This window comes from Cryptomeria japonica, chromosome 1 (genome assembly GCF_030272615.1).
Source record: "Cryptomeria japonica chromosome 1, Sugi_1.0, whole genome shotgun sequence".
Classification (NCBI taxonomy): domain Eukaryota; kingdom Viridiplantae; phylum Streptophyta; class Pinopsida; order Cupressales; family Cupressaceae; genus Cryptomeria; species Cryptomeria japonica.
The window spans coordinates 175866089-175938177 of NC_081405.1; the positions used below are offsets into that span (position 1 = coordinate 175866089).

At 36.2% G+C, this 72089-nt stretch overlaps 1 protein-coding gene across 1 annotated transcript; it reads right to left on the bottom strand.

Moving 5' to 3' along the window:
* Positions 1-19599: 19599 nt before the first annotated feature.
* On the bottom strand, positions 19600-31054 carry LOC131060920 (beta-galactosidase 1). The gene is made up of 19 exons (XM_057994358.2): positions 30449-31054; positions 30118-30213; positions 29296-29408; positions 29124-29190; positions 28913-29005; positions 28605-28748; positions 27990-28078; positions 27631-27736; positions 27450-27537; positions 27010-27128; positions 26710-26874; positions 25903-26072; positions 25066-25175; positions 24768-24877; positions 24417-24527; positions 23364-23474; positions 23019-23227; positions 22503-22842; positions 19600-20104 (listed from the first exon to the last, which is right to left on the bottom strand). Exons 1-19 carry the CDS (start codon positions 30596-30598, stop codon positions 19994-19996), a joined length of 2502 nt encoding a protein of 833 aa, XP_057850341.1. The 5' UTR covers positions 30599-31054; the 3' UTR covers positions 19600-19993.
* Between the last annotated feature and the right edge of the window lie 41035 nt (positions 31055-72089).

Consider the following 72089-nt stretch of genomic DNA (forward strand, 5'->3'; position numbering starts at 1 on the left):
ATACTCCTCGGTCTTGGAATAGCCCTCAAAACCCTTGGTCTAATTATCAAAATTCCTCATCTCAATGGTAGCACCCACAAGGGCATTGGTATCCTCCTCAAGGCAACTAGAAACAGTCACCCAAATGGAGGGGAGGGAAGCAATGGTTAAACCAGTCATTAGGTTTCCTGCAACCACAACAACAGTCCCAACAGCCAGCTTTAATGCCACAATCTCCTAATGCTTCTCCATCCAAGCCAACCCAATTGCCAACTCAGTTTGTGCCAAATCCAAATAACAAACCACAATAGAAACAACAAGTCTTTTCAACTGATCCTAATAACTATCCTTCATATTCTCTCGATATAAGTGATATCCATTTCAGATCAGGGACAACACTACCTACTCCATCTCCTCCAGTCATAACAGAATTACCAACAGAGGAGATTGTTCAAGAAGCCATACCTAATAAATTTGGAAACCCTGAGCAGGTTCAGCAGTCAAAAACCCCAAATATATCTATAAGAACTCCCCCATTTCCTCAAAGATTGCAATTAGAAGTATCTAGGCAGCATGATGATATAGCTTTTGATCTTATTGATCAGCTAAAACATATATGTATTAAAATTCCACTGTTTCGATCTATTAAAGATATTCCCATATATGGAAAAGCTATTAAAGAAGCATGTTTGAAGAAACCTGGGAGGAAGAAAAAGGATCCAAAAATAGTGCATGTAGTAGGACAGTCGGCTGATATTATGTTGGGAAAAATAGCAGTCCTAAATATTTTGATCCAGGTATCCCTATTGTCAAGATAGTTATTAATGGAACTGAAATCAAAAATGCCTTGATAGACTTAGGAGAAGAAATCAATGTGATGACTAAGGATGTCATGCAGTAACTTAGCATTACTAGTCTCATATCAACTCCAACGGTCCTGCAGCTTGTTGATAGCTCTACTGCTCGTCTTGAAGGAATGATAAAAGATATTGTTGTCACATTAGATTCTTGGGAATATCCTGTTGATTTCATAATCCTCTTTCCTAAGGCAACATTAGGTGGATATCCAATTATTTTGGGAAGACCTTGACTGGCAACAACTGATGCATATATAGGTTGCATATCGGGAGATATGACAATTTCATATGGCATTACTACCAATACACTTGCACTCTATTCTCCAGCACAACCACAACTTGATCAAGAGCGAGTAGTATGGCCAAACATAGGAGAAGAAGCAAAGGAAATTATTTTTGTTCAACAACTAATGATGTTATCACAAGAACCATTCATAGCACTTCAAGAGGATGATACGGTACTCTCTAACATCATAGGAAATACTTATGGAGCATCTCATCCTCCATTGGGTTTACCAGTGAGCCCTCTGCATACTCTTCTTCCACCTGCAGGTTCTTTAAACTGTCTTGTAGCCACAGACGTGTTACATACATTGCTACCTCAGGAAATTCAAACCTCTTGTATGTTTGAACTATCTAATGCTGAGTCAGTAATTCAAATAGAAGTTGTTGTAGGGAGAAATCTGAATATCAATGGTCAATTGCCAGCAGATCAAAGATTGTCATTGATAGAACTACTCAAAACCCAAAAATAAGCTTTCGCATGGGATTATCAAGACATGAAAGGATTAAATCCTACATTGTGTATCAATAGAATTTATATCAGAGAAGATTGTAAGCCAATTAGATAGCCTCAGCGAAGGATTAATCATTCTTTAAGGGAAATAGTTAAAGAGGAACTACAAAAGTTACTTCATGCAGGATTCATCTACCACATTTCGGATAGTCAATGGGTTTCTCCTCTAGTTATAGTTCCAAAGAAAGGAGGGAAATGGATATTTTGTGTGGACTATAGAGATCTCAACCCTGCTACCAAAAAGGATCATTTCCCACTGCCATTTATACATCAAGTGTTAGGCTCTCTAGCAGGTAAGCAATATTTTTCCTTTTTGGATGGATTTAGTGGTTATAACCAGATCAGAATAGCTCCAAAAGATCAGGAGAAGACCACCTTTACCTTCCCTTGGGGCACATATGCCTATTCAGTCCTCCCTTTTGGTTTATGCAATGCTCCTGCAACCTTTCAAAGGGCAATTCTCAATATATTTTCAGACATATCCCATGATTGTATGGAAATTTACATGGATGACTTCACTACATATGGAACTACATTTAAGGAGGCATTAAAAAATTTGACAAAAGTATTGTAGCAATGTGAAGATCACAATCTATCCCTCAACAGTGAAAAATATTTTATGATGATGCAAGAAGGAATAGTGTTGGGGCATAGAATCTCTCAAACAGGTATTCAAGTAGATCTAGCTAAAATTGAGGTAATACTTTCTCTTCCTACCCCTATAAAACAAAAGGATGTAAGAAGTTTTCTAGGACATGCAGGGTGCTATAGGAGATTTATCAAGAACTTTAGTCAAATAGTAGGGCCATTGTATTCTTTATTGACAAAGGATGTTAAGTTTGAATGGATAGTTGAATGTGAAGATGCATTTTCTAAACTAAAAGAATCCTTAACTTAGGCCCCTATGCTTAAAGGACCTGATTGGTCAGTTCCTTTTCACATTCATACTGATGCATCTAATTTTGCAATAGGAGCAGTTTTGGGGCAGAAGCAAGGAGTTTTGGAAAATGCAATTTATTACATTAGTAAAAATTTGCAAGGACCAGAACTGAATTATACTGTTACTAAAAAGGAGATGTTAGTTGTCATCTATGCCCTTAATAAGTTCAGACACTATATAACTAGATATCAAATATTTGTGCATACTGATCATGCAGCCATCAGGTACCTCATGAACAAAAGCTCCATTACAGGTAGATTAGCAAGATGGTTGTTATTCATGCAAGAATTTGATATTACTATCATTCATAAGCCAGGGAAAGCACATGTGGTCACAGATTTTCTGTCAAGGACTCAAACACCAGACAATAATGAAGTCATTAATTATGCTTTTCCAAATGAGCATCTATTTTCTATTATTTTCAATAGTCCATGGTATGTTGACATAGCCAACTACCTCGCAGCTAACAAGACACCCCCACATTTCTCACCCAAAGAAAAGAGACTGTTGGTAGAAAAGAGTTTCAACTTCTCTTGGATTTTAGATTGCTTATTTTACACAGGTCCAGATCAGGCTATGAGGCATTATGTAAGGGAAGAAGAGACATATGACATACTTCATGCCTATCATGATGAACCTTGTGCAGGTCATTTTGCAGCCAAAAGAACAGCTTTTAAGATATTAACTACAAGGTACTATTGGCCGACCTTGCACAAGGATGCAGCTCAATAGACCAAGAAATGTGACAGGTGTCAAAGAATGGGCAAACTAACTCGATCTAATGAAATGCCTCTACACCCTCATGTGGTTGTTAAGCCATTTGACAAATGGGGACTAGACTTTGTTGGGCCAATCGATCCACCATTCAATGGTCACTCCTACATTCTTGTTTGTACTGATTATGTTACTAAATGGGTAGAGGTCAAAGCCTTCAAGCATAATAAGGTGGTTGAGTTCTTATATGAAGAAATCTTCACTCGGTATGGAATTCCTAGAGAAATAGTAACAGATCAAGGGGCACGGTTTACTTCTACTCTAATCATGGCCTTGGTTAATGAATACAATGTCAGGCATAGGAAGTCCACTCCTTATCATCCATAGGCTAATGGAAAAGAAGAGGTTACTAATAGGGAGCTTGAATCAATATTGACAAAAACCGTGGCTCTCAACAGAAAAGATTGGTGTAGCAGACTCTTTGAGGTTGTATGGGCTTGTAGAACCACCTGGAAAACTACAACAGGGTTTACACCATTTCAAATGGTATATGGAACAAAAGAAATGATGTCTATTGAGCTTGAACATAAAACTTTGAGAACAACTATTTCCTTAGATATGATACTTTCTGCAGCACAAGAGGAAAGGATCCTGCAGCTTAATGCTTTAGATGAAATAAAGAAATCTTCCCTACAGCATACCGAATCTATTCAGAATCAGCGCATGAAATGGCATGATCACTATATCAAGGATAAATCATTCAAGCCGGGTGATTGGGCTCTTCTCTATGATTCTAGATACAAAGATAACTTAAGCAAATTGCAAACCAGATGGTTAGGACCTTATGAGATAGTTGAAATATTTTCTAATGGTGTTGTCAGATTATCTACCATAGATCCTGTTAAGTTTAAATTGTTAGTCAACAGTCATCGGCTACACCTATACCATAAACCTTTGAGCAAAGATGACTTCCTACGGCAGTTTTTTACTGACCAGCATGTCGAGATTCTTGCAGCCACTGATAACGGTTTTGTCGTGACCCCTCCATCTTAATATCTTTGTTGCATGATCATAATAAATACTTTGTATCTCGAGGGAGTACTTTTTTGCATAATAAATATCTCACTCCGTATTCACTCATTTTTTTCCTTTCACTTCATCCATTATCGCATCATTTTCCATGCATGGCGGTGTCATATCTTCCAACTACAGTCATTCTCACGTGATATAAGGTACACTCGTGTGTCATTATTTTTGTTGCATGTGTATAATTAAACCATATTACTTCTCATTATGATATTTTGCATGTGATCATTTGTATTAATCCTCCTCCGCATGTGTGGACACCTGTCAAACCTTAAGTTGGGGGGGAAGTACACTGATAATTACTCTAGTAGATAATTGTGATGTCCTCTCGAATTGTGTTTTATTTTTCAAAATTGCTAGTTTGAGGTGATATCTTGTGTTCCACTTGTCTATCTGTTTAGAGTTATTTTTAAGATTGCAGCTAGGTTTCGACCAAGGAAAGGCACATTGAGTATATTATTGTGCGGAACTTAGTACAGTTGCTAAGCAAATTTATGCCATTATAGAATTGAAAGTGTTAGCATTGCGATGGGTGGTTCACCTGTTCGACATGAGCCAACTGTCCATGAGGTTCTTCTACAGGATCAGGTTTGTGAACCAATATTTCATAACAGTGGATGGCTAGATTATTTTTTAAAGTTGATAGAGTTTGATGAGGCAATTGCGCGGGAATTTACCCGCACACTTTCAAATGGCGAATCTCAGGTAAAAGGCTTGAGGGTAGTGGTTACAAAGGAATGGATAGCAGAGGTAACTGGGTTACCAACAGATGGGGAGTAATACTCAGAGTCCAAGGATGCACGCAGTGCAAGAGCAACATTTACATGAACAGGAGACCCTCCATTGGTGGTAGATAGACAAGGAACTAGGCGAGAATCCCTTCCGCTTGAATGGAGAGCAGTAGCATTATATATTCTAAAGTATTTAACCTGTGAGGGAAGGTTTTCATGTTTGCATTCTCATCACTTTAAACTCCTGAGTCATCTACGCCATGGAAGAAGGGTGAATGTTCCAAGCCTACTGTACAACCTTCTTTCTATAAGTGCAATAGAGACCCAGAAAGGTAGACCTCACTCTATTTCTCATCATTGTCTAATTAAGCTATTAGTTGAAAAAAATTTGAGAGATGTATCTCTAATGCTTTGGAATGAATTTGTTGAAACTAGAATGTTTATGGTTGAGAACATGGTTATAGAGGAGCCACTTCCGTCTCAGGAACACGAAAACCTTGAAAAACCTGGCTCTCCTCTTGAACCCTCATCTTCTATAATGTCAACAGAACAAAATATTCTTGCAGCAGAGGAACTCTTACATGAAAAAGTTTTAGTAGTGGTTTCCTCTCAAAGTCTGAGGAAAATGAGTGCTACCACATGAAATGAGAAAGGCAAAGAAAAACAAGTTGACATGGAACATAAGGAGGCGGGAAGTAAAAGTGAGAATTTACCCCCTCCTGTAGCCAAGAAAAGGAAAATTGTAAAACCAGTTTCCCTAGTGACTTTTGAGGTAGTTAAAGAGGTGGCTACAAGAAGTAGCCCTGTAGTCAGAAAAGGGAAAGTTCGAAGAAGTAGTGGTAGGCTCCGTAAAAAGCATAAAAGCCAAGACCAATCAACAGAGCCAAATATTAACATCTTGATTGACTCCCCAGAATGAGATCAATACAATCTACTTCATCATGATATCCATCCTTCTCCATCTAATGAACCTCAAAGGGAACATGAAGAGGAGGAAGAACTGCAAAATATGGGGGAAGAGCAGGAACTACAGCTTCAAGAAGAAGAGGAGCTTCTGAATATAGAGCAGTCGTAGGAAGAAGTAGATTTTTGAGAGACTAAATGGTTTAGCATCTGTTGTAGAGCAGGTTATTGAAGTAGGGAGTAAAGTAGAAATGAAGAAACCCAAGGCACCTGTTCATAGACCACCTACCTCTCTTACTAGTCATGCGGTGGGACTTGCTCTTTATGAGGATTGGGAACTAGAGAAAGTAAAAATGTAGATGAAAATCGACTGGCAGAACAAGGTTATTGAGCAGAAGGACAAGGAAATAGCCCAACTTAAAGCTAAGGTGGAAACAATAGCCACCATGGTTCCACAGCTGATGCAATGTCGAGCTCCTCATCATGTCTACTCTCTATATTTAAAAGAATAGCACATCAGTTTCCAAATGATGAGGATTGTTAGGGATTTAAGTCCCTCATTGCAAACACCAGAAAAAAAATTTAGTACTTTTCAAACGTCCCCTACGGCAATCAAAAACCTACTCTGTGAATTATATGTCCACAACTATGTTGTCCCTAATGATGTTAATTGGAACCCTCTCCTTTACATTGGAGATATTCAGTTGAGGGCTCTTATGTCATGGATGCAAAATGAAATATCAAGGGGAGAGCAGTTTCAGATGCATCACAAGGAAGAACTTGATCTTTCATTGCTCTTAAGGGCTGAATCAAGAGAACCCAAGCGATTTTACTTTTATTGGCAAAAGATTGTATATGAGATAAACTATGCAAAGGAAATCCTAACCCTAATGGAAGAAGTGCATAAATAATATGAACAAATGGCTCCAAGGGAAGGACATGAAGCAAAAGAACATATAGTCTAGCACTGGGATAGCCTAATAGATGAATTAAAACAATTTGAGCCACACTCTGTGCAAAATTACCATGCAGCATTAAACAGAGCACCCAAGTATATGCACTTGGGAAGAACAAAGGCACGACATTGGCTTCCTCTAAGTTTTCAGCCTCCAATCCTCCTATGGCCACTAATGGGTTGCAGGGATAGTGACCCACCATATAGTGAAGCAACAAAACGTACTAGGTGGAAAAGATTGGAGAAAATGAAAGGATTCTACTGGAGCTTAAAAAATGGCGGTTCTGGGCAGGTTACTCCAGGCAATTTTCGAATTAATGCCAAAATCCAAAATTTTCTCGTTGTTGGAGTATCAGCAATAAGTTAGGTTAGGGGGAGATGATGAGCCTAAATAATGGCTCTATTTTGATAGATTTATGATATAATACTCCTACCTATGTCTTATGATTAGATGACATTTGGATTATAATGCTTTTCTAAGATGATACCTTTTGATACCTTTTAAGTGTTTTTGAAACTGGTTTAACCTATACCTAAGGATGTCATATAGTGGTTTCAAATTATCTGTCTATGCGAATATCTAAAAATTATAAATATGGTTTATGTTATATCATGTTAGCATTAGTATATACACATGTTGTTGTGTGTGTTAATATCTTGATGCAGGGTCAGCAAAGGTGAAGTAAAGACAAATGGCGGTTCAAAAGATCATCGAGTATATAACCACAATGTAGACCCAGTCAAAGAAATGCAGTTATGATCAGTATCACTTGACCGATTCTTCAGCAGATTGATTTATGAAAACATTTATAATTGTTCCTAGTGGATCTTAGATCTAGGAGGTGGTCATGCTGTATTTTCTCAGTTACAAGACAGATGTTGTTCTGTTGTCCTGTGTTGACTTCTTCTTCTTTTGTTAATAAATCATGTTCACCTATTCTGTAGGGATGTGGGCAGTTAGTTAGAAGTTTGTTATAATCTTTTCTATAAATAAAGGGATCTCTCTCCTCTCAGGGATAGCAGAGAAAAAGATAATATTTTGTAATACACAGTTTTCTGGTGTTATGTATGTATTTTTTCCAGTCAAGATGAAATAAAAAGATCAAAGTGATTTTGGATGATTAGATAAGTGTAATCTAAAGTTCTGGAAATACTCACTCAAAGGGGGCCCACTTGGTGAGTAATCCTTTGTATGTTTTAACTAGTTTTCATACTTTCGTAATAGTTGTTTCTGTAGTTGTTTGTTCCTGCAGCCATAGGAAATAGTTCATGTGCATGTTCCTGTAGCTACGACAATAGAGTAGTTTCAACAATGATGGTGTATTGGGTGGATTGGCGTATGAAGGTTTTTCATTGCTTGTTTGACTGGTTTGGTGGAAGGATTTGGTCGTGTAGGTAAGCATAAAACTCACCATACCATGGGGAATCAAGACCGATGAGGTGATATACCATCTCGGATTTTGGGATATCATAAGCAGGGATCCAAATCTATTCTACTAAGAACTCATAGCATGTTAAGTTTTGTGGAAGATCAAGAAGAGAGGATATTGTAGCCATTGCATCAGCAGCTCTATTTTGTTCTCGAGGAATCTGATTAAAGTTGATAACTATGAATAATTCCTTGAAAGTGTCAACCATTTTCTAGTAAGGAATGAGATTATCATCCTTAGTTTGGTATTCCTCATTAACCTGTCGGATGACCACCTATGAATCACCATATACTTGTAGCTCCTTCAAGTTCCATTGTACTGCCATTCGAAGTCCTATGATTAAGGCCTCATATTTTGCTATGTTGTTTGTGCATGGGAATGTGATCCTGTATGACTTTGGGATGCTATCACCTTGAGGTGTGATAAAAATAATACTAGCTCCAGAACCATGCCTAGTGTATGACCCATCAAAATATAGTTTCCAGTGTTGTGTTGGCATGACTATGAATATTTCCTCATCTGGAAAATTTGAGATGAGTGGATGTTCTCCTATGAGTGGTGTTTCATCCAACTGATCTGCAATGACTTTCCCTTTGATTGCCTTTCGATCTACATACTCAATATCAAACTCACTAAGGATCATAACCCATTTTGCTAAGTGGTATGTTAGTGTTTCTTTACTAAGTAGGTAGTTGAGTGGATCTATCTTGGCAATGAGTATCTTGTATGTCAACATGTAATGTCTCAATTTGGTTGCTGGTAAAACCACTACAAGACAAGCTCTTTCAATAGGGGCATAATTGAGCTCATACCCTACTAGTGCCCTGGAGATGTAGTACACTGCACATTCTTTTCCTTTTGCATTATGGTGTGCTAGTAATACCCCTAAGGCCATAGTTGTAGTTGATATGTATATCAATAATGGCCTATCTAGAGATGGTGGTGTTAGCAATGGTGGTGTCATCAGGTAGTCCTTTAGCTGTTGGAATGCTTGTTGGTAGTTCTCTTCCCATTTGAAACAAGAATTCTTATGTAGCAGATGCGTGAAGGGATGACATTTATCAGCCAATTGTGCAATGAACCAACGTATTAATTGTAGCCTCCCTTGCAATGTTCTTAATTGGTTGATTTTCTTAGGAGGTGGCATCTCCATGATTGCTTTGAATTTTGCAGGATCAACCTCAATTCCCTTTTTCGAGACAATATATCCTAAGAGCTTCCGAGAGGTCACTCCAAAGACACATTTCTTTGGATTTAGCCGAATGTTATATTGTTCTAATCTGGTGAAAATTTTGTCTAGCACAACAAGGTGACTCTCTCTTGTTAATGATTTAGCGAGTAAATCATCCACATAGTCTTCCATTAGTGTATGCATCATGTCGTGGAAGATAGTAGTCATTTCTCGTTGATGTGTAGCTCCTGAAATCTTGAGACTGAATGGCATCACATTCCAACAGTATGTACCCCTTGGGCATGTAAAAGTTGTTTTTTGTTGATCCTCTGGGGCGATCTTGATCTGGTTGTATCTTGAAAACCCATTCATGAGAAATAGAATTGCATGTCATGTTGTTAGGTCCACGATCATATCAATGTTGGGTAGAGGAAAGCTAAGTGTATGATTCGAGGACTTTCTAATGTTCTCAGATTTATTTCCTTTGTTTCCCCCACAAAAATAGATGATCATTCTTGAAATGTGTTGAAGGGGAGAATGTCAAACCTTTCATCCTCAAGTGCCTCATAGAGGTTTTCACCTTTGGATGTGCTCTTTGTTTTTTGGGGATCTAGAAGTTCCACACTGCGGTTTTCACTAGAAGATCCATCTTTTATTGTTATATTTTTGCAGTTGAAAGGTTTGGCATTCGCTCCAAAGTAAGCTCCGTTGTTGAGTTCAATAGAAAATCCAACCTTGTGATCCCCACTTGGTATGTTATCCAGTAATTCAAGAAAGTCAATTATCGCCTCATCATTTTGGAAAGTGTCAAGGCACAGAGGATCTTTTTGGTTCCATTCCATGAGTTCAAGGTGGATTATTGGCATGGCCTCATCAATTAGGTTAAGCTCATTTGATGTGTTAGTTATGTTAAAATAGAGGTATCAAGGTCATCATCAGTATTATCTTCTTTGTAATCAGTCTCGGGAGGTAACACACTTCTTTTTGAATCATCTCCAGGATCTGGATCCCAAAAGGTTTTAATAAGTACATCTCCTTCATCTTTCTTAACCTCAAAAGTGTCCCCATCAAATGATTGTGAAAATGAAGAATCCCACTCGCATTCTTGTGAATTTGTCTCAGAATCACTTGGTAGAACTCTATCACTATATGTTATAGGGATGTTTGCTGATGTGAAAGGTTTGTCGACAACTACTGCAAGGGTTTTATCTGACGGGGTTATTGATGTTGCTTGAGTATCTAAAATGGATAGAAGTGGCAATTTGGAAGTGATTGACCTTTTTGCATCCCTTTGTGTGTTCGGTGTTCATGCATTTGATGAGTGAGAGGTATTGGCGTGACTTGGATTTTTAGATTTTTTAGGGTGATTTGTAATAGACATTGTCTTGCTTCTGGAGGGGGTGATCTTAGAAGTGATCTTCTTTTGTTTGTCGAGAATTTAGAGCTTAGGAAAGCCTCTCGAAACAAGGTTGAATTTGATTCCAGTTGTATCTCATGGTTGTAACAATGGTTGTAATGGTTCTTGTACACCTTGTTTGTGGGATCCCAATGCACTATAGCAATCATAGCCCATCTTTTGCATTAGCTTAAGACCTTTACCATACCTCTCTATACAGATCCTGACATGTTATCTAGTTGTATCAGAAGGGTCTCTGTAGATCCATCTTGCCAAGTCTTCATTAATAGTTTCATGTTCTTGTGATCTGTGTGGGATGAATCCATCAAGTGTACCAGTATGGGCCGCAACATGGGTCTTGAGTAACATTTGTGGTTTGAAATGAGTCCTAGGTGAGAGGGGCAATTGGCCAATAAAAAAAAGTTGGCTAATGCTATATTCTCCTGGGCCTTCATCCTTTACTTTCATTTTCAACTTCTCTTGTTTGTGTGTAGGGATCGGTGTACTAGTGAGATTTGTTGGGTGGATGTAGGATGATGAGGCGGTGCCTTCTTTGTTGCTAGGTACTGTGATATCAGGTTTATGCCTTATATTATTACAAAAGGCGAATGGGTTGGCATCACTAAGGATAGTAAGCTCTACATCATTATATGGAAATTTGATGCATTGATGGTAAGTGGATGGTACTTCTTGCATGGCACGAATCCATGGTCTACCTAATAGGAGATAGTATGGAAGAGGGAGGTCTGGGACTTGGCAAACCACATCCTTCACCAAAAGTCCCACCCTTACTGATAAAGTGACGCTCCCTTTTGAGGAACATTCGGCATCATTAGAGGCCTTGATGATGATCTTCTTTTTAGCGTCTACTGCTCATTCAGAATATTTCAATGTTGTAATCATTTGCAAGGTGCAAATGTTAAGACCAGATCCATTGTCAATCAATACTCACTTGATTCTATGTTGATGTATGAATCCCTCAATGTGTAGAGGGGCATTATGTGACTTTTGAAAGGATGCATCATTACTCTCAGTGACAGTGAGACATGGTAATGATTTGAGACTTCCAACCATGGCTTGAAATTGATCTATGTTTAGGTTGGATGGAACTGACGCTTCTTGGAGAGCTTGGTCCAAGATAGTTTTGTGTGAGGGTGATAGGAGCAACAACTCTAATATGGAAATGAGTGCGGGAGTTTTATCCAGTTGATCAACAAGACTATAATGTTTGGGCATGTATGTTGCTTTTGATGGTGCTCCTAGTAAGACAAGTTTGCTACGGCGGGTAACAACATTTCATGTAGGATATTTTCCTTGGATGGTAATGGTAGAAACTTGTTTATTTGCATCATAAAGATTATTGATAGTGTAGGTATATGTTGTGCGTGTATAGTATGTCGTGTTATCTTGGTTCTTACCTTGATGGGATGGACCTCCTTTCTCATATGATGGGAGTGGATTCTTGAACATTGTGTAATTCGTGTTGGAAGTTTTTGCATTGTGACCATCGACTTCTATACCACCTCAATCAACGAGTTCTTGAACAATGTCCTTTAGTCGATGGCAATTATTTGTCTTATGACCCTTTCCTTTGTGAAATTCACAATACTCATTATCCCTCCACCATTGAGATTTAAAATGGGGCTCATAATCTGACGTTCTAGGCAACATGATAAGATTGGAAGATAGAAGTTGTCGTAATACCACTTCAAGAGGTTCTCCCAAGGGTGTATATGTTCGATTGGGTTTGTAGCTAGAGTGCCTATTTTTAGGTGCCTCTTGTTGTGTGTTGGAAGGTTGATTATTTTGATTGTTTGGGGGATGACCTTGATTGATATTGCGGTTGTTACAATTATTTGTTTATCCCACAATTTTGACTATGGGTTGGGCAATTTTGACAGTTCTTGCATCTACCACACCATCATTAACAATGTTTTTGTTTTTGGACCAAAATTTGGGTTTATCACTATTGTAGGTTGGTTGTGGACCATCCTTGTTGTCCTTGTAAATTTTGACAAGTCCCTTCTTGATAAGGGCTTTCTCGATTTTAAGTCCTTGGGCTATCACGTCCTTGAAAGAGTTTAAACATTTGACTTCTAAGTAAAATTCCATTTCCTCATTTAAGTTTGAAATAAAAAATTTAACTAATTGTTCTTTGAGAATGGGAAAGGAACATCAACTAGAAAGGTGTCTCCATCTTTGTAAGAATGTTGAGAATAACTCTCCATTCTTTTGTTTTGTATTATATAGATCAGCCATGGAGACATAATGTTCTATGTTATGTGAATGATGAGTGATAAATTTTTGTATGAGGTCCTCAAATGTCCTTATTCCTCCAAGAAAGCGTGAAAACCATTGCATGGTAAATCCGCCTAAACTTTGAGGGAAAAGGCGCATTAAATATGTTTCGTCATATGCCACCTCTAAGCATACGAAGTAAAATTCTCTCACATGGTCCCTTGGATCTCCTTTCCCTTTGTATTTATCAAATTTTGGTGTTTCGAAATTGTGTGGGAAAGGAGGCATGATCATTTTCCTATCAAATGGATAAGGAAAAATATCTTCGAGAGTGTATTGTTTTTGTGACCTTCCTGAATTGACTTGTTGTGTGAGCTCTTGTATTTATTGTCTCAACATATCCATTTTTGTGGGAGGTGGTGGATGGTTCCTTTGGTGATAGGTGTCATCGTAATTGTGGGTATTTTGATGTCTTCTCTCATTGTGGTGACTATTTTGGGCTTTCTCTGGTGTTTCTTGAATTTGTGATAAGTCAAAATTTAAAGGGAGTTTTGCACCCTCTCGAGCAAGTCTTAGGAAATGAGCATCAGCATTCCCTCTAAGAATCTCATCAAAGATTTTGTTAAATCATGGGTTATGTGTTGCTTGCTCGATTTCCTTGTGTGGGAGAATCTAGGCCTCCTCCCCCTAAAAATTCATCATGATGGAAGGGGTTGTTGAGTTCTTCACCCTCTTCCGATTCTGGGTGCATTTCACTTTGTTTGCATCTTTGATACTAAGCTCTAGTCTCGGCCAAGTTAAAGTGTGTTTTGATAATGAGATGAATTAAAAAGTATGGGTGATCCCTTCTTATAGCTCCAAGATTTTATGACGATGATGATGAGTTTTTAGTGTTTGTGGATGCTTGATCTCCTACACTAAAGGTCGGGTATCAACAAAGTCCTCTTTCGAATTGCTTGTTTGATGTTTTAACAATTGTGAGATGAGGTGTAGCAAGGTTTGTGTTGTTACAATCCCCAAGCTACTAGTAATGAGAGGATGCACTCATGAACTAGTTTTAACCTATCTATGATGCTTAGTAATGTCCCTTAGGATGATTGATCCTAGATGTAGAGACACACTAGAAAGTAATTTTGTTGGTAGGATAAGAAATATCTAAAAGAACTAAGGACATGACCTCTTTGTATTGAGAGTTGAATGGATTTTTTATGTTTGAAATGGTGACCTTTGAGTGAACCTTGGAATTTCTACTAGGTGATCACGAATTTGATGATTGATTTTGGAAATTTTTTTGAAGTGAGAAAGATGGAAGAAAATGTAGGAGGATTATATGAATCTAGGAATCTCTAATAAGTGATTGCAGCTTGTGGAATGTATGATGGAGTAATTCAAAGTCGTCAATAAAACTGTAACTAAAATCGTGATATCGATGGATGAAAGTGTGATGTTTCAACAAAAGCTTGCGGTTCTTGCACAAGAAGCTTCTTTTCTTTTGGGTTTTCTTTTCACTTTGCTTCTTTTTGGTTTTTCAATAAATTGACTTCTTGGCGTATTTGAGAGATTTCCAAACACAAATCATTGATGGCTTTTTCAAGAATGTTTATTTTGTTTGATTAGATCATTGTTGGGGTGTAACTTGTTTCAAATGTTTGATTCATTTGACAAGAAAAACACATCAAGCACACAAGCACATATTCTTGCCCTTTCAAAAATGGCACAAAAGGTGTGGGTCTAAATCAACCCATTCATGAACTTTTTGACCCTGATAATGCGTGTATGTTCATAGGCCTAAAGTCGGCCCAAATTTCCACTAGTATGAAACAAGACGAAGACAACTCAAACACTTTTTATCCCTAAGGTAATGGCCAATTGCGATATTTTCAGCCCACAGCTTGATATTTCTTTGACTTTGGTACTACATACCTTATGTATCCCGTCGTGGCAGGTAAGAATGTGATATACTAAGTCTTGTGCGAGCACAACAGATAGGTGGTCCCTATGATGGGGGAGTCACCACTTTCATCACGCTACAAGTAGCTTTTCAAAAAGCCCTGTTTCTACTCAAGGAAATATGTATGGTGAATATTTGGGGAGAAAAACCTTCTATGCTCTTGCACTGAACTTTTCACAAATATCCTCAATCAATAGAACGGGTGGGCTTCTAATATAAGAGGTGTCTCATAATGTTTGATGTCTTTAGATGTAAGTTTATTCTGTAGTGACTCACTTAAGAGCCTAGTAATTCACAGTGGGGTCCATATGTCCTTTCGGCAAGTTACATTGTAGGAACAAATACACCTAAGGCTACAGCTTTAGCTCTCACCTGATTTCTATAGCGGCTCAAAGGATTTACCGCTCAAGGTTGTCCCAAGGGTGATGTGTCCCTTGGCAGACCTCTCTTAAAAATAGAAAATTTAGAGTGTTACTAACACTTTTCTCTTGCACCTAAGACCACGAGAGCCAAGGGAGAGGATAGTGTGTGTTAAAATTGGAACCACTCTACAAATTTGCACAAGTGTGCCAAACACAAAAGACACTTGTTCTTTTTAACCCATCATCACAATGTGATCTATTTGCTACTTGGAGATGTTGCTCCAACAACCATGGTATTCTTTTTAGCCAAGATAGCAAAATGAAGTGTTCGTTTTATCCAAGATTGTAGCAAAATGAAACAATGTGAATGTTCGTTTTAAACCAAGATAGCAATGTGATTGTTTGTTTTAACCCATATTGCAAAATGTGAATGTATATCCTAAGATTGACCAATTTTCCCAATTAGAATGTGTTAAGGAAAAAATTGCAAATTTGACACTTTCAACACCTGCAACAATGTGTTAGAAAGATTCTCCTTGATGTCATGCCACGACTTGCATCTATTTTGACAGAACGCCTCAAAAAGATTTCTTTTTATGGAATGCAATGATTATATGATCTGTACAAAAACAAAAGGCATTAGAAAATTTCAAGCAAGTGTTATTGGCATGTGGAAAGTCGAATTATTGACAGAATGCCTCAAAGAGTTGTCATCTCATGGAGAGCACTTATGCGCTAAATGGTTCCACGCTAGCACCTGTCAAAGGTGGAAGCGTGGACAATGCAAGTGGACTATTTACAAGATGTCTCAAAGAGATGTCGCTCTAATGGAAACAAATGATTTGCAGGATATGCACAAAATGGATTTGTTGCAAAAAAAAAGAGAAACATTAAAAGCTTTCATGTAAATGCAGATTCATAGTTGAAAAAGGTCGATTCTACAACCTTTGTCAAAAGGAGAGCTTAGAGCAGGATGCCTCAAAGAGATCCTCCTTAGCTATGTGTAATGGGAGCTTTCCGACAGAATGCCTCAAGGAGATGTCATTTTTTGATAATGCAATGAAGGCACGATATGCACTATAGGTTTGTAGTGGGCAGGTCTTTGAAATTCTCATGAAAATGCAACGTGCAAGTTTAACATTACTGATTGTGCACACGAGGAGCTTTAAAACGTGGTATGGGCATCTATCACAGTATGGAGTATTGCAGTGATGTGTGAAAGAATGCTACGATATGCACTCAATGAATTTGATGGAAAAGATTTAGAGACTTCCAAGTAAATGCAAATGGTATGTGTAAAGTAATGTGCGAGTGGAAAGCCGATTTATATAGCTTTTACCAATGGCTTCCCTACTAAAATGGGAGTTTTAGAACATACTTTTCGAAATTTATAGCAAATGTACTTTGCATGTATAAAGTCCCATTTATACAACCTTCACCAACATCCTCACTGCCTCTCGTGATCAACCTACATGCAAAACGTGGAAAGTATACAAAGCGTGGAACCTATATACACAACGTGGGGAGCATACAAAAATTGTAGCTTGTCGATTTTAACATAATGCCTCAAAAATATGTTAACTCGTGGAATACGATGATTGCCAATATGCGCTGAATGATATTCACTGCAAAGGCCTGAGAAATCTGAAGCAAAATCAACTATAAGATTAAACAAGAGCATCATGAAAACAAAACGACATAAATGGAATATACTCATGAAGCTCCCAATTTCACGTCAAGTTCACCAAATGTATCGCGTCAAAATGGTTAGTCAATATTAGTGATCAACATAGATCAAAACCATCTTAAAAACGATATCAAGGAAGTATGAAAAAGCATAAATGAGAAACATGAACATAAAGAAAGACTTCACTCATGATGCTCCCTACGCCATTTCGGTCTTCCTTGTCCTCCTCGTCTCCACGAACTGCATTGCTTCGAGGTTGTTAAATGAAGAGTGGGAGATTGAGTAGGGTTAAGTGTGGATTGCTCACACTTGCATAAGAAAGTAAGGATGTGTGGTTGATGATTTGGGCATGATGAGGGTACTATGGAGATGCTTATGATGTCAAGAGGACAGCATAAGTTTGCAATGATTTATGGATAAAAGGGTAGCATAATGATATGATAAAAAGTAGATCTGAGGATGCATAAAAAGTGGATCCTTTGATATGAGATAAGGGCTTCAATTTATATAGTTGGAGGCTTGGAAATCGACGGTCAAGATTAAAAGGGTGATCAAGGGCTTAGATTGAAATGGAATGTGGTCCCAAGCTTGAAGGCTTAGCCTTGTGACAAGTGTCACAAGGAGAAGTGGGTGCAAGGGTAAGTGTGCTCACACGTGTGAGCAAATCTTGGGAAGTCCAAAGAGGTGACAAGTGGAAACACTTGTGGAAAGGTGTAAGGGCTAGTGGAAGAGAGTTTATGACATACGAGCTAAAAGGGGAAAGAGTAGGGTGGCTCTATGGGGAAGAGCATCCTCACACATGTGAGAACCCCTTGGTCAAAGGTGATGTGGACACGTGAACTCACATGTGGAGTCACGTGTGGGTTTGGGTAGATGTGTAGTATTTTTAATTTGAATAAATACTAACATTGGTTAAGCTTTTGATTAATTAGGATAATGAGGGAATTAGATGATAGGTTTGTAGGAATCACTAAGTTAGCCTAATTAATCATGGATTAATTTAGCTAATTAAGATGAGGGACAAAAATGGAATATTCCATAAGGGTGAGTTTGATTTATTGAAATAAATCAATACTTGGAAGAAATGGAAAGGGGATATTAATTAAATATAATTTAATTAATTTAAAGGTAATGGTAGGTTATTGTGATAAAGACATAATTAATTAAATATTAATGTAGTCAATTTTATGTGTGTACAAATACCATTTTGTAATACAAGTTATTGATGGAAGTGGAGTAACTCTATTTTTTTTATTTTTTTGGAAAAAGCAATTAATTATTACAAACAACTCTTGAAAAAGTTCACAAAAAAATTGTGCAACATGTTTACAAAACTAATATTAATAGAAAAGTTGAGATGAGAGTTTGACTTCTCTTGGCTTGCAAAATAGCCATAAATGAACATATGCAAATAAGGAAATTGTTGTCAAAGTAGAGATTGTTAGATGATAACAACAATTAAAGAATAAAACAAATCTTATCTTACCTTATAAAAATCTACTTTTTCTTTAAAAAATAATCCATATCATACTTCAAAAATCTAAATTTGACTATAATTGTTATCTTTATGAAAAAAGACATCATTTTTTTTTAAAAAATCTTTATATATTTCTTGATTTAAGTCAAATAATTATAATATAGCAGCTACTACGATTTTAATTATAATATAGCAGCTTGTAATTATTTCCTCTAAACAATAGATACTTTGCTAATAGATGTTTCCTTAGAATTTTACTGTATCTCATTTATTATTTTTTTTATTTTTTTTTCTACACAACTAATTTGTACTGCAATATTATTCAAAATTTTGTAGATTGAGTTTCCACTTGTAAGGATGTCTTTTCCCCAACCCAGATATATCCGGTCTCCTCTTTAATTGTCACTGATAGTCTTTTCCCTGTGCATTGTTAATGCTACATTTTATTCACCTAAACATAAACATACTCTCTGAAAAAGGTCTGCAATTTCTGCATTATTAATGCCCGTGAAATACCTTTCATACAGAATGTTAGCGACAGGTTAGTCAATCGCAGTCGTTAATTGCAAAATCGACGGTGTAAAGCGTGTCACTAACACGCGTGTTAGTTAATCCGTACTATCATTTTAGAGTCAAAATAGACAAGTACGTGAAATATGGCAAACCATGTTCCCAAGGTTCTCTGTGTGCCATGACAACCTCGATGGTTAACCCACCCAAAAACCTTTGAAATAGCTTACCACATCTGAATTCATTCTAATTCAGATTCGTGAAGACGAGAAATTTCTTTACGGATTATGATACAAAACTGCAAATTTTAAATAGATTGACAATGCTTACTGAATTTGAAGAAACAAATCTGGAGACAAATGTTAAATCTTTGGCCAATGGGCAAGAGTTGATACCGAACATTACACAATAAAAAATAACTATAAAACAGACAAGCGATCTATTAAACCTGCATCAATAAATATTGTACAAAGAAAGCACACCGCCAAACTGTTTAACCCATTTATAAACAGCTGAGCGCTTTATTCATAATTGACACTTTCAGAATTACAATCTGAGATTTTTTCTCATAATTGACACTTCAAGAATTACAATCTGAGACTTTTCTTCATAATTGACACTTTCAGAATTACAATCTGAGACTTTTCTGAACGCTATGTGCTCTTCACCTTAGATGGCGGAAAGCTTGACCTTCAAAGCTTGTATGTGTACAAAACTATAGATTTATGCTTGGCAAAGGAACATAGAGGAGAAAAAATATTCCATAAGAATAAATAATTTTTGGACCATTATCTGGTCCTCAAATCTCCACTAACTACAAACGGCTTCAATTGCCACATGTTTCAAAGTCCCTGGACATGGATCTCCACCGAACATTTTATGAGAAACATTTAAGGAGCACTTTTGCTGTCCCAAGCATTTCTGCAAAACAAGTTCTTTGTCAGCTTCTTTTAGAGTTAAACTACCTCAAACAACTTCCTAAAAAGCAAAACCTTGAATGACAATTGTAGTGACAGAAATATCAACATAATTAAATGACAGATACTGTACACACTCCCATCTTAGAGCCTGTGAAAATAATGATTCTTGATATGGTAGTTCAGTACATTGGTTTTTACTACCATCAATAATGGCAACTGCTAGTTGTCATATGAAAAAACTGTTCTATCCGGAGGTTAACAGCGATGCATTCAAACAATTTTTACAAGATAGTAGATACATTCCAAAACAATATGACAAAACTCTTCAATGCATGCATTAGATTATTAGATTAAAAATAGCATACTCGGCAACAAAAGGATAGCAGGACAGTTACAATTTTGTAGAGGGTTCAATATAAAAATTGATGTACGGATCCTCAATCTACGCATTATGCTTTGAATGCATTCAAACTTACCAATCTAATCTTTTGCATCCATCGTCCCTGAGATGTAGACTGATTGGTAAGCTGTTGAGACACACAAATATCGGTTGTGTTCAACCCCAGCAATACCATTAGGAATGCAGTTAGCCTCCGGTTTGGGAGTTACAGTGAGTTACCTAATCGGGAGTTATAGTGGGTTACCTAATTCCCCCCCTCCCCCATTCTCTCTCTCTCTCTAGAGCAACCATTTACCTCACGCTCATGTCTACAAGGTTACAGTGAAGCTTGTCAGTGCATACTTAACTCTACACTCGTTTGCATGCTCATTTAACATGTCAAAATGTCTTACAACATAATCATTTACAAAATCATGACTCTGTTTTTGCATGCCGAATGAAGATTTTTCAATGCCGAATGAAGATTTTTCAAGATAATAGAAAAACTAGTATGTCTTTAGGCCTCGGGTATCTAAAGCTCTCAAAAAAAATTTGATTGCTAATATCGGGATACCTTAGCGTTTTCAGTTAATATTTTCTTCAATATCTCCTAACACAGTTTTATGAGAGGCAACATTTGAACCATAGCTGGAAAACTTGGACTTGCTGCAGACTTGGCAGTCCGAAAATTGGACTCAGACTCAGACTTAAACTCGGACCCAGCAAAAACTCGGGAAAGGGCTCGGCAAAGACTAAGCCAAAAAGAAAACCGTAGTTTTACAAAAATACAAAAATAAATTAATGCATTTAGAGAACATAAGAGCCATAATTGAAACATTACACGTCATATGATCTCCAAACACAATATTTGAAATTTCATGATTCGTACTCATAGTTTCAAACTTTAAAATGTATAACAGCAGCATAAGTTTATAAGTGTGTATACTGAGCAAAAAAAAGTTTATAAACGTTTACAAAATTACATATAATGATATGTCCAAATGTGAAAAACAACAAACTACAGACTTGTTTTGAGCAATAACAAATGTCAAAAGTGAGGAAAAGTTAAAAAAACAAGTTTTATCCTTGACTAGGCGTTCTCAGCTAGCTTCAAGAGTCCTTCATTAGGACTCGTGAATCCTTACTGTAGACTCGCACGAGTCCTTGGCACAGGCTCGCAAGTCTTGTGCCAGGGCTCGGCTCACGAGTCCTTGGCGAGTCAACTCAGCCCACCAACAGACTCGCGAATCTAGATGAGTCCATGGCAAGTCCAATGAGTCTGCAAACTATGATTTGAACACTCTAAGAAAGGGTTCCACATAAACCTAATCAAGTGACATCAAATTCACTGAGTGGTAGAGCACCAGTCATCACAATATAGCAATTGGGGCCTTGTTATATGCTCATGTAAACATAATTAAAATTTAAATCACTTTAGAAGCAGATATGAATCCACTTCAATTTAAGGGAGCTTCTAAATATTTTGAGAGAATAATGCATCATTAGAAAGTTTTCTCGTGTCGTTCACTCCATGTTTCATGACTTAATTGAGCAATTCTTTACTCACAGGGCTATTTATAATTGTAATTGGTTCTTTCAGTTCCCTTTCCCTTCCGATTTGGGGTTTAACCACTTACATCTATCCCTCTTGTTTCTGATTACACTTATTTAGTGACTAAAGTTTAAATGCTCTTTGTAACCTAGGACTCTTTCACCCTAGTACTTCTCTAGTGAAAGTGAATTTAATTTTTAAGTTCCAAGTGAATTTGTTTTTTAAGTTCCATCATCTCTGATAATTTGTTGACAAAGTAGTTTTTCTTTCATTTACAGGAAAATATGCAATACATGGTGCTCCACTTGCTCTTCTCTCGAGTCCACCAACTCCCTCTTTAACCTTAATTTTGTGTACTTGTGCACACACTTGAACTAGCAAACACAAAAGCTACTCCTTGTATTTGTCTGTCTATAATCAAATCAATAAACAAATTTCAGTAAACCTTGCCAGATAAGAAGTACAAACCTTCTGTATTGTTGCATATGAATTTGGAGAATGGCAAGACCCTTGCTGGAAACTTCCACATTCTCCCTGGGGAGTTCCAAAACTTGCAAACTTAATGGCAGATATTTGTTGTCCTGCATCACACTGGAGATGAAGTCTTGGTATGTGTAATTTCTGCACTCTGTCAGTACTCTCAAGGCGCCAATAATTAATAGATTGAGCATGTGATTCAGCCATATGAGCACAAACGCTGTTTACAGATCTTGTGACAAGTGAAGCCCCTGAAATGTCACCTCCTATTTCTTCAAAAACCACCAACAGATTTCCAGTTGGTTGCAGCCAGGATCGAGGAATATGATACCTGAAACAATGAAAATTATTGCCCATCAACTGCATATTCCTCTTAGTGACTCTTACCATTGTTTTTTAAATCTCTTAAATTCAAATTCTATCACAAAAAGATGGACAAATGTTACAGTCTATCATCTGTAAACTAGCATAAAGTAGAAAGTTGAACACAAAAAAATAAAAGCTCACCAGCGTTGAGAAAGCTGGCCACAATTTTCAGCACATTTCTTTGGACGGAAGGTTCCTTGATAGTTGCATCCATCTGAGCAGACACCATTGACATGATAAGAAGGCCAGTACCGTCCAATACTCTGACCATTTACCCAAGCTTGGCCTTTCCCCATCACGCTCAAATCCAATCCTACTGGATCTTCACCAGCTGGTGCATCAAATGTTGCCTGTACAGTAATAATTTTAATTTTAATGAAAAAAGTTAAAACAACGCACACAAATTGTAACTGTGCAAACTTCTTCATGGTCCCAATGGTTGCTGACACATAATCATGGTTTTAATATTTAATAGCAGGAGCATACCTTGTACCATGTTAGTGGCTGTCTCTGAGGGACAACTACTCCTTTCATCCATTCAACAGAGGAATGCCCATCTATTGTATGGAGATCCATCGATTCACCTTTCAAACCAACCTGCATGCGACAAAAAGTAAGATATACATATACATAGAAAATCATTACAATATCAGTTGGAAACATGGACCTGTACCATCAACCATGATAAATCACAAGATGCCAAACAAGCATTTCTCCCAGAAATTTGTACCACACATTTGTAATCCATTCAATATGATTCACCCTCTTACATTTGAACTTCAAAAGAACATCCTTAATGCCCAAAACTCATGCTCATATTCTTGGATATGAAGGAAGAAAGTTAAGTTTTTCTAGACTCTAGAAAGAAAAAAATGAAAAAGCTCCCAGATCCACCAGTTACAGGTGAAAAGCATCAAAGAAAGTCATCCAATTGTTACAATTTGCTATGTGTATAGAAAGAATATGGTGTTAATAGGATGTTAGGAAAGAAATATAATCAATTTCAGTTCAAATCTTGATTGGTCTGTAGCTAAAAATAGGCTTTAAATTTAAGCACTGTGTCATATGTCCAGTTATCAAAGCATATCTCTATTGTTTTGCCCAATTGTAACACTTAGCAAAGGAATAAGTAGAACATATGATACTAATGGATATTAGGAAGGAAAAGTACTCAATCTCAGTTCCAATCTTGGTTGGTATGTAGCTAAAAACAGGCTTTAAATTTAAGCAATGCCTGTCATATGTCCAGTTATCAAAGCATCTATCTCAAATAGATGTTTTATATATATTCCATGTTGACCATGTGCAAAGAACAAGCATCGCTAGCTTAGCAGGAAAACAAAAGATGACATATTTGACCCAAAATTAATGACTTCAATCCTTTTAAATTAATTATTAATTTGTGTTCCAGAAAACATGTATCCTATCTTAAAAAGGTAACCAATAATTAAATGTATACAAACTATACTTTTCTACTCTGGATTACAGTATCCTATCTAAGAAAACAAAAGAACAGATTTGCATTAAAATGACCCAAACCTGGTAAGACCACTTTTGTATTGACAAGTCCCGTGTTCCCTCCTTAAAGCCACTAAGTGTAATTGGACCAAGAATCCCTGTATTCCAAGATTCAAAATGGGGTCCAATGTTCTGTAACCATACGCAGATAAATCATGAATTAGTATCTCATGTGGAAAAGCATTAGTGGCAAACCATACTCTATCCGATTTCATGTCACATAAACTTAAAACAACCAATGACTAAATTCTTATAGATGAAATTAGTTAAAAACAAGAAATTGGCACCCATACACCTAAATTTTTCACTTATGCATCTGTCAAACAAGACAAAAATACAGAAGCAACTGCCTACATGTGGTTTGAAACAAACCTGTAAACCAACTGTCATACTCAAGAGTGCAATTATGTTTGTTCCAACCCTAAGCTTCACACCAGATGAATATCTCACTTTTGGGTTTTCCTTACTTCCAAATTGAGAGCCTGCAAATATCCATGAGAAGCATAAATCCAACATGAAAAGTCCTCCCAACTCTCAATTTCTACGTCTCAGCATCCAAAAACCAAAAACACAGACCAAATATTAACAATTATTCCACTTTGAATGTCTGACAGAACAACACTAAATTAGAAGGCACTCTCCGGATTCAGGAATGTTGGATGGCCTTTACCTGCAAACTCTCCATTGATGAAAACATGCAATGCATCACGTACTGAATCTACAGAAAGAACTGAAAGGCCACCATTCTTTATAAAGGGCTCATCCTCACCAACTTCAACACTGCAGCACGCAGGATTCAACAAATGTATTAACATGTGAAACCACCAATTCATTCCCGGCAAAAGGAAACTCTTTGGTTTTAATTTGATTCAAGATTATTGTTTAAGAAACCAACCAAATCACAATTCATCAAACAGTCTTCTTATCTACTGCAAGCGAGAAATTTTATAAGGAATATAATCCACAGTTGCAACATAAAACATTTAGAATCTTGAGGAAGCATTAAATAATGCAGATCTACTTAGAAGAAAAAAAGAAATTTATTGATGATTGGGTTAGAAATTCCTCTGTTCACAACAGTATTGTGTTGTTACTTTTAGCAGTTAAAAACTTAAAGCAGAAGAACATTTAGAGCTCAGACACAATCAGTACATGGGGTTTTCCATAAAACAAGCCAAATGTGAAAGTGTTAATGTAAGGCAATTGACATAAAAGTGAGATGTCCAAAAGTGTAAAGGATAAGCATGCAAAACATCGAATAAAGTTATCCTGTGAGAAGCATGAGCATGCAAGAGATCAACTAGAGTTATCTAGCAATCTATGAATTAGAACAGAAGAAATTAGCTAACCTCTCTAAAACAATAGTTACAAATCTCAACGATGTTAAAGTTAAAACCAACACAAAGGAGTCATTCTAATTCATAAGAATTTTTACTAAAATATTCAACTGAATAACCCTTGAGAAAACTATAGCATGAAACAAAGATGTGGAAAACATATATCTCACCTTGTAGTGTACCACAGGTAGTCGGTATTATCTCTTGTAGTGTTTACCTGCTCCAGCAAACCTACTGCAGTGAGAGAGCTATCTGCATTGGAGGCAACATATTCCTGGAATGATTCCCAAGCAAATCCCTTGACGGGTGACATTTTCATTTGAGATGTTTGGACAGTGACCTGTCATAGAGACATGTAAATATATTAGTGCCATAAATTCTATAATTCATGTATGACCAAAGTTTTTCAGATACATTCCATCCATGCACAGAGGAAATACAATGCGATCTAGAAGAAAGCTTATTTTAATAAATATATTTCCCTATGAAGACAGAAAAATACTCAACATTGCTCCCTTCAGATAAGCATCGAGATTAAACAGTAACAAAAGTAGTAGGAATCATTCCAAAACTTTCATACTTAACTATGAAACTCTCAACTTGCTACTCTTTGATCAAATTAGAATATAGATCACAATTTAAAAAAGAAGCATGACATGAATCAATATACAAAAAAAAAATCCTCCACATTGCTCCTTTCAGATAAGCATTGAAATTAAACAGTACTAAAAGTAGCAGGGACCATTCCAAAATATTCATCCTTAACTAGGAAACTCTCAAGTTGCTATTCTTTAATCAAATCAGAAAGTGTAGATCACAGTTAAAAAAGAAGCATGTAGATGGTCTGGATTTGTACACATCAACCCTATTCCAATAAGTTGTATAATTCTAGATCAGAGCATACAAGTAGAACCACCAACTAAATTGTACGGTAAGAGTTTAGAAGCACACTGGCAATTAAAGGATTTAGCTATCACCTTGGCAGTATTGAACACTGAATTTGTGCAGTCAGGGAGAATGCTAACAGACCAAGCTGGGATGTGATAGTGCCGATTGTTGAAAACAACTGTTGCATCAGAGTTGGCATCAAAATTTGCAAGGAAAGCAGCACAATTTCCAGGCCCTGCAGAATACACATAAGACTGAAAAGGCAATGGTGTCAGCTGATTCTATGTTGATAATAGCATCTTCAACTTTTTAACTTTCTTCCCTCTTTCAAATGAGTCATTAAACTAAAGTGAGCTATCATGTATCAAACCAGTCAAAACACAACTTACTTGCTGGTAAGTCCCAAGAGAATTAACTACAGGATCACCACTAACTAAAGCAGCCTCACAGAGCTTTATAGCCTTGTGTAATTCCTTAAGGTGCCCCCACTTCGGTTGCCTAAGAAGCCCTGCCAATGCAAGAAAAAAAACAATAGTTCATGTTCTGAAGGATTTCTAGCAATTTGGAATATGGAATAAAATCCCAAGCTCAGAACAATTTACATCTTTAAAAACAATAAAGATCCAACTGCTTTATCGTGACTCCTAAGGTAGCAACTAGCAAGGAACTGAAGTGGGATTCAAACCTCAAAATTTTAAAAGATAAACAGTATATTGCTTTTTAAGCATCATATGTAATTAAGAAAAAATTGTCTCTATTCCAGTTTAACACTGTTAACAAAGAAAAATATGAGCACTGAGTCTTATCTCATGCCAGACAAAACATATACCATATTCATCTATAGGTGCATCATAGTCATAACTAGTTGTAATAAAAGGCCCCCCTGCAGTACGGCCAAAATTTGTTCCACCATGATACTGCAAAGAAGAGGAATTGAGTTATTATTAAAATGAAGCCATATAAGAATGAGATGTTCTAGGACAACCAATTTGCTACAAGGTGAATCCTACCATATAATAGTTCACAAAGGATCCTCCCTTCTGAATAAAGCGAGCAACTGCAAAGGCCAGATCTTCGACTGGCCTGTGAGAAGTAGTACCCCCAAATTCTGTAAACCTACAAAAACAGTAGAAAATGAGCTCATCATTAAAAATTTTAAGGCCCGTTGTACCCACTAGTTAAAAGTAAACATTTTACTATCTATCTCTTACAACAGGCTCAATATACGCATACAAATACAAAGCTAGAATCTGCAAAACATCAGGGAGTACGGTTTGCCTTCAACTTTGTTAATTATTGCAAATAGCACTATATTAGCAACTGTCAAAATTAAAGTAACAGCATTGAGACGAGAGAATGATTTATGTACCAGCCACTCCATGCCTCAGTCCATAACGATGGCTTGTAGGGTTTGTTAGGTACAAAGTTGTCACAGTAGAAACCATTGCAAGTGTTTATCTGTTGAGAATATTCAACAAAAATGTTCAAACAGTGAATGCTAAGATTCTCATCAAGAATTATTACAGAACATTGAATAACATGAAAAACCTTGAAAACCCTGCAATTAATTTTGCATCAGCGACATTGCTTTCAATTGACTAAGTATCAGCTATTCATCTCAATGAACAACAATTTCACTTAGATTTGCAACTACACTCTCACCATCATTTCTATTCAAAATCGAATAATCTAGACATTATGTGAAGCTACTTCCATATTAGATTATTGCAAATAAGAAAGACGTGAGAAACCTGAAACCTTGCATTATTTACCACTTTTTTAATTGTCCGTATAGGTATACATCCATTTCTAATTTTCTACGTTAAAAATTCAACAATTTGAACGCTAGGAAACTGAACTGATGAAATGCGTTTTGTGCAATCGCATGGACATAAGTTAAATCCAAACTGAACATCACAATTGATAGAGGCATTAGAGTACCCAAGCCTCAACACATAAGTGAGTTGTATGAAATAGAACTCACCACAGGATCTGGCGCATCGTCCTGTTTGCACATAACCCAGGGTACACCCGTACCCAATCCCACAGCCATCTGTGCAGCCCAGTTCATGTATGAGGCCCCAGCAGGCCCAAACACCGCTTCATCAGGTTTGTATTCATTTTCTATCTGTGAGGAGAATGAATTAGCAAGAGTGAGCATACATTAATTCCATGCAGAGGTACACTTCAAACTCTCCGTGCTCCATTAATCTTTTGTAAGATTGGTGACTCGAAGATTGGAAACATTGCCTTAACATAGATTCATGGTAACGTTGTAAGAGACACACACACCTGAGCCATAATAATAGGTCCACCTTGTGACTCAAAGAGCCCTTCACTTTTCATCAAGTCCACAATTTTCTTTGTAAAACTTTGCATTGCCATCTGCAGTACTCATCACTGATTCAATATGAGAATCTGGGACAAATATTATGCATAAAATCTTGTAAAGATACATAGCATTTATAATTATTAGAAGTGTCAACAATTCATAGAGAACAACCTTGAAAGGCTCGTTATCCGTCCTGAAGCTGATTCCGGGGACAAACTTTAACCAAACTGGAAAGCCCCTGTAAATTGATCAAAAGCGTTGTTATCCGCATTTAAAACACCCTGCTGGGCATTTGAAAGAAAAGGACCTCACATATAATTCAGATCAGCTAAGAAAATTATACCCAAAATTCCATTCGGCACAGACATAAGGACCAATCCGAAGACTGACATATAATCCTTCCTGCTGGACTGTCTTCACAAACTTCACCAGATCAAATCTACCCTCAAAATAGTACTGCAAAAGCAATAATGCAATACAGAGTCAGAATTAACCTGCAGCAAAATGCATACAGACCTTTATGTAGCTTTGAAACCTGTAACAAACTGTGAATCTCAATACATCCCTATATAGCCGAATAAATTTGAGAAAAAAACATGGCATTCATTGCATGGAACCTAGATTCGACTTGAAATTTAATGTCAATATGGGTTTTTTATAAACACTCTGTTGGGAATTAGCGCATGCATTCAACGTACTGAAACTGTTGACAGTGGAAAAGATGCCAACAAATGGAAAGCCCTCTGTTATTTCTTGTATCATATGGCGGGTACAAATAGAAATTTCTGATATATGTGCCGAGAGTGATCACTTGTGGATCCAAAAAATAGATAAAAACATAGACAGAATAAAATACAAATGCCCTGCATTTATCACTGTATTCATGATCGTTTCTACCGGTTAACGGAATAAACGGACTGTGCACGGTAGCTTTTTCAGATAATCATTGAGATAAACCAAAATATATATATATATAATGGGAGCATGTTTTTCATCCAAGAAAACCAAATTTCTGGCAACAAACAGAACGCAAACTACAATGTGAGTACACCACGGAACAGATCTCAGTAGCTAAAAGAAACCACCCAACTCAGAAGACAAGCAACACACGGTGAACTCAATATTCTGCAAGAACACACAACTACCAGAGTTAAACAAAGCATACATTTCCAGGAGAAGGTTCGTGCCCATTCCAAAAAACATAAGTCTGAATCACGTCCAGTCCTCCATCCTTGGCCTTTCTAATGAGATCTGGCCACATCTGCAGCACCCAGTAAACTAATCCCATTAGCCGAAAAGATTGCAATCATAATTAATCACTTTGACTAAAATTAAGCACAGACCCACCATAACACAAGTCCAAATAAGCTCGCTAGACCATACAAAACACAAAAAAAGTGTATAGAATGGACAAGGAGGTGCTACATTCTAACAAGCAAGTTATAAGAACCAGAGTTCATAGAAAAAAACACACTAAAATGGACTACCAAGTATACCTCAGGGGTACTTCTGGGATAATGAATGTCACCAGACATGAGAATTCTCCGTTGCCCATTAATCACCAGTGCCTTACGATCATAAACTACACTGCATTCCACAACACCCACAATTACAAGCAGAGCCACAACCCAAAAACTGCACCCCATTTCCTTCAACTCCAGTTAAACACTCGAACAGATCACCAAGCCTAGCTCTGTAATGTGTGTAGCTGATTCACAGCACAAACGAAGAGCTTTTTCTGCCACGGAAAACTCCCGCCGAGTCCAATGTGCAACTTCTATAGACCTCCCAGCTGACTGACAGACTGACAGAGGAACTGTCCCGCCAAATGGAACGAAATTTGAATGCTAGTTTTAATTAATGCAATCGAAGAGAGCCTTGGATTCCAGTCTCGCTAATCGAGGCAGCAGGCCTGTGGCAATCTGCTCGCAGGCCTACAAAATGCAGCTCGCCTTAAAATACTCCACTCACAGCAATAGCCGACGTATCAGTTCTCTTGAAAGAGTTTTGTCCCCAATACACCTCTGTGAAGGACACTGGGCTTTAAGGTCCCCTTATTTGTAGGGACTTGTCGAAGACTCCTGTGTTCATCGGTTTGCTTTTTTCCGTTTTCCCGTTTTCTCTACTTACCCGAGTTCGCAACTGCAAAACTGCTTCGTAAAATATATTCCGTAATACACCGTACGCGTGGGGTTTAAAACGGAACACTAAGTTGCCAGTTGTAGGTAATGAGTTGCATGTTCGGGATTGTGCGCAAGGGGTGGATTATAAGTTAAAAAACTATATTTCCCTTTTACTGATTCCTCTGAAATGTGTCGGTCGAGGTCACGCCCTTCTGGGGGGTTACCAGATTGTGCCAAAGTTTGGTTGGCATTTTGTAATGCTGTGCAAAGGACACCTCTGCAAGGTGTATGAAAAGGAGTTTAGTTAGCGAGGATGATGATATATTATATCGTATTTAATATTATTTGTTAAAGTTAAAATAAATTATATTTATGTAGTAATTCTAATATTCAATTAGATCTAGTCAACTCACTTGGTTTTGGATGTTACTTTAGGTCGTTTGGGTCGTGGTCTGATTTTATCTTTTAGGAGTTTAACTTGCGATGTATGGTGATTATTGATGGGGTCTATTACTCATCTTATTAAAGAGCTAAGCTTTAGGTCATTAGGCTAACCTATTGATCCCTCTTGATTAATATCAAAGAGCTAAGCTCTACATCACTAGGCTAACCTATCGATTCTTATTAGTTAAAAAAAATTCTAATATTCAATCAGATCATACATGTCAACTCACTCAATCTCTTATATTGCTTTAGGCAATCCAAGTCGTGGATTTGACTCTTTGCTTGCAACAATTTAACTTGCGATGTATGGTGTTTACTAGTGGGGTCCACTATTCATCATCTCAAAGGTTATGGGGGGGGTCACCCTATTAAAGAGCTAAGCTCTAGGTCACTGGGCTAACTTGTTGATTCCTCTCGACTAATATCAAAAAGCTAAGCTCTAAGTCACTAAGCTAACTGAAAGGAAACCTAACCTATCAATTCCTTTCAATTATAAAGCATGGATTTGACACCTTGCTTGCAGTAGTTTAACTTGTGATATGTGGTAATTAACAATGGGGTCCTTTACTCATCGTCTCAAAGGTTATAGGGTGTCTCGTCCTATCAAAGAGTTAAGCTCTAGGTCACTAGGCTAACTTGTTGATTCCTCTTGGTTAATTTCAAAGAGTCAAGCTCTAGGTCACTAGGCTAACCTATCGATTCCTTTCGGTTATAAAACATGGATTCGACACCTTGCTTGCAGCAGTTTAACTTGTGATATGTGGTAATTAACAATGGGGTCCTTTACTCATCATCTCAAAGGTTAAGGGGTCTCATCCTATCAAAGAGTTAAGCTCTAGGTCACTAGGCTAACTTGTCGATTCCTCTTGGTTAATGTCAAAGAGCTAAGCTCTAGGTCACTAAACTAACCTATGTTAATGCAAAAAATCTCACACAATAGATTCCAAAACAACAACAGTCATTCTAGAACTCTTCATTTATTCAATATGTTATAATTTGATTAAAAATCAAAATAATGTTTAATTCAACTAATTATTCATAATACATATCCACTTTAAATATGAAATTTAATTTGCACTACCAAATTTTGCTTTTTTCTTTTACTTCTATAATGATTAGTTCAATAGATGTGCATTTTAGATGAAACATTAAAGACAAAAAAAGACATACATTCATGGCATGGGTGGCATTAAAAAAGTTTGAACAAACCATCCCTTTAGAATTTTTAATAGTTCCTTAAAGAGATGGGCAGTTGATGAACGATAGATTTTACTTTTAGCATTCATATTTGTTAAAAGGGCGTTAGAGATTAGGTATTTGTTGTTTCTCGAGTTTCGAACCCAGCCTCTTCTTTTTATTATTATTATTATTAATAAAATCAACTTTCTTTTTGGTTGTTTCAAATATGTTTATTAAAAATCTTGTGCTTCGAAACTTAACTTGGTGTTGGAACTTGAGAGTGAGCTGTAACTTCCAAATCAACCATTTTGTTGGGTAGCGTTTCACAAAAATTATTTAATACCCACAACATGTTTACTCAACATTTCATTTTGACCAATAAAATAATGCCATCTCAAACATTACCTACTAAAATATGTATTGACATATATTGTTGTGGAAGGTTTGTTTAGTGTTGTTTTCTAGACATAGGTGTTTGGGTTCACATTTGATTTTATTATAAATTTATTGATAATATTTGTAGAAAGTTTTGTAAATAGGGAAACAAGTTAACTGAGTTTAATTCAAAAAAAAATTGTAAACAAATATGTTTAAGTAAAAGTAGTATTGGGATGGATGATTTTTTGTGAAGTTTCAATACTTTTTTTCTCGTGACCATCACCTGAATGAAATAAGTGCTAAGTGAACCATTCGTAGTCATGAAAGAGAGTTTTATGTGAACCATTGCTTACAAATATGGGTTAGTAAATTGGACTTGAAAACTACACATATTGTAATTTAATACATGACAAAAAATATCACCTACTCTTTATTTATTGGAAAAATGCATGTATATTAATTAAAGAAATAATGTACAATAGAGATGTCTTTCAAAAGAAACACCTTGAAAGGGCAATATAAATTTGACTACAACTGAAACAAAGTTTTACAACAAGGAGCATAACAATATGAAACCTTTAAGTGAAACGATATAAGTGTAGTTTTTCACAATGGTAGGTTTGTTTCAGCAGTGGCCCTCCCATTGGGCAACTTGAAAAACCATTTTGTCGAAGCTAAGGCTACTTACATTGGTCTCAAATTGGCTCTCTCTGAGGGTAGTAAGAAGGTGTGGATCGAGGGAGACTTCTTGAATATTATAAACTACTTGAAAGGGATTCAAAAACCTAGTTGGACTATCCAATGTATGATTTTGGATTGTTTGGACATTATGAACTCTTTAGATGAATGTTTTGTTTCTCATATCTATAGGGAGGGAAACCATGTGGCATACTATATTGCCGATGATGGTGTTGTCAATGACTCAATACATTGGTGGGGGACTAATGACCCACTCCCCCTAGAAGTTAAAACCTTGATTAACAATGATACGTGTGAATTATAAGATGGTGTCCTTATGGTTTGTAATGATTATTCTTTACTCCCTAGATTTTTTTCGTAGGGACATGGAGTGTGAGGAGTCTTCTCAATCCCTCTCACATTTATTCTTTGGATTTCTTCCATGTTAAGATGGTGTTGCCTTTACTATTCATTATTAGCTCCTATCATCTCATTCATAATCCCACATAGATTGTGGGTATTTTATGCCTTATTTTCCTTTTGCCCATCACTATTTTTGGTGTTACTATTTCCTCTATTTTCTCTAACCATATCGTCCCTACTACGAAGTCCTGTTGCTTTTTGGGTGGTCCCCTAGAATCCATGAGTGGGGACGTGTATGGAATGGAATCCAATTCTTGTGAGAAATGGGAGAAAGATCCTATTATTTGGGGTAAGCTCTATGTGGGAGGGGTTACTCCCTTCATGGAAAAGATCCATGGTTTGAACCACTTGTTACCAAGGCCTTCCTAAAAGGCTAGAAGAATGGCACTTTGTCAATGCACAAGGTGGAGTTGATTGTATCAGGATTTGATTGCAGAAGCTATTGGTCTCTCAATTGATGGCAAAAAGATTTATAGGGATCGTAAAGCTTCTAAGGGGAGCATTTCTCTGTTCTTTAAAGAAGAGGAGATCGATAAAGTGAAAGGGACTAAGCCAGGTGGCTATGATCGAGGCACCATCAAACCCATCTGGGCAAAAATGGTTGAAGTTATAATGAGGTATTTTGATCTTGATGGGCGCTTTACTAGTCTCTTTGGCCACCATTTTATTCTGTTAAAATATTTTTATCACAAACGTTTGGTCTCGTTTTCATTTTACCTATTATCGTCTTTAACTACTATTATCAATGACCACAAAAAGGGTCATACTTCCCCAGTGCTCCATGAGGGCCTTATTTTGCTCCTTATGGAGTATGCCAAATTTGTTTATTCTCTTTAAGGTACCTCAGCCCAAATGCAAAATTGAATATGCTCATAATGTTAGGGTTCATTATTCTAACATGTCCACTAATACTAAGGATGAAGTGTTGAATGAGGAGGTATGTTTCCATATTGGTAACAAGAAGAAGTCTACATCCGAGAAGAAAACTAAGAAAATCCCTAGGCCTTCCTAGTCTAACGATTTTGATATTGATGATGATGAGGTGGAGTACATCTCTCTAATGAGTTCTAATCTTGTTGGGGATTGGCCTGGGAAGATGGAGAAGGGAAGGAGCCTAGGCCTAACTAGAGCTTTGAAGTTGGCAAATCTTCTAGACCCAGCAAGGCCAAAAAAGGAAAACAATGGAAAAGGGCTAGGAGGGACAATGTGGAGGTGAAAGATAATGAGGATGTGATTAAAAAGACTCAGCCTAATACTAATAAACCTAGCCATGAGGAGATTGTTATGGATAGAGAGGAGGAGTTTCAGGATGCTAATTTTCAAACTAGTAATGTGTCTTATGGGGGTACGAAGGAGGATTTCCCTTGTGATGTTCCTATGAATGATATTGAGAATGTGTCGGTTCTGCTCATGAAATCTATTGAAGGATAGGTTGATTTGGCCAATTGGTTCATCTGTGAGATCAATGAAATTAAAGATAGACTAAATTCCCTTTCCAACTAAATGGATAGCTTATAGAGTCTTGGGAATAGAGGTATGGAGAAGGAAGCGTCTAAGAAGATGTTGGCATTAATTGAGGTGGTGGCAAGGAATGTGAAATCTATGAAAATGGACTCGGATGAAATAATTAGTATGTTAGAAAACTCTATCAACAAGATCCACACTATGCTCAACACAGTGGTAAGTGTCAACAAGAATGTTGTCTAGATGAGTGTCATGGGCCTCCACATGCTTAATGACAAAGCTCAGGTCCTAGTGATGGGTGAGAAATGGAAAAAAGGCAAGATCTCGGTGGAGGGTGGAGGGTGATGCTGCTACTAGGGAGAAGGTGGAGGTTGTTGGTCATGTTTTCGATTTAGGTAAATAGGTGCTTAATAAAGTGCAAGGACCCTCTATTATGACCCAAATCCAATCTAAATCTATGGGAGACCCTTCCCAAGTTATCTAGGAGGTTATGGTTCTACATGAACAACTTATTCACAAGGACTTGGAATCCACTAAAGTTCTTAAGGAATTATAGTAGGTTGGTTCAGGTTTAGTCCCTGTTTGGTTTGTTGTCATTTGTTTGTTTTTTTGTTGACATTGATGGTTGGCTACTAGTTTTAAACTATTTCTAGGCAACATTTTGATGTAAAGGGTTTCGGGGGCCTTGAAAAATTGTATTACCTAATGAAAAACAATGTAAGTGTATTTTCAAATTACAATAAGATTGAAATCATTTCTCTCCAAGAGTATCAAGTATTATTGTTGCTAAAGATCACTATGGTTCTCTTTTTAAAACTACAAAAATACCACCTACTTAACAATTCTGCACATTTTTTTTAATATTTAAAAGACAATTAACATTAGATTATGATAGGGAGCACTATTAGAAAATAGTGTAAATGAAATTGGTGTTTTATATTTAATATTTGTTTTATTTAACAAAATATTAAAAATAATTAATATTTTAAAGTTTTAGGGAGGATTATGAGCAATGTCTATTGCATTTTACAAAATATCTTTCAAAACTTTTAACAAATACTTGTACTCTAAAAAAATGGTGTAGAGGTAGCACACAAATTGAAGTTGTCATTATCTAAATTTTGGAGTTTTTAATATTTTCTACAATAATTTGAATAAACTAGGATAACTATTAGACAAGAGTGTAAGTAAATGAAGTTGGGTTTTTATATTTAAGATTATATTATTTAATAAAGTATTAAAAATAATTTAAATTTTAAATTTTGTGAGGTATTATGAGGAATGTGGTTGTTGCAGTTTACAAAATATCTTAGAAAATTTTTGAGAAGTACTTGTATTAAAAATAAATAAAAAATTGTGGTGTGGAGGTAGTACACTCATTGGAGTTGTCATTATCTAAATTTTGGAATTTTTTTATATTTTTCTATAAAAAATTGAAGAGATTGTAATGGTAGGAAAATGGTGAATGATAGATCAAGAAGGAAACTACCCTTTCCCTCAAAGAGAGATGAGAGTTTCGCTATTGATTTCCATTCAAGCACTTTTCACCATCTTTCATTAGAAAGAGGAGAGGATAATTCGTTAGATTCAATCTCTCCACATGAAGATGGTAGATTGAATTTTGAATGAATTAGGAATATGATAAGTTGATCCCCTCTTCCTTGTTTGATTTGGAAAGGAAATTGATTGAATTATGTAGTGCAAAATTGACAAAGAATTGATTATAACTTGAGATCGAAATGTGGGATGAAGCCGTGCACTTGGATCTGGCAGTAAAATGTAGAGATGAAGTTGCCTTGCAAATTTGAGGAAAAGTTGTCTGAACCATGGCAGGAATGTACACGGTCCTCGAGAAAATCCGTGAAATGAAAAGGGTTTTTCTACCTCTACAAATAAAGCCTGAATCTGAAAGTGCAGCTGTGCACCTGCAATCTACACACAAAAAAGAGAGGAAAATGGGTTGGTATTGGGGGTTTGCCTTTAGGTCAAACCCCAATTTTGGAATTAACCAAGTAATGAAAGAAAGTACTTGCAAGTAGCTGCAAATGAAAGACCGAATTGTAAATCACCTCAAGGGAGGTTGCAGTAGCAATGTTGATAGAAGTGCTTGTGTGGAATTGAATGTTGAAATCAATCTCCTCTTCAATGGTTGAATCCTTGACTTGAATGCAACACCTAGCCTTGAAGGGAGACTTGAGAATGCTCAATGCTGGAAAAGAATGCTTGAATGCTTGATCGCTTATGCAACTTGACACACTCAAATCTTATCCAACTTCAACTTTCTGAACTTGTGCAAATGAGAAGACGAATGCCCCTTAAATACATGTTAGTGGATTTATATTTGTCATGGGCCAACATCGGGGGAGTTTCTCGCCCGATGCACAACCAACAATGCAACCCTAGGAAGGGTCCTGCCCCAAAATAGGATAGGGATAGGGGCGCCACGCCCCTGTCCTAGGAGGACAAGGGCTCCATGCCCCCTGTCCAAGGGGGAATAGTGGCACCACACCCCTGTCCTACCCCTTTCTCTAGGGCAGAGTGTGAACAGGGTGATTCAGAGGCCAAGGAAGAAGTTGTTTCCGCAAGCTAAGCAATCTCCAGTCTTCAATCAGGCTAGAGGATTCGAACTCGCGTACGTGAAGACCCTAATGCAGTCAAAAATTGATAGGGTCACAATTATATAATACTACATTTAGCCCCCACTTTAGCAGGAGTATAAGCGTATGTCAATACTATCGGTAAAGTATAAGGAAACAAGATTGAAAGACTTTTACCACATCAAGGAGGCAAGATGCGCCAAGCCCCCAGTGGACTTAGGATCTTACGACTTTGATTGACAAAGTAAAAGGGAAGATCGAGAAGGGGAGAATCATGACTGCAAGTAGAAAAGTTCCCTTCACTATGAGCCATGAAAGCAAGGATACAAAAGATTACAAAGCAAAACAAGGTTCACTAAGTAATTCTAAGTATCACAAGAAGGAAAATATGAGTTGAGTGTATGCCCCCATGTTAAAGTGATCGCATGCACCTTGTCAAGAGTGATTGCTTTAAGGTAGGATACACCCAAGAGAGAGAAAGAAGGGACCACGTTATCGCAAGGATTTAGCCCCCAGTCGAGGTATAAACCCAAGGACAATGAACACAAAACACGAGGTAGTGTCGCTTTCCTCGAGGTTAGTATGATGTATGATAACTCATGTATATCATGTATGTATATGCATGTAATAATATTCATTCCCCAAAGAAGGACACTAACTTAGAAGAAAGGGAAGAGAGGATGTCTTTTGAGTCAAAATGAAAGAGACCAAGAAAAGATCTCAATGCTTTGCATCGTCCAATAGAAGAACAAGGATACATATAGAAGAATGGTTACAAAAGATAAATAAAGGAGAGGGAGAAAGATCTACAATGCTTAATACTGCTAATCTAGCACGACATCTGCCTCATGATCTTGTTGATCACTATTTCCAAGCAACACGCTAGAGGAGCAACATCGAGCATAGCAAATGGAGCTATCACAAGATCCAAACAAGGACTATGCTCATGTTGTAAGTCACTTTGTTCGATTCTAGGAGCTAGGATTAGGGTTTGTGAAAAACTCATCTAATAAATGTTTGTCCATATCAACATACTCGTACTCACTATCAGAAGCATTAGGAGTTGTATTACCATTATGAATAACATTTTTACCCATTTCTTCATCAAAGTTTAGAGAAAGAGGAGCAAGAATATGAATGGGAGTAAAACCATCACATGTTTTATGCAACTTATGATTTGGAGATGTTGGTTGAACATCTTTCTTAGGAGAAAAGGGAATCATGTCAATTGTCAGAGTCTAAGGAGATTGAGTATTGTGATGGATAGCTTCACAAGCTCGAATGCAGCATCTTCGTCGGTGTTCTCTCGCACAACAATTTCGTCAAGTCTTAATGGAAGGCTGAGAAGAAGGAGGAACACTTTAAAAAGTAGGAATGTTTCTCTCCTTGATAGTTGAATGTTTAGGTTGAGGTCTTTTTGGTTGAACTATAAGAAAAGCAGGCCTCTTCTCTCAATAAGAGGAAGGAGGGGGAAATATTAGGTGTAGGAAGAAGACCAGTCCATCATGAGGAGGAGATATAGGTCTAACCTTAGGAAGAATATTGTTGTTCTCCTTAAGAGAAGGTAAAGTCACATCCATAGGGGTAGGTAGACAATCTTCCTTAGGAGGGAGATTAGTTCTATCCGAGAGGGGAAGAACCTCATCTTGAAGAATAATAGGAATGTCAAGTGTTGGTGATCTAGATTGACTTAAGGATAAGATCATATCGTTCTTCCATTTTTTATAAGATTGAAAAAGAGCATCACTCCTTAATGGAAGAGATTGAAATTGTTTAGGCGAAAAGAAATCAATAGGAACACCAGGGCTTCTTTCAGATGGACGAAATAAGCTATGGTTCATAGTTATTATTTATCCATTGCGAGGAAATTTAAGACACTTGTGGATTGGAGAAGTAATAGCCTTCATGGAAGATAGCCAAGGATAGCCCAACTTCACATGGAATTGCTCAGAAGAAGGTATGATAACAACGTCAACATCCATGGATTTAGTATGAACTTCAATAGGAAGGGTGATAGAGCCAATGGTAGGACAAGAGAAGACATCAAATAACTTCACAACCACATTAGAAACATCATATATTGGTTTATGTAATCGTAAAGTGAAAAGATGCTCTTCAATTATGACATTAACCATGCAAGAGGGATCAATTACTGCACCGCGACAAGGGATATCCTTAACCTTTGCAACTATGTATAAATGGCCATTGGGTGCTCTAATGGTCTCACTAGGGTCAAATGTAATACAAGGATCCTTAAGCGTATCTTGTGTTTCTACCATATTAAACAAGTTTGGAGCCATAGAGGTGAATTCTTCAGAAGAGAGAGAATTAGGCACAATCTCAATAACGTTAGAGGAAGGGATCAGTGAAAATCTTAAGATTTTAATTAGGAGGAGCTACTGATTTATTCCCTTTATCATTCACACCTTCCACATATATAGTATTATTATCAATCAAGTCTTGAATCTTATTCTTCAATGCAAAACATTTTTCAATATCATGACCAGGTTGACGATGAAATTGGCAAAATGAATTGTTATCAAAATAAGGAGATGCAAGTTTGGAAGGATCAATTTGTTTTATAGGAGGAAGTTTGATAACATTTTTGTGCAACAACCGAGATATAATAGTATATAAAGATTCATTCAAAGGAGTAAATTATCTTTCTCTTCGGAAAAATTTAGAAATAGAAGGCACACCTATTGTAGCATTCACATGGTTGTTTTTTATTGGATCATTGAACTTGATGAAGCTTTTTGTTGGTTTGAAATTCACAAACGGTTGTTGAACACTCTCCCCCTTATCACTCGGATCCATAGGAGTGGATTGCTCCATTTGACTCACAACCAGTTGATAATTATGGAGTGTTGCGCACAACTGCGGAAAGGAAGTAAATTCAAACAAAAGAAGCTTTTCCCTGATATCTTTTTGCAAATTAGAAATGAAAATTATTTTAATATGATTATCAGGTACATGAAAAAAAAATTGAGCACACAAATGCTTATATCTACCAATGAAATCAGTCACTTTTTCTTTAACACCTTGTTTACAATGCATTAAATCAATCAAAGTGATTTTAGGACCAATGTTGTTTTGAAATTGTTGGATGAAAGCATTTGCTAGTCATGGAAAGGAAGTGATAGAATAAGAAGGTAGAGAGAAATACCATTGTAAGGCCTTAACTCTTAGTGTTCTTGTAAACAATTTTGCAAGTAATCGTCGATCATAAGCAAAATGAGTACCAAAGGTTTGAAATGTTTTAACATGCGTAAGAGGATCACCTTTTTCATTATATAGTTCCAATTGAGGGATCTCCACATGTTTAGGTGGCACAACTGTAACAATATCAAGAGAAAGTGGGCTTACAACATCAAAGGTGGGCACACTAAACTTGGATTGACTCGTGGAAGCAATTTGTTGTTGTAAGGAAGACACAATTTGAGCAAGATTGTTAATTGAGAAGTTGGTGTGATGTTATTGAAAGAAGGCATGGACTGAGAATAAGGTGGTGGGACATTATGATAAGCAGGCATGGGTGATGATTGGGTAGGAAAAGGGACACTTAAAGGAGGAATAAAGTTGTTGAAGGAATTGCCCCCTTGTGTCACACTAATTGGTTGAGGAATAATAGGAACACTCATGGAATACATAGGTAAAGATGGAGGATTAAATGAAGAAGAGGGATTGCCCCCATGACCTAGGTGGAAGAATTGATGTTAGACATAGGTGATTTGGTGGAAGAATTGATGTTAGACATAGGTGATTGAGAAGTTGGTGTGATGTTATTGAAAGAAGGCATGGACTGAGAATAAGGTGGTGGGACATTATGATAAGCAGGCATGGGTGATGATTGGGTAGGAAAAGGGACACTTAAAGGAGGAATAAAGTTGTTGAAGGAATTGCCCCCTTGTGTCACACTAATTGGTTGAGGAATAATAGGAACACTCATGGAATACATAGGTAAAGATGGAGGATTAAATGAAGAAGAGGGATTGCCCCCATGACCTATGGTTGTAGGAATGACATTTTGAGTTGAAGTAGCGATGATGTTAGATGTAAAAGTAGGAATACTAGTCATAGGAGTAGTCAAAGGAATTGAAGGATTGACTTGTGTTGAAGGTTGTGAATAACCTGGAGTTTCGGCACAACTCTTGATAATCATGACATTAGAATCAACAATATATGCAATACCATGCAATATATCAATTCCATTCTTATCACTTTGAAGCATGCGTTAAGACCTTCAATTAATGGAAGAGCTTCACTATTAGGGTATTCTTGGGACATCCATTGTTGAAAGCTATCAAATTGATTGTCCAATGTAGAAAGTTGATCTAAAGAAACCCTAGTTAAAACTTCTTCTTCATCATGGGATCCATCAATGGGGTGAATAGACACATGATTAGGATGGGAAGAATTAGCATGACCCTCATTAAAGAAGTCATCCAAATTAGGCTCCATCTCCTCGGTAATTAAACCTTGGGAAGCCTTAATTCTATTGCTTCATCTAATGGGGATAGGATAGGTAGGACTAATAGTAGTAAAACTCATGCACTAGAAGGAAAACTTGAATTTTGAATTTTGGTACAAAGCTTACAAAATTGAGTAATGCAAAATTTAAGAAAATAATGATTACACGATTTGAACTTTGTTGGGGGAAGAGGATGACACAATTTCCAAAAATGAAAGGAAATTGGAATTTTAAAATTAGGGCCAAGGGAATACCACTTAATTTTAAAATCAGAATTTTAAAAATCAAGGCAGACTATAATTAACCTCTTACGTTTTAAAAATTTCTTGAAATTTGAAATGTTGAATTTTGAAGGTATTTCCGCTTCTAGAGGGATCAAAAATCGATAAAATCATCCAATCTTCCAGATTTAAGCTTTTAAATACAAGCATAACAATCTCCTGAAATTTTAGAAAAAAAGTCGAGGACCGTGGCAGGAACGCACATGGTCCGACCAACTTTTTTCGAAATTTTCAGGGATGGATATTATGATGATTTTAAAGCTAACCCCCCCAAAATGGTGAATTTTACAATCTCTAGATGGGTGAAATGAATGTGCAAATGTGAAAATAGGACCCTATTAGGGTTTTAAAGAAAAAGAGGAATTGAATTGCAATTTTGAAAAGGGTCAAACCTAATGGATAAGGTTACCTTGGAAAATGTTTAGAAATCTGAATTGAAATGAAATTGATTTGAAATTCACACAAAATCCAATTAATTTTAAAAACTAGGGTTTGATGACCTAACCACTTAATTTTGAAATTTGAATTTGGGGAAAAAGGGGGAAAATTGAAATTTTGAATTGTAGGATTGCAGACAAATCTGAGAACAATCAGAAATCTGAAAATTAAATGGAAATCTAATTTTTGCACAAGTTCAAGATGATTTTTGAAAATTAGGGTTTTAACAAGTAACCTCTCAATTTTATAAATTTTAGTTGCAAATTGAACAAGACAAGGAGGAAATTGAATTTGACAAACAAAACAATTTTCAGATCTAAGATAACCACAGGCAATTTTTACAAAGCACAAGTTCAATTTTAAATTTAAAAACTAGGGTTTTGAATGATTTAACCACTAAGTTTGCAGAAAGTTGAAACTTGTAAATGAAAATTATGCAATTTTGTTCAAAGGAAACTATGCAAGATGTCGAGTTCACCAAAATGTAATGGTAGGAAAATGGTGGATGATAGATCGAGAAGGAAACTACCCTTTCCCTCAAAGAGAGATGAGAGTTTTGCTATTGATTACCATTCAAGCACTTTTCACCATGTTGATGTTACATTATAAAGAGGAGAGGATGATTCACTAGATTCAATCTCTCCACATGAAGATGGTAGATTGAATTTTCAATGAATTAGGAAGGATAAGTTGATCCCCTCTTCCTTGTTTGATTTGGAAAGGAAATTGATTGAATTATGTAGTGCAAAAGTGACAAAGAATTGATTATTACTTTAGATTGGAATATGGGATGAAGTTGTGCACTTGGATCTGGTAGTAAAATGTTGAGACGAAGTCACCCTGCAAATTTGAGGAAAAGTTGTTTGGACTGTGGCAGGAATGTACACGGTCCTTCAGAAAATCCGTGAAATGAAAAGGGTTTTTCTGCCTTTGCAAATGAAGCCCGAATCCGAAAGTACATCTATGCACCTACAACCTACACACAGAAAATAGAGGAAAAAGGGTTGGGATTGGGGGTTTGCCTTTAGGTCAAACCCCAATTTTGGAATTAACCAAGTAATGAAAGAAAGTACTTGCAAGTAGCTGTAAATGAAAGACTGAATTGTAAATCACCTCAAGGGAGGTTGTAGTAGCAATGCCGATAAAAGTGCTTGTGTGGAATTGAATGTTGAAATAAATATCCTCTTCAATGGTTGAATCCTTGAATTGAATGCAACACCTAGCCTCGAAGGGAGACTTGAGAATGCTCAATGCTGGAAAAGAATGCTTGAATACTCTTGAATGCTTGATAGCTTATGCAACTTGACACACTCCAATCTTATCCAACTTCAAATTATTTGAACTCATGCAAATGAGAGGATGAATGCCCCTTAGATACATGCTAGTGGATTTGATTTTCGTCACGGGCCGACATCGGGGGATTTTCCCACCTGATGCACAACCAACAATGCAACCCTAGGAAGGGTCCTACCCCAAAATTGGGTAGGGACAGGGGCACCACGCCCCTGTCATGGGAGGAGAAGGGCACCATGCCCTTGTCCAAGAGGGGAAAGTGGTGCCATGCCCCTATCCTACCCCTTTCTCCAGGGCAAAGTGCGGACGGGGTGATGCAAAGGCCAAGGAAGAAGCTATTTCTGCAAGCTGAGCAATCTCTGCTCTGATCAAGCTAGAGGATTCAAACTCATGTACATGAGGACCCTAATGCAGTTGAAAATTACTAGGGTCGCAATTTTATGAAACTATAGAGATTAAAGAGAGTCATTCTTGTAATGTAAGTATTAAATGAAGTAGATTCTTGCACCACTAAAAGGTATGAAATTGATAGATTTCTAATTAATGGTTGTAATCAAAATTGTAAAATGATATTTGAAATTTAAAAAACAAATAAAATTGGATTGTAAATATAAAGTTGCTTTATTTTTTAAAAATGATTATATTGGAAAGGGTTATTCTCTTATGACAAGTATCAAATTGAGATGATTCTTGAATTGCTAAAATGCAATCATTTAAAATATTTTCAACAATTGGTTTTAATTAAAATTATGACTAGTATAAATACAATGGTGAGAAAATGAAACTGGCCTTCTAGTTTTAGGATCATTTTGTAAAAATAAAAAATAATAAAATTTATAGGTCATTCTATTAATATATGTGTAAATTGAAGTGATTTGTGTGTCATAGAAATATATGTCATGAGAAATTTATTTTTTCTTGACACAATTTTTTTTTATTTCTCATACTTGTCTTTGTATAAGTATCTTACTTTATATGGCTAAGGGTTGATAATAATTTTAAGCTTAATTTGAAGTAATAATACCCAAGGATGGCTATTATTTACTTATTTTTTTAAAATCCAAAATGAGTATATTTATCTGAAAGCAAATAAAAACTAAGTCTAAATGACAATTTAACATTCAAGTTCAATGTAAAACTAAAGACTTATACCTATATTACTCCATAGATTGGGCTAGAAGTAGAGGCAACCTTCTCTACTTGATTTTCTCTTTGATAATTGAGATGTGAATTGCTCTCTTTTGCACATCAAGTGGTGATTCCAGCAGCATAAGGATAACATAAAATTGCGTTCTGAATGTAGGAGGGGAAGCTCCAATATATAGATTTTTCAAAGGGAAAATGGATGGTTGAGATTGAAAGTTGATGAAGGGTTAAGATTGAATGAGAGGAAGTGAGTTGGATTAAAGGCTTATCTTGGTGACAAGTGTTGCAAGGTGGGGGGCATTAGGAAGAATACTTGTCATGGGGAAGAGGGCAAGGTGTGCTCACACATCTTGGGAAGAACGTGAGGATGACAAGTGGAAACAAAAGTGGCAAAGTGGAAGAGGTGTAAGATGGGAGAGATGACAAATGGATAGAAGAGAAAAGTGTAGGGTGACTCTATTGGGAAGAGAATTCTCACACATGTATGAGCGCCTATTTTTTATTTGGTCAAAGGATGAGTTGGAAGTGGGAAAGTGATTTGAGCATGCAAATTCATTTAAGAGGGGTGTCACATGTGGACTTGAGTAAGTGTGAGGATTTTAAAATTGGACGAAAATTGTTAATGATGGTTAATTAGCCTAAACCAATTAATTAAATATTAATTAAGTGATTTAGTGGGAGGATTTGTAGGAATAAAGAATATTAGTTAATTAATTGAGGATTAATTAACTAATTTGGATTAGAGGGATATGGGTTATAAAGTGAGATTTGATTTATTAAAACAAATCAAACCTTACAGGAAACGGGATATATAATTAAATTATATAAAGGGTGCATAATTAATTAAATAAATTTTGATTAATTATTTTAGAAGAATAGGGGGGCTTAATTAATTAATCATATTACAAGAGATAATTAAATAAATAAAATTTAATTTATTTTAGATGTCTACATTTTATATTTTTTTGATAGGCAATTGGCCGAAGCCTGAATAGCTTTTGACTGGAGCTATGAACCAGTGGGGACACAGTAGGGGGCCCCATCCCCATTACATATCTTTGAATTATTATTATTATTATTATTATTATTATTATTATTATTATTATTATTATTATTATTATTATTATTATTATTATGTTTGATTAGATTGACCCCAAGACCTTCCTCATCCTATGGAAGGCCAAGAGTCACAACTTAGAATTCCACTTTAGATGTCCCTCTTGGGAATTGAACTCGGGTCTCCATAATGAGAACCCAACGTTTTAACCAGTTAAGCTCAACCCCTTGGACATTTTAGATGTCTACATTATCTTCCAAGTAAATATCTAAAAAACTAGCTACCAAAGCTTTAAAATGATTATGTTGTAAATGAGCCCCCATTGAAAACTATAAAAATATTTTGTAATAGTTGCATGATATATATATATATATATATATATATATATATATATATATATATATATATATATATATATATATATATATATATATATATATATATATATATATATATATAAGAGCCCCAGGTAGGATGTCTACATTTGGAAACTAAGCAAAAGCACAAGGATTCAAATTTACATGAAGAATAAAGTTGCCAAAAACCATTCGCAGATTTAAACTTGTAATACCCTAAAATGGTCATCTAAACCATAGGCCCCCTAATCTCGACAACATCACCAAGGTCCTAACCAAAGGCAATTGAAATTAATCTTGAGCACACAATTAATTTCTTAAATCATTAATGTCACATGGCAAATTAATCACTCTAAATTAATTAAATAAATATTTAATTAATTGGTCATTCCAAGTAAATCATTTTAAACAATTAAACCTATTTATTCTATTAAACATCTTAGTATATTTAATTAAATAAATCAATTTTCCATTAAATCATAAAAAAAGGAAATTAATTAGAAAAAAGAATTAAGAAAAGAAGTCAAAAGGAATTAATCTTGAAAATCAAATTAAAAATTGAAGGAAAATATCAAGAAAGCAATTAAAATAATTAAATATAAAAAATGAATGAAATAGAGAATAAATCAGTTTTTTTTCTTCTGATTTTATCTTAATTTTAGTTCAATTTCCTTTAAAATTGAGAAAAGCAACCAATCATATCAATTCACCTGGATTGAGCTTCCTTTTGGAAAATATTGACCGCTCATCATCATTTGATCTCAATCGTTGGTTTCTTTCTGAATTTTCTATAAATCCAGGTTCTCATCTCTCATTCAAGGATCCTAGAGAATATATTGTTATTTTGTTGTTTTTGCTCTAGGTTCATTGAGATTTGTGCATTGAGATATTAGATATTAGTTATTTCATCCTTATTAAATCATCTAGCTTAATATTGCTTAAATAATGTTAGATTAATCTTGCATATCTAGCTTAAATCTTGCATTTCTAGCTTAAATCTTGCATTCATTTAGCTTAAATTCATGATCATATAGATTAATCATTCATTTTGGTGTTGTCTAGTCACTGGTATTGCATATGAAATCTGAGAGCAAGACTAAACTCGCATCTACTAAAAGGCAATAGGTTACTTTGTAATGGTTTATTGTTCATTATTGATTATTGATTTACTAACCATGCATCTAATGACTTAATTGAAGTGTTGTGTATTCAGATACATCTTACAAATGCATGTCCACTTTTCACACACATTTTTGGTGTCCACTGTGGGGCCCAAAATTCCTTCGACCTCAAAATCACTTTTAATCTTTCAGGATTCGTCCGTACAACCTCTACTAAATATCGTATGAGTATAGGTCCTTCATCGTACGACATTTTGTCAAGAACTTTCTTTTATTGTGCGGTTCTACTAGAATACTCGTACGAGTTTCTGCTCTAATTATTTAACTTTGTGTTTTGTCGTTCGGGTCTGTGAGAATACTCGTACAGGAAGGTATAATCTATTGTACAAATTTTTGTGTTATCATTTCAAAAACAGTGTACTTTCCAGGGTTTTTTCATGAATTGAATTTGGATTTTACTAACACTGACACTAACCCTGGTTTGTCTTCTGTTTGCCTAATATTTTTACAGCCTAACTGATTTTCTGCAGAACGCTTGCCAAAGAATCCATCAATCGAACATACGTCTACCAAAGAATCAAAAGAAAAATGACTATTGATGCATTGGTTTTGTAGGTTGTTTAAGGAGAATCAATTAAACATCGTGTATTCTTTAAATTTTACTTTAAGTGCCTTAAAAAACTCTGTCCATGTCCAAAACTGGTCTCTGTCAGTCATCGAAACATTAGTCCTTATAAAAAAAAACTAGTCTTTGTCAATTATTGAAACTTTATCTATCAGAATCTCGTCTCTATCCAATCCTCTGTCGTACGAGTCTATTGAATTGTCATTCTACTACATACCTATTGTTGTACGAGTCTTCATTGATCTTAATAGTTTGTCGTCTAGCTCTGTAAAACCTTGTCATACGAAACTGCACAATTGTCATCTGGCTTTTTACAATATGTCGTACAAATATACATCACAATTAGTAGATTATTGTCTGGAGTCTACCCAATTATCGTACGAAAAACTGTGTTTATTGTCTGAAAACAACTAAACCGTCATATGGGTCTGAAAACTTTGTCGTACAAATTCCTGATCTTGTCAGTCAAAACAATCAAAGTTGCCCAAATCAATCTACAATGAGCATAAAACTGGTCATCAATAATTCTGAGCATAAACAGTCTTGATAGTGTACCCTTTTCGTTGTGTTGCACGATTTGGTCGATCATCTCTCAGCTAGTTCAATCAACTACTTATCAAACCTAAGTTAAATTAGATAAAGTCTTACATAGGATAGATCGTTCCTGAAACCAGACCAGATCTTAGTTACTTCTCTCAAATCACTACGTTAAATGAACAACTAGCTTCAATTTGATCTTGACTTCTGCATCACATCTAGCTCTCGGTCCCATCGGTTGTAAATGCCTGCTCAAACCAGAAGTTCTCACAAGAAATATGACAAAGGTAAAGGAGTATCCTATTCATCAAACGACAATCCATTCTTTGTAGAAGAACTCGTCCTAAATAAACCTTCATCATCACAAATACCAATTTTTTATTAGCCTCTATCTCCCACCATGTCTGGAGAAAGGCAAGAAAGACAAGCTACTAAACATGATACTTATGACAACCTCAACACCCTTGCTATTGACAATGATTCCTCATCAAGCAATTCTAAAGCCTCTGAACCTACGGAAACTATTATAAATAAATGTCTAAATACTAAACATTTTCGAAAGATGATGAAGATCATCATGTCTAGAGAAAAGGAAGAGCATTTTATAGAGCTAGCAAGCAAGGCGCTAAACTTCCTATTGATTATGACATTGAAATTGTCATCACTAAAGATGAAGAGACCCTTTAGTTTTGGTAAACAAATAATTACAAGCATTACTAACAGAAATCACAAAACTGAAAAACAAGGATAACTCATCAAAGCAATATTCTCTGGATACAATACGCACGTTTCAATTTGACAAAAACCTTTACATGCCTCCATTTCCTTCAAGAGTGGAGATTCCTAAGTTTGAGAAATATGATGGAAATACAGATCCTCAGGACCATGTTAGAGAATTTCATGCTTTATGTATAGAATTTATGCATGAACAAACATACCTCATGCACCTCTTCCTGAGAAGCTTAGGAGGACAAGCTATGGAATGGTTTTCAAGCCTACCTATGGGAATCAAAACTTTTGAGAAATTAATCGAATTGTTTCTACAACAATACTCCTATAATATTCGTCATCCAGCCACTATGATTGAGCTTCGCAACACTATACAAAAAATAGGAGAGCCCTTTCTCACTTTTCTTCAACGTTGGATAAATATGTTCTCTAGATATTTGTGACCTATTCCAATTTTTGAGAAGATGGATATCTTCGTTAATAACCTGATCCCTAAATTGAAATACAATATCCAAATGCAAGTGTACCCTTCATTCAATAAAATGGTAGATAGTGCCCTCGGAATGGAAGATGTGCTTATAAAGAAATGAGATATATCACTTTGGAAAGAAACATCACAAGGTTCTAGTTCTAAAGAAAAGAACAAATATTGGAAATACGACAAAGATAACAATAGAAATGTTGTTAATGACGGAGTGGTAGACACTGTTAAAGCAAAATCAAAATCCACAATATTTAACCTGGCTAGCGGCACACAAGCACTCAAAGTAGCTAAAACTGTAGCAGAAAATCCTCCAAAAAAATCAAAAGAATGGTTTAAAGAGAAACCTCGGCTTTCAAAGCCTAAACACAATTTAACTCCTCTGGATGAATCATATGAATCAACTTTTAAAACTTTATTGGCGAATGATGTGATAACATTTCCAGACAATTCTAGACCATATGATCCAAAAGTTAAACCCAAATGGTGGAGAGAAAATGAATACTGTGAATACCATTGAAATAAGGGTCATACAACAAACAACTGCATGAAGCTCAAACATGAAATTCAAGATCTCATCGGCGTTGGAAAAATCATTGTTGGAAATCACACGACTAATGTTGATCACAAAGATTTTAAAGATCCCTTACTTGAATATGAACAAGGTGATTCCTCAAAATCCAAGGGAGGTGCCAAAGTCAATTACACCTACACTAACAATGACAGCATGATCAACATGATTGAATCTTCCCAACCTGAATATTGCAATGTGATCATAATCAAAGATAAACAAAATCAAGCACAAATTGCAAATGTTGTGACCTGCGCTCAAAAGAAGGTTACTCTCCAAGGAGCTAGTTCCTCAACTTTTGCTCAAACAACATCAAACCTGTCCACTTCTTCAAATAGACAAACATATACAATCACAGCTAAATCTAAGCAGCTAGCTTCATCATCCTCTCTTGGTTATAGCATCGTCGAACAATTGAAAAGAACTAACGCTCAAATCTCCATTTTTGAACTACTTAAGATCTCTTCTGCTCATAGAGAGATCCTGGACAAAGCCTTACTCACTACTAATGTCCCTAAATATTTAGATGTAGATCAATTTCAATCTATGGTGGGTCACCTGAGTTTACCTTATTACCTCACTTTCTCTGAAGAAGATGATAACTCACTAAATCACCCACATAACCAGCCATTACACATCGAAGCTATGATCCATAAACATTGAGTTAAACATGTTTTGATAGATGGAGGCATTGGGTTGAATATTTGTACCTACAATCTATTGACATGGCTAGGATTTTCTGAAAATGTAATTGATCCAACAAAGAAAATAACAATCAAAGCTTATGATGAAGAAGAAAAAACCTCTAAAGGTCTGGTACTATTACCAATCAGGGTAGGACCTGTGGAAAGAGATGCTATCTTTTAGATGCCCGACCTTCCTCTTTCATACAACATCTTACTGGACAAGCCATGGATTCATGAAATGAAGGCAGTACCATCTACATATCATCAGTGCTTGAAATTTCCTTATAACGGAGTTGAAGTCAGTATTCCTGCTGATACAAGCTATACCTGTAATGCATTAACGCAGAGTGCTGGTGCATTTGTTCCTCATAATAGAGCAACCTCTATAGTTGAAAGTTCAAAAAATTTGCTGGAATATTTAGAAAAGGAATTGAAAAATCACAAATACTGGCATGGATGGATACAAAATAGAACTTGTACTTTCACTAATGCCTCTTCTTTCATCGCCAAGACAGTTAGGAAGACCATCAGAGGTTATGAAGCCACAAACTTCAACTCCAAATGTCATTTATGATGGTCTCTTTATACAATCGTCTACTTCCCTTGAAAATGAAATAGAAGAGGATGTTTTTCTCAAATGGATTTTCAAAGAAGACAGTACAAACAAAGAAATACGACATTGTGATATTTCCCCGACACAATATGGTCCAGGCTATAAGATGATTCAATGCATGGGATATTCGGGTACTGGTCCTCTAAGAAAGCATCAAGAAGGTATTGTTGAACCTATTCAGCTACAAACTAAGTCTATAAATGATAAAGTTGGACTCAGATACAATCCAAGAAAGTCATCAGATTAGAAACATACTTCTCACCATCAACCTAAGTGGAGGAAAAAGATACGACCTTCAACATCATAGGAAATCAATACTCAACAAACTCAGAAAGAGTATGAAAATGAACAAGAAGAATTGACAATCAAGAGAGAAGAAGCCACTGGTATGCAAGTTCCAATTGTATCAGCAATAACACTACAAGGAGTAAAAATCCCATAAGACATGAGGGAATAAATCGAAGAAATCCAAGAGTTATTTGCACCTCTGAACATTCTGGTCGTATATACAGGTAGACAACAAGTAGATGATTCAGAAACTGACTCGAATGAGTATGAATGGGGTCCAGATCATCTCTTAGATACACCTACTACATAACCTCCTAAAGAATCTAGTGATATCATAGATGAAGCACAAGAGGAAATTTCCTAAAAATTGCAAAAGGAAATAGAGGAAATAAGACTAAAAAGACAAGAAGACTATGAACAACAACTGAAAGAATGAAGAGCACGAGAAAACCCTCCCTCTAACGAGATATAACAAATCAGGTATGGAACTACAAAAGAAGAATTAGAAGCTACAAAAGTAGTACTAGTCATCAGTCTAGAGGAAGCTGAATGGAAAAGACGACAGGGACTAACAGAACCATCAAGGTTATGTCAACAAGTATGTCAAATACAAGTGATCAATGAACCAAATTATGAAGGAACTTTCAACATCAAAGATGTAGGTATTTATACTATACATACTTTTACTAAATCACTTGAAGAGAGTCAAAAAATTCATCTTATGACTCTGATAACTCTGACAGATGCTCTATTTATGACAATACCTATTCGACATTATATTATTGCTACTCCATCATAAATGTTGAGATTCTACCTATTGACCCAGTTACTGTCACACCATGATATGTAGTCCAGTCTAAAGTAGGGGATGATGCTAGGAGTAGGTCTGTTGGGTTAGGTCCACTAAATATTAACATACACTTCGATAATCGTGTTGTAACTCTTCCTGGTCTCGAGACACCTACGCAAAGTAGTTTTTTAGAACTCAACTTGTCAGTCCAAAGTTATGATGATAATACCATGAACTCCCTTGAACCTATTCAAACTTTATCCTTGGTACATATGGAACTGATTGACTGTACTCTTTACAACCAACCTTTGAATATACCTACCTTCGCCAATGACTACACATTAGCTTGCTATCTTAATGCAATTGAACCAATGAACTCTTCCACCAGAGAGAAAAGTGAGAACATGACTGAGACGGACATCAAGTATCTCAGTCGCAAAAATCAAAAAAAGAAAAATAAAAGTTTTGATGACGAAAACCACACTGTGGCGGTGTCAGAATAAAGAAAAGTAAAAATAAAGGATGTACCTAAGGGTGAAAACCTCTCTGAGGCACCTAAGGGTGAGATGCTTGATATGATACCAAGTCACTTCCAAGAAAGGTCTTCAATATTGATTAAATCAACTCAACTAGTAAATATTGGAAGTCAAGAGACACCACATATCATTCATTTAGCTCAATCACTGTCAACAGAAGAGTTAAAAAATTTCAGCAACCTTTTTTCATAAAAGAAGATCAACTTTGCATGGACATACTTTGATATGCTAGGCCTAGATCCCAATCTCATCATGCATCATCTCTCTATTACACCAGGAGTTAAACCAGTTAAGCAAAAACTCTATAAGATGCATCCTCATGTGGCACTGCTAGTCAAGGCTGAGCTAGAAAAATTGCTAAAAGTTGGATTTATCAGAGCTATAGACTATGCAGAATGGATATCAAACATAGTACCTGTATCAAAGAGAGACAAATCTATTAGGGTATGCATAGACTTCAGGGATCTCAACAAAGCATGTTTGAAAGACGATTTTCCATTGCCCAACATTGATATGATAGTGGATATGATTGCTGGATATGAGATGTACTCATTAATGGATGAATTCTCTGGTTATAATCAGATCAAGATAGCTCCTGAGGACCAAGAAAAGACAGACTTCACATGTGTATGGGGAACCTTCTGCTGGAACGTCATGCCATTTGGACTAAAGAATGCAGGAGCGACTTACCAAAGAGTAGTAACCACTATCTTCCACGATATGATGCACAAAAACATGGAAGATTATGTTGATGAAACCTTAGTAAAAACCATGAAGAGATCCACACATATCCAAGAACTAGGCCTCGTACTGGATAGAATGTAAAGATTCAAGCTTTGGCTAAATCCTAAAAAGTGTGCATTCAGAGTAACATCGGGAAAAATTCTTGGTTACATTATTTCAAAGAAAGGAATTGAGGTTGATCCTGAGAAGGTCCAAACCATAATGGAAATGCCTCCGCCCAAGAATATCAGTCAAATGAGAAGTTTACAAGGACGTCTCCAATCAATAAGGCACTTTATATCTCAGCTAGCAGATAAAGCTCAACCCTTCACAAAAGTATTAAGGAAAGGAGTACAATGCAACTAGGATGAAGACTGTGAACAACATCTAAAACAAATCAAAGACTATCTTTCTAATCCACCCATATTGATGCCACCAATTCAAGGTAAACCATTTATTCTATATATATCAGCTACCGATACATTACCGAGGGCTTCTTCTGGCACAACAAGATGAAAATAAAAAGGAAAGAGCTATATATTATATCAACAAAACCTTGGTGTCCTATGAAATGAACTATACTATCATAGAAAAAGCTTGTTTGGCATTAGTCTTTGCATCACAGAAATTAAGACACTACATGTTAGCACATTCTATTAAGCTGGTGGCTAAGATCGATCCGCTCAAATATCTTCTCAGCAAAGCAACACTTACAGGAAGATTGGCTAAATGGGTCATGGTTCTTATGAAATTTGATATTGAATGTGTAGAACGAAAATTCATCAAAGGATAGGTTATTGCAAATCAACTTGTTGATGCTCCACTTGAAGATAGTCAACCTTTGCACATAGAATTTCTGGATGAATCAATCATGCACCTTACTCAACAATCATAGAAGATGTTCTTTGATGGGTCTTTCACTCAAAATGGTTCTGGTGCTGGAATACTTTTTATTACTCCTAAAAAATACTCAATCCCCAAAACTTACAAGATTCTCTTCCCTTGCACACACAACATTGCAGAATGTGAAGCTTTGGTAAATGGGATCAAGTTGGCTATTGAATCAAAGGTTGTTGAATTACACATCTATGGAGATTCTTAGCTAATCATCAACCAAATCAATGATATATACCAAACTAGAGATAAGAAATTGATGCCTTATAAGAGAATAGTGGATGATCTCAAGAAATACTTTACCTTTGTATCGTTTCAACAAATTCTTAGATCAGCATATAGAGCAACAGATACTATGCCCACCTTGGCATCTATACCACAACTACAAGAATCTAATTTTCGCTTTGAATTCCTAGTGGAGGAGTTACATTATCCTGCCTATGATTCTCCTGAGTCCCAGATGGTATGTTCTATTATTGGACACAATTCATCTCGCTACAACCACATTTACTCTTACCTACATGACCAAGTTATCCCTGCTAATCTTACCCGTAATGAGAAAAGGAATCTAATTTGAAATGCTTCACGATACGTCATTATCGCTAATGACCTATTTAGGCAAGGTTTGGATAATACTTTGCTTAGATTTATAGAAACTGAAGAGTCCCAATGCACATTGTCCGAAGTCCATGAAGGTATTTGTGGATCTCATTCAAACGGTCTAACTTTAGCACAAAAACTACTAAGGGTTGGCTACTACTGGCCAACCATGGAGAAAGATGCTATAAAATTTTCTAAAACTTGTGAGAAGTGTCAACTACATGGGAGCCTCATACATTCTCCAACAAGGGATCTCATACCCTTCATTACACATTGGCCTTTTCAACAATGGGTGTTTGATCTCATTGGCCAAATATATCTTGCATCATCTAATAGACACAAGTTTATTATAACTGCCACTGAGTACTTCACTAAGTTGGTAGAAGCGGTTCCGCTCATCAAAGTGATCGATAAACAAGTAGCTATGTTCATCCTTAACTATATCATCTGTAGGTATGGTATACCTTCATCCATTGTGACTGACAATGGAGGGAAGTTCAAGAATAAAGATCTAGATGAACTGTAAAAAATTCAAAATAAAACAACACTGGTCATCCATATACTACCCTCAAGGTAATGGATAAGCTAAAGCATCTAACAAGAATATGTTGACTATCTTACACATAATAATAAATAAATTTGGAAAGGATTGGCATCTGCAGCTCAATCCTACGCTATGGGCTTATAGAATAAGTATTAGAACACCTACTGGGGCTACACCTTTTTATTTGGTGTATGGGTCAGAAGCAGTCTTACCTATTGAGGTGGAAATGTCATCTTTAAGAGTTTCTTTGCAAGGTCTTGTTACTGATGAAGACTAAAAAATATCTAGATTGCAAGAACTCGAGTTGCTGGATGAACGTCAACAAGTGATGTTTGATCATCTAAGAGCATATCAAAAGAGAATGTCTAAAGGTTATAACAAAAAAGTTTGACAATGAGAATTTCAAGTTGGTGACCTTGTTCTGAGAGAAAATCCTAAAAATCAATAGTTTCGAGACAACAAAGGGAAGTTTGAACCCAACTGGCTAGGTCCCTACATTGTTATTGTAGTCTTTGGCTCTGGTGCCTATCAACTCTCAACATCAGAAGGAGAATAGCTCAATGAACCGATCAACACCATCCACTTGAAGAAATCCTTCACTTAGTGTTCTCTACTCCAACAACCTATACAGCTAAAAAGTCTTAAAGAAATCCTAAAAATCATAAAAAGACCTAAAGAAATCCTAAAAAATCATAAAAAGTCCTGAAAAAATCCTAAAAATCCTAAAATGTCTTGAAAAAAATGAAAAAAAAAGAAGGAGAAAGAATCTTTGCCAAGCAGGTGAAAACCTGGTAAACAAGCGCCTCTTGTACTCAAGCGCTCCATCTATTAACGCAATGTTGGCATTTCCTATTTTCATTCCCTCTTTCTTGTATTTTTTCTTTTGCTTGTACATATCTTTTAGTCACTTTTGTGACATCCTGGTTCTTTTGGAACCCTCTTGGCTTGAAACTGATCAATGTCCTAGTCTTAGGGTAATCGACTAAGCAATTTACATGTCTTAAGAAGTATCAACCAAGTCATCTTTCAGTCAGTGGTATCCAGTCATCTACTCTGAGTCAGTCACCTGTCTCCTAACTACCGTAGAGTTTTATCATTGAGTACACAAGCAAAACAAGACTATTGAAAACAATCACTAAATTGTTTGAGATATGCATGAAATTTTATTTGTGTGTTGTCTTTTACATTGGTTTTCGATTATTGTTCCCTCTGAGTAACTCGAGGAAGTCTATCTTGACTAAGAGGAGCAAATATTGGGGGCATAATACTTTTCTTTATTTTCTGCTTGTAAGAATGAATCTGATGATTCAGAAACATCTAATTAGCTAGGTGTTTGTGATAAGTGCCTTCACATCAAGGTGAAATCGCCACACATACCTCGACTCCGCTTATTTGTATGCTACAGGAAGGTTGGAGTCATTTCTTTGTCTATTTGAGGGAATTTATTTATTGTGCAATCTAGAAGCATGCGTAATATGTCCAAGGATATGAATGAAAAAAGGGTCATTGCGGATAAGATAATTAATATTGCATATGAAAAGAAAGGAACTCTATTTTGGCTGTTGTGTTTGTAAAATGCTCAGTGATGAAAATTAAACATTCCAAATCCAGTGACTAGGTTTAGGTTACATTCATTCTAAATTTTATGGATTTTGAGTGATTTCAACATAATAACAAGGATCTCTTTATCTTTTGAATGAGAGTTTGAAGCATCATCATTTCTCAGCTAAGTGGTCTCTCTATCATCATCGCTTCTCTAATTGAGTACTTGTGTATTGAGATGTTAGCTGCATACATAAGCATCTTAAATATGTATCCATACATTTCAGTATATACTTATTTGCATTCATATTATTGCATGAAGAAAAATTAAAAACATTTGCATTACTAGTTACTCATTTTCATCATCCATTCGCATATGAAAAAGGAACAAACAAATGAACATCCATATTACATACATCCATACTGAAAAGATATGCATGCATATAGAATAAAGCATATAGAAAGACATCTCATAATCAATCAACACAAGATGAAATCAAATCAAGATCTCGTATATATCATCATAGTCTCAGTATCTCAGAGTACAAGTGATATCCACTGTCAAATACAATGTCTCATCGGAGCAAGAATCATATAGGCTACAAAAATGGGGTACACAACACAAAATCTAGGAGCTATTAAAATCTAGCTCTCTGTCTCTCCCTCATCGTCAGGTGGAGGAGGTGGTGCCTGCTGACTGACGTCCTGTATGGGTGCCCTAGCTCTCTCAGATTGAGCCATATACTATGAATACGGGACAACCTGTTGTGCTACTAGGACTGCTACACTATAAGATGCAACATAATATGTTTCCTGGTTCGTCTGATGTAACACCTCTCACTGAAGTGCATCTCGCTCTACTCTAACCTCACCAAGATGTTGATAACGCTTTTCTCTGACCTCAACAAGTTGTCGATCACACTCTGCTCTAACCTCAGCAAGTTGTTGGTCTCGCTCTGCCAGCTGTGTCTACGCCACTGTCAACTGTGACTGCAAGCCTATCACCCTCGATCTCAATGACCCTGCTGCATCTGGTACCCCCTGCTCTTGCCTCCCTCTCTGCCTCCATTCTCATCCCTCCGCTGCCTCACCTACCTAGGAGCTTCTCTCTCCTCCTCACCTCCACCCTCTGCAGCCCTAGCACTGCCAACCTTAACACCAACAGTCCCTAGAGATCCACCCTCCCCTCTCTACCACTATCTCACTCTAGCTGGTATCCTGTTGTTACTAGCCCCAGGATCACCTCCTGCTTGCCTAGGTGCATCCGCTCTTGGGCCCTATACCTTTCCTTATCCCTATACCTGACCCATTACATGTACCTGCACTGGTACCTCATCCTCAACCTCCTCTATGAGAGGCGCATGCTCTCCAAGATCTGTGAATGTAGGAAATGGATGTCTCTAAAACCAATCCCTATACTAGGGCAATACCCCTGCATCTACAACATCCTCCAAATAATCCCATCTCAGTCATTGTAAATCGACTAACTCCTGCATGCTCAGCGCATATGATAACCTCGGAGCCCATCCTCATCTCTCCTCCTCTCCATATCGGGCATAGGCTGCAAACTCCTGCAATATACCCTGTGGTCTGCCATATTGCCTCATCACCCTGGATACTACAAACCGCTCAATGATAGACACTGGTTGACCGATGAGAGGTCTAGTAATGAACATATCCTTCCTCTGCGCTCTCCAATCATCCCACAACTACAGACCCCTATACGGTCTCCATACTATGACAATCAAATCATCCATTTGTCTTCTCTAGTACTCTATCTTGCCCAGATGGGGCTGAGTCACATAACCTAAATAGCAATAAACAATGAGCTGGTGTGGTTCTCTAGAATCATCTACTATCAACCTGCATACTGGGATATGCTCCCATGCCCATATTTGCAAATCTAAAACCCCTACTACCATGCTCTTCCCCTCTCGATACACAACCTCATGCATCTCATGATACATATGGGCCAGTAAACAAGATCCCCACCCTAATATCTTAGGATGAGTCAACAACCTATCAAGCATCCTCACCCAGCCACACAAAAAATCTAGCTATCCCCAATCCGGCATAAAAAAAAAACTAAGGATACTTGCTAACACGCATGCCAGTGGAAATTGCTCACTATACCTGCTCATCAGAACATCCTAGGTGATAGCCCGTTCAAGGATAGTCTCATCATGGAATATCCATCTCAATGCTAAGATACTTGACCGCTGAGCAAAATCATAGTCAACCTTGTCACCAGCAAATAGAATCCTGAGAATCCGGTATACATCCTCAGGTGTGATCATCATCTCTCCTATAGGTAGATGGAAGGTATTATGATCTGGATGAAACCGCTCTACTAATACAGTCAGCATCCCATGATTCACATGGATATCCGACATCTAAAGAAGGTATCCAAACCCGCACAAATCAATATGTGCCCTGTCTATGTCCGATAAACCATGAAATAAGCCCATCATCGACAGATAAACACATTGAAACAAGATATCTGACAACCGAATCTACAAAATCAAACATAAACACTATCAACACATGATCCAAATTGCGCTAAAAATATGCTAAACATGCTTGCAAATTGAAATATGCAAAATGCAAAATCAAAATTTGATGTTTTGACCCTAAAAAATGCTTGTTGTTTTTCATACGAGTTTTCACAGATAGTTAGAAACTCATATGAGTCAGGATTACACCTAGCATGACAAACTATCACCATACGATAAAACATAATACATTGCACGATAAAGTGGGCACTCAAGCACACTTCCGTATGATACATGGGCCCACATCAGATGTCACACCCTATACGCCCATATGACAAACCACTAGAGAGACAATTTATCGTACAAAAAATGGTCTAAGCTTGCACGATAAACTGAGGCACAAGACTTTAAATGACTATAAAATACAAAAAAAATTAACCAAAATTCAAAATTTAAGAAATCAAACAGGCTTAAGATCGATCACTTACCACTGGTCGTAGTTTCGTGGTCAATTATGACGTCTTTGGTGCTCAAAATGATGCTCCTAGATCAGAATGGCTATTTTTCTTTGCAGAGGGCTTTTAAAATTTCAAACTTGGAGAGGTTAAAATGAATTGAAAATGACACATGGACCCCTTATATAGCCAAAACCCTAATTTTTCAACTTGCTTTGATGGACGTGAAAACCGTACCCTAAGCTAATTTACCCATCTTTATTCCATTTTCGGGATCGAAATCGAAATATGAGATCATCTTCCTAGTAAATTTTGCACAACTGAGACCACTTAGCGCTTTCATCAAATGCTCATTATTTTCTTCAACTTGTGCTTAACTCTGAATCGCAATTTTAATTCTCAAACCAACTCTAATTTTAATCTTCAACATTAATCTTTGTGCTTAAATAACTTATCATCGCTCAAAAAATTTCTTGAAATCATTGTGCAACCCTCGCTATCTTTCAATTTTGCTCCCGAGGGGGCATACTCATGACATCATCATCGGTGATTATCATCCTCAAAGTTGAGAATTTCTTTCAAAATCTTCTTTACAAGTCGAGCAGCTAAGCTTCATCAAAACAAGACCTTATTGCTAGGGGCATCTCAGCTTCATCGCTTCATTTCAAGTTGAGATTTCTTGATCATCTGAATCAAATCAATCTCTAGAGGCATATCAATTTCGTCACATCAAATCAAGTTGATATTGTCTTCATCTAAATTAGTCTCTTAACGTTAATCGGTTTCATCACTTTTCATCAATCTGATTATTCTTTTAAACTCAATCGATATTTTAAAGAGTATCTTTGATCACACACTCAATCTAAGAAGGTGTTCAGTTTCATCGCATCAAATCAAGTTGGACAGTTTATCTTCGCTCATTGTGTCTTGATCCATCAAGTTCATGATCGGTTTTATCTTCGCACAGTGTGTCTAGTTCAATCAAGTTCTAGATCAGTAGGATCCGCTTCTTGAGCCATCAAGTTCAAGTTCGGTATCTTTTTCTCTTCATCGGTCCTAGTTCAATCAAGTTCGGGATTGGTATCATTTTAATCAACTCTGTTCAGTTTCATCGCTTCAAAAAAAACTAAATACCTCACTCTTCATCTAGTTCGTGATCAATCAAGTTCAGAACTAGTATCTCCTAGACATCAACTATTCTTTATTCCAATGCGTTACTCGTACATTAATTCAAAGAGGGGCAAACGTAATACCCTAAAAATGGTCATCTAAACCATAAGCCCCCTAATCTCTGTTAGGATTAATGATAGTCCCAAAGATATTGAGGGGGGGGGGGGGGTGAATCAGTATCTAACCAGTTAACAAAATATTTAACCTTATTAATTATTTTGCATTCCAAAATAGTGTACCGATAAATAAGAATTAATGCAACAAACGAGAACAATAAAGACAACATAGAAAGCACACCATAACACAAGATTTTTAACGAGGAAACCCGATGTGGGAAAAACCTCAGTGGGATTTGTGACCCACAATATTCACTCACTGGCCAATGAATAAATATTAGTTACAATGAGAAGCCTGCACATGCAGGAAGGCCAACTGCCTAGAGCTCACTGCTCAATTTACAAGATAGAAGTCTCACTGACTTACAAAATGGATTATGAAAATCCAATACAATGTACTACTTCAAATCAACATCAACTATGCTAGGTTCAGTACCGGTTTAAGCTCCTATAACCAAAAACCTTTGCTGTCAACTTATATCTCCTTATACAAAATTCACAACTACTCTCTTACAAAATGACCTATAAGATCTCATACATATATATGAGTCTTTTACAATATGCCTTGTTGGCTTTACAAAAGATAATTACATTAAATACAATAAATAAAAGTTTATTCCCTATCGGTTGGAGTGCCGGTATGCATTGTAGCCGCTATCGATGAAGTGTCTGCCAGTGTATGTAGATGTCTATCCGGTGCCGACGCCTTTATCAGATGAATGCTGTGTGGCTGCCAGAAGGTTGCCATCAATGACAACACCATCATTTCTCATTAGAGTGTAGAATGCCAACAATCTCCCCCAATGGCATTGATGGCAACACTCATGAGAAAACTCCAAAAACTGTTCCAAAAAGTGAAGTCCAAAATTTTACCAAAAAGATGTGCTCCCCCTGAGTAGATGATCTCCTATGAATGATCATTTTTCTCTGTCCACTACTCCCCCTGAGCAGATGATCTCCTCTGAATGATCATTTTTCTCTGTCCACTACTCCCCCTTTGACATCAATGACAAAGGTTATAAAAAATTGTCAAATGAGTGCAAAATTTCACCTTAAGGTTCGTAACCGGTTGGTTACAATCTGAAATATGTCTGCCAAAACCAAGTTTGCATGAATCTATTACTGTCATTCATGGTTGCCTCAGTTCGTTGGATTGTGCTGATAAGATGATGCATATGCTCCACTGGTGATCTTTCCCCTTGAATTAATGCCTTAGATATCTCATTTCTCAGAGAGATAAGATTATCCAATTTAGGACTAAGTTTATGCTTAAGCTCTCTGGCATTTGCTTTGATCCTTGCTTTTTCCTTCTCAAATTTCTCCAACTTTACTTCAAATCCTGCTATTTCTTGCTCAATAAATGATATAGGTTCGAATGAACTGATAATGTTATCAGCTATATCATCTATCTCCTTCTATACTCGGCTTATTTTCTTTTCAATATTTTGTGTCAACAAATGTGGTTTGCATGTTTCTCTGTACAGTTCCTTATATTCCAAAATTGTTGTATTCAGTGTCGATAAAAGTGTGTTAATATGTTCAGTGCACTTCTTTATTGTGTCCTCAAATAATTTTTCCTTTTCTTTTTCCATTTTCTCTTTGAATGTATCCTCATTCACCTTATCAACTGTTATTACATTTCCAACAATAAATTTAGACAATGTGTCCAATTGACTTAAAGAATCCTTTACATGATCTATATTACATTTTGGTGCAATCATCTCAAGAATAGGTATGGTATCATCAATTGCTTTATAAGCCAATGCATTACAATCAGTTATCTTCTTGATAGAGTCCAGGAGTACCTCTGTCACATTGGTAGGCCCAAATTCACTTAAAGAAGTATCATATGTCTGACCAACTGCCTTGATTACCTCATTGCTTCCAACATTGGTTACCAATTTTCTTGTATCAACCTTCGGTGGATCAGTCTAAGTTTGCATTTCTACTAGCAATGGTTTGGGTTTCTCAGTGATTACTGGTTTCTCTACCTCAATGTATACCTATGCCTCTAGTGGTTTCTCTGTGGGTTTCTCTGTGCCAGCATCTATATTACCAGTATTCATTCCACTGTCCAAGGGTTGCTCTGTTTGCTCTGTTTGTGTCTCAACCTCAACATTCTCTGTCGGTTTCTCAATAATATGTCCACTGTCAGCAATATCATTCTTTACCTCTATGTTATCCTTGTCCACAACAATGTTCACTTCCTGAGTATCAACATTCATGGTGAATAGAATTTCTGATTCAGGGTTAATGTCATCTTGTGTTATACCTATACTGTCAATAGCCGGTGTATCATTAGTATGTTAGGATTCCCAAAGATACTGAGGGGGGGTGAATTGGTATCTAACTGGTTATATAATTTTCTTAACTTAAAACATGTAAAGCATATCAATACTGTATACTGGTAAACAAAAAGTAATGCAATAAACAGAGATAACAACAACCACATGAAAAGCACACCATAACACAATCGATTAACGAGGAAACCCAGTGTGGGAAAAACCTCGGTGGGATTTGTGACCCACAATATTCGCTTACTGGCCAATAAGATAATATTACTGCTACAATAGGGGGCCTGCACATGCAGGAAGGCCAAGTGCCTAGAGCTCACTGCTCAATTACAAAATGGGAAGTCTCACTAACTTACAAAATGGATTATGCAAATCCAATGTTTTGTACTGCTTCAAAATAGCATCTACTATGCCAGATCCAGTACCGGTTTTAGCTCTGCTTCATACATAAACCCTTAACCTATAATTCACATTTTAGGTCTACCTTATTTCGCCTATATACTTCCTTACAAAATGTTCTATAATGATCTCATACATATATGAGTCATTTTAGAACTTGCCCAGTCGACTTACAATGATTTTACAATTAATTACAAAATATATTATAAACAAAATTCCTATCGGCCTGGGTGTCGGTATACTTCCTTTTATTGTCGGTGTTCTGTGTGCTGGTGTAGAATGTCGTTGCTGGTGCCGGTAAATTGTCTTGTCGGCATCATATGATTGCAAGGTTGCCATCAATGACAAAACCTTCAATCACCTACAATATCTCATTGGAGTGTGCATTTTCCAATAATCTCCCCCTTTGGCATTGATGGCAACACTCATGAGAAAAATCCAAAAAGTGTCATCCAAAAAGAATCTGCTAGAATTGTCTTACCAAAAATTGTGTACCAAAAAAATATGTGCTCCCCCTGAGCTGATGAGCCATTTGTTGATTATTTTTCTCATTACCACTACTCGCCCTTTGGCATCAATGACAAAGGTTGTCAAAGTGTCAATTGAGTGTGGTTTCCAGCTTCATCCTTGTAACCGGTTGGTTACAATTTGAAAAAGGTCTGCCAATACCAGATTCAGGCTCTTAGTGAACCGTTCACTATCCTTTAATGCGGCCTCTGTCCTCTGAATTATACCGGTGAGGTGTTGCATTTGATGTCCCGGTATTTTTTGTCCTTAAACTAGAGCCTCAGATATCTTTTTTCTCAAGGAGGCAAGGTAGTCCAATCTTTGACTAAGTTTCCATTTTAGATCTTTTGCCTTTCCTTTTATACTTTCCTTCTCTCTTTCCAATTTTAGAAGTTCCTCCTCAAAACCTATTGTTTTCTGCTCAAAAACTGATAATGGTTCAGATGAATTAATGAAGTTGTCAGCTAATTTATTTATTTCTTCCTGTACCTTGCTGATCTTCTTGTCTATATCTACTGTCAAGAAGTTTGTTTTGCATTTATCTCTATACAAAGTTTTAAACTCTTTTAGTGTATTACATAGTGCGGGTAAAAGAGTGTCAAATTGTCTCATGCACTTCTTTATTTCCTCTTCAAAGAATTTGTGTTTTTCCTTCTCTAGTTTCTCTTTGAATGCTTCCTAATTTATTTGTTCAACTGCCACAATGTTGTCAGTAATATACTTAGACAATGTGTCAAGTTGATTCAAAGAATCTTTATTATCCACATTACATTTGGATGCTATCATTTTCAAAATTGGGATTGTATCATCGATAGCTTTGTATGCTTGTGAGCTACACTCTTTTATTTTTTTGATAGAATCCAAAAGAACTTTTGTCACATTTGTTGGTTTGATTTCTGCAATGGAAGAACCAACAATCTGTATTTTGCCAGTGTAAGTAATTTCTTTGCTTGTAGTGACCTCTGGTAGGTCAGTTTGTGTTTGCATTTCTCTAAGAAAAGGTTTGGGTTGCTTAGCTGTTGCCAGTGGCACTTTCTCTGCATGAACCTGTTCCTGTGAGGGAGCCTGTTGCTCTGTCTATTTCTCAGTGTTGTCCATTGCCAGTTTTTCTTTTGTGCTACTTGTTGCCGGTGGCCTAGTTGCCACATCTATTTTCCTTGTTGATTCCTTATCTACCACAATATTGACTTTCTAAGTGTCAATGTTCACTGTATATAACACCTCAGAATCAGGATTTGTGTCCTCATGTGGTATGTCCATACTCTCACTAGCCGGTTGATTGTCAGTAGTAACTACCGGTGGAGTATCTAGAGGTGGTGGGGATAATTTGTCTGTTATTTTTTTATGCTGGGTGGTCCATCGACCTTTCCTTTTCCCTTATCCTTTTGATATACCTTGATGGGTTTAGGGCTTTGATACTCTTCCTGCTTTTCCTTCTCTACAAGGAATATGTCCCATGCATTAGTTGTTTCTTTTGTTACCTCATTCACTCTCCCTGCCATTAGTGCTATATGTCAGTGAGCAGTTGAAAATACTGACCTATTAGCCTTTGAGATCAATTTATCTATCTCATCAGGTGAGCTGATAGGATGTACAACAAGTAATTTTTCAATTTTTATTTTCTTATCAAGCTCAATAATACCTACTCTCCTAGATTCAAGTCTGTTGTAGAGGTCTATCGGTATTTCATCAACAACTTGCATCAAAAATTTCTTAAAAATATCTAAGTGTAATATTACACTATTCTCTACTTTATCTTTGTCATCATCTGATAATGTGTTATACATTTTGCTGATATTTTTCAATTTACCATCCTCAGTAATTTCATCTATTAATTTATCAATAGGAGCTATAGACTTCTTCTCAGGAGTCACCTTTTTCTTCTTTAGAGTTAATTTTTGTCACGAATCGTTTTATTTAATAATATGCAATTTAAAGATGTAATGTGATTTTGAAATTTAAAATAGATTAGATCATTCATAATCTAGTATGAGGAAATATAGTATGCTTTTTACTCCTGCAATTGATATGAAATTCGACATTTAATATTCTTTTGGGTTTGTCAATATTGATAAATTTTTGAGTGCAAGTAATGCAGGATGAGGCGAAGGAGGTCGAAGGAAAGAACATGAATTAGGTAGAATTGCTTTTAACTAAATGACTTTGATGGAAAAGGGAATCTCTCACACACCACATTAGGATTTATAATTTGCATCTTGAAAATATGGATGATTTAAATGACCTTATTTGAGTGTTTGTTCAAATTGAAATGATGAATTTGGAATGAGAAGTAGATTGATTTAAATGTTTATACACGTGCATTAATTGCATGATGTGAGTAGTGTTTGAATTAAATCTAAGTGGTGTGAGTAATTGTGAAATATTATGCTTTATTGTTAAAAGAGATAAAATGTATAAACGATTCAAAAAATGAATATTGACCCTAGGTTTAATGTTCTTTTTAGATATGTATAAATGTATGAAAATTGTACTTATGAGTTTACCTTTGTAAATTGAATAATAGTATAATATATATATGAAAAATTTATTCAATCATATACATATATCATTATCCAATTATCGTGAAATTTGACTTCGTCAAGAATTTTGTCTATACATACGTAATCATTTGAGATTAAAAATATATACGCATTATATATATGTGTGTGTGTATATGAATTCTAATAATAATTTGATTATGTACTTGTAAACATGTATGTAAATATTGTATATGTATTTTTGAAATTAAATTATGTAATGAAAATCCGATTTATATATTTTATTAAAAAAAAAGGGGGGGTTTATCAAAGAATTTATTAAACAAAGTTTAATGTTTAATATTAATGAAAAGTCATTTAATATATATATATATATATATATATATATATATATATATATATATATATATATATATATATATATATATATATATATATATATATATATATATATATATATATATATATATATATATATATAATATTAAACATATTAATAGTAAAAGGTGGCGGGTTAAGGTAGTCGACCGTTTGAGGCCGAAGGAAGAGCCACTTTGGTCGGTTTGTTAACAGACTCCCTCCACCCACGGTAGCCGTTGTCAAAGCAATTACGCAGGCCAGAGCACGATGGAGACTTAAACACTCCCACGACCCCTTTGTGGGTGACTTGGCATGCAATGTGACTCTTCGGTGGATAAGCTAAGAAGTCGACAGATTCCATGTTCGACTGATGTAGAAATCAAGCTCCAACTGAAATGGTTGGAGGTTTTTAACAATAAAAGACTCAAGCTTGCCACAAAATGAGGGTGGTATTTAATTCATAGAATTGCATGGAGATTATAGTTACAACCACATGACAATAGAAATAATGGAACAGTAAATAAGACCCAAAGGATAGCAGCAAACATAGCTAATGATTAGAATAAATAGACGTATAAACACACACATTGGGCATTCTTTTTCACATGAGATTAGAAGAGTGATAATTTCTTGAAGGGAAGGTTAGAATAGTTGGATATAGAGGAGAAGAATAGTTGGATAGAGATAAGAATAGTTGGAGAGAGAGAGAGACTTACGATCAAGGCGTGGAATCATTTGACGAAGAATGACAAGGTCAAAATCTTACAATCCACTCTAAGTTTCCAAGAGGTTAGAATCCTTTGTTTATGTTTTATTTTATTTGTTATATTTGGTATAAAATGTGTAGAAATGGAAGTTTAGATAATAGGTATGTTCGTCCAAATGGGTAGCAATTATTATTATCTTATTTAAAATGCTTTGTAAACCATTGTGGAATAGAAGAAAAGAATTTGGAGAAAAGATGTTGTTAATATCGTATTTTGCATAAAAAAAATTAGTTCTAATTCTATTTTAAGAATGTGTTTGCGTACTTTAGGTTATATATGAGATTAATTTCATACATGTATAACACCTTCTTTTGTATGTACTTTATTTTAGACGAAAGATTGATTTTAAGATTATTGCTTATAAAAGTTTATCGTTTTCCAAAATATGAAAGATTGTCTTCGATAGATATATTAGACAAGTAACGATTAGTAAGCAAAAATGATATCTCTATTTTTGTTTTAAAAGAAAGATTGTATTCTCAATAGAATTTGTGTTTGAGGGAATCAAGCTAGGGTTAATCTTGAGTTAGAAAATTTACCTTTTGGGACGGGTGCCGAATGTGGATGTTTTAGGGAGAATAGTTGATTTTTCCAACTATTATTTTGTTGTGCATGGCATATACTCGGCCGAGTTATTGTTTGAATTATCCGTAGAAAAAGATGGAAATTCCTTATTTATACTCTCTACCACATCCTAGTATGATAGCAAATGCTTGTTTCTTAGAATGAAGTAGGAAAAATGAAAATGCATATATTATCTAGGCACACACCAGATTCCCTCTTGCTTTCAAATTCTTTGGTTAAACCAATTCGTGCAGGGTCGGGTATTCTTGATTGATCAAGAATTCTGGGGAAGCGTAAGCTTCAAGGTTGGGCAGAAAAAGCACCTGATTCTTGTTCTCGTTTGCATTCAAAAGACAGAAGGAAGCGACTCAAACTAAAGATCGACAGATGCATCTTCTTGTATATTCTTAAGGCAATTTGGAAGCCTAAGTAGGAAATAAGAACTTCTTAGTATTGGATATTGTATTATTCATGTGCATTATTATGATATAATCGATGTTTGCTTATATCTTGTATAAAATATGCTTAGAGATTGAAATTTTAAGTTTATTTATGAATAAAGAGTAGTTTAGGGTTAGATCCTAGATTGACGTCTTTACAATTTCTTTGCTGGGGGCCTTACTACCTGTTGTTTCTGTCTTGTTTTTCTAGGAGAAGGTGAAGATACCGGCGAAGATTTTCTTTTTCTCACAACTCTTTTGAATGCAGCTGGTATGTCACTTTCTGAAGAAGTTCCAACCGGTGAAAGGTGAGTTTCCGGTTGAAGTGCTTCTAACTCATCTTCAATAATACCAGTTCATTTAAGTACATCTTCCTTAATAGCTTTTGCTTGCCTGGATCCTTTTCTAACTGTTGCCTCAACCTTTTTAACATTTTTCTTGGATTGAATTTGTTTTTCAATAGTCTCAGCACTACCAAATACCTCTTCTTTAGGTTCCTTAGGTGCTTCTAGGAGGGCTTTTGCATATATTTATATTATGTGGTCATCAGTTTCATACCCCATTTTGATAACCTAGATGGTTCTTGGGATAACTGCCTCCATCCAAATTTCATCCTTCTTTATTACTAAACAAATTTCATCCTTATACTTGTCCACAATTGCTTGTGACAATCTAACTCTGGTCTTCATTCGAGCCTTCAATGCCTGAAAATACTCATTTATGTTCTTTTCTCTGTTCTCTCCCATGTTGTTCAGTAAATCTAACAACTGTTTGCCTACTGGTATATCAAAACCAAAATTTCTAATACTAATACCGGGTACTTGTTTGGTTATGTGCAACATTAGACAAACAAGTAGATTTCCAAATCTGAATGTTCCCTTTTTTTCTTTCTTTATCTTTCCCAAATTGTCAATTAGTTCATCTTTAATCCATTCGCACACATCTATTCTTGCATTATCATTAATCATATCATAGGAACTTTTAATGCATAGGCTAGAGATTGAGTTTAACCTATTTGCATGTGTAGTTTTGTAGCCTAAGATCATACTGATGAATTTGACATTGATATCCGTTACATCATTTACCCTTAAAGATCTCTTATCAGATGTTGCACCGGTTAGGTTTATCACTAGGTCATTTGAGACCTTTGTTTTATTAGGTTTGTTACCGGTGGAAGGTAACCCTGTCACAACCTTTACTGCTTCTTTTGTGATTTTGTGAACTGAGTCCAACCAGAAGAATTCACCATGTACCCTGCTTAGTACTATCCTTATAACATCCTTGGTAAAATCCAAGATACTGAGAATTTTAGTGAAACCTAGGGTTTCAACTATCTTGTTTTCGGGGTTGATATTTTCAAATTCATCACAAATTACAGATTTACACATATTCTTAATTTCCCTTAGGAATTTTAGAAAATGCACCAATGTTATCATCTTTCTTGGTAATTTCAGGAACTAACTGGAA

Bases quoted from the DNA above. Each gene is read 5' to 3' on its own strand.
- LOC131060920 (XM_057994358.2), bottom strand. From the start codon at position 30,598: ATGGGGTGCAGTTTTTGGGTTGTGGCTCTGCTTGTAATTGTGGGTGTT. The intron at 24,878-25,065 runs GTAAAGGCCATC...GGATATTTGCAG, and splicing joins CATCAATGGAGAGTTTGCAG to GCTCTCAATTTGGAAGTAAG. The intron at 23,228-23,363 runs GTATGCTCCTGC...ATTACTGTACAG, and splicing joins AGCCACTAACATGGTACAAG to GCAACATTTGATGCACCAGC.